This window comes from Dreissena polymorpha, chromosome 1 (genome assembly GCF_020536995.1).
Source record: "Dreissena polymorpha isolate Duluth1 chromosome 1, UMN_Dpol_1.0, whole genome shotgun sequence".
NCBI lineage: Eukaryota > Metazoa > Mollusca > Bivalvia > Myida > Dreissenidae > Dreissena > Dreissena polymorpha.
In genome coordinates, this window is record NC_068355.1 from 137,519,189 (window position 1) to 137,587,865 (window position 68,677).

The 68,677-nt window shown below is 35.6% G+C and overlaps 1 protein-coding gene and 1 long non-coding RNA gene across 3 annotated transcripts; one reads left to right on the forward strand and one right to left on the reverse strand.

The window, feature by feature from the left end:
- Positions 1-11,018: 11,018 nt before the first annotated feature.
- Positions 11,019-46,024, reverse strand: LOC127851559 (uncharacterized). 2 transcript variants are annotated; one of them, XM_052385393.1, is made up of 11 exons: positions 45,955-46,024; positions 45,518-45,740; positions 36,594-36,718; positions 35,599-35,813; positions 34,049-34,198; positions 33,552-33,605; positions 32,364-32,502; positions 21,671-21,786; positions 12,996-13,074; positions 12,225-12,541; positions 11,019-11,897 (listed from the first exon to the last, which is right to left on the reverse strand). In XM_052385393.1, the coding sequence occupies exons 2-11, from the start codon at positions 45,727-45,729 to the stop codon at positions 11,877-11,879; spliced, it is 1,428 nt and encodes a 475-aa protein (XP_052241353.1). In that variant the 5' UTR covers positions 45,730-45,740; positions 45,955-46,024; the 3' UTR covers positions 11,019-11,876. The 2 variants fall into 2 exon arrangements, with proteins under 2 accessions (XP_052241353.1, XP_052241362.1); XM_052385402.1 differs by lacking the exons at positions 45,518-45,740; positions 45,955-46,024 and adding an exon at positions 37,063-37,935.
- LOC127851633 (uncharacterized) lies at positions 45,547-47,245 on the forward strand. Its single transcript, XR_008035860.1, has 3 exons — positions 45,547-45,749; positions 46,632-46,753; positions 46,916-47,245. It is a non-coding gene; the product is annotated as an uncharacterized LOC127851633 (long non-coding RNA).
- Positions 47,246-68,677: the final 21,432 nt, after the last annotated feature.

The window sequence follows — 68,677 nt, forward strand, 5'->3', positions numbered from 1 at the left end:
ATATATTTAAATATATAAATATATATTTATATTTGTTTCGATGATCCATGCTTATATCCTCTGGTCAGAGATTGCGGGAGTAACAGTTAATCACGAAAAATGGAGAGAAAAAAATACCATTATATATTCAAGTTTGCGCAATATATTATGTGTATTTTATTACGTGGACTTGCACGGGACTTTTATTGTAAATTTGTCTAATGCGTCCAGAAAACTGTTACATAAAACAGAGCTACCATGTCAGTGCCTGTTGAATAAAGATAAGTTTAGTAAGAGAGTGAGAGAAAAAAAACGAGCCTAGACGAGTCTTTCAGGAGTTTTTATCGAGCTGAATACACGTACATGTATCTGCATTCAGAATTAGCATGGTATTGTGTTCATCCCACAAGGTCCGCAGTTTTCCGTTTTGGGCCTGGAGCGCAGCCCTAAGGCCAAAGCAATGATACAAATTTCTGAGACAGTCAGAATTGGCTGGCTTCCAAAACCCACGAATGAATGAATTCCCAAAAGTCCGATTTACCACTTGGCGGTAAATAATGCCCAATCAAAGAAGTTTTTCGCAGATCTCAGTAACCCGCCTTGTAAATACAGAACATCACTATATAGCATGACAGTGTCATAAAACGTGTAAAAAAATATTTAAGCAAAATTACTAAGCATTGGCAACGACATAGTTTTTATTATTGTTTGCATATTCATGCGAGAATAAGTTCCTCACTTGACGGCCTAGGCCGGAAAGATACAAGTGTCTACGGAGACAGTAAGAAGAATATTTTCTGATACATTTTTTGAAGAAATTACATTCGGTATTTATAAACATATTTTAAGATATTCTTATTTTATTTTTCGTTAACGTGACATTCAATAAAAAAAGAAAATGAAAAATAATAACAACAAATATTCATGATCATTCTCGGAAATATACGAAGTTACCAGATATGATATTTCACTGCGCAGATCGAGCGCGCAAATCGAGCGCGAAAAGTTCTACGTGAGACAACGTACACAATCTGTACACCGTTCCTTATCAGGGTAAAGGCCCAGTCTCACTATGATGCCGGCGGAGCCCCTTTGCGTGATCCGGGAACTACCGGGATGAACCGGGGCTCTACCGGTATGAACCAAGGCTCCATCGGGGACGACCGGGATGAACCGGGGAAAACCGGGGCTCCACCGGGAAAGTATTAACATGTTTAATACCTCCGGAATGAACCGGGCGTTACCGGCAACGACCGGCGCTCTGCCGGCTTTCACCGGGGCCCTACCGGCGACAACCGGGGCTCTGCCGGGGCTTCACCGGGATAAACCGTAGCCAGTCCTGGTTGACCGGGACTCTGCCGGGCTGTTGACCGGCTTCAACCGGGGCGGCACCGGGAAATAGTGTGACTGCGTTTATAAAAATTATACGAATCATACCGGTCCTCGCCGGTGGACCGGCGTTAGCAAACCGGGATGGACCGGGGCTCTACCGGCAAACGTGAGACTTGGGCTTTTCTTTTGTATACACATTACAAAGATAGTATGAGTGTTTTCCTGATCTCTTTATTATGTAATAGAAAATTATTTTAGGCTATTGAAAGTGATTTATATGACGCCAACAATAACAGTTTTTTGCGGTCATGTTGTTGGTGTTGTATATCTTCACTGCCTATGTAGACGAACCTCTACCAGATCTGTAGAGTTGAACAGAAGGTTATCGTTCACACAACCAGTATCGTGTTGTCCTCCACCGTCTATGTGCACTGTAGTATATACACAACTATTGTCTTGTCTTACAGTCTCTGAGCTTCTGCACTCAACCGCTAGGGTCAATTCGTATAAATTCAGACAAAGGGAGAAATTCGGACAAAACATCGTAAATGCATTTTACAACACACATATCCTAGCCCCAGGCTTTAAGCGTCTACAGCGCTTTGATTATAAATGATACTGCTTCGTCAGTAAGTCGGAAAGAGAAAAACATGAGCGGAGCTCAACTGCGGACCACTACGAAAAAAAATCGATTGATCGATTGTATTACTGACATCAATCATGCCTGTAATGTCGATAGTTTTTATTGCAACCGCTCGCTAGAGAGCGGTTCAATTCATAAAACGTTTGACTTACGTCACCAAATACTGACACAATAATGCCTTTTAGTTCTAAATAATTGCCCGTGCGTAATTAAACGAATAGTATTTGTCATAAGTATTGGTGTAAGATTTACTAATATTCAAGATGTCAAATAATCACCCAGAGGTGTCGGGCATGTGTCAATTATTAACCTACTGTCCTAAATGTGACTTAAACCAGCTCACTTTGGTAATCAGACTAAGCGCTAAGATAATTGCCCTATTATTATGGAAGAAGCACGAATATAATATTATTCATGGCACATTTATTCGTTTTGATGTCAGAGATTTGCCGTTTTATTTTAATCGGTTATAATTCGTGAGACGCATTTTATGTGTGCAATCACTAAGCTACAATGGTATTGCCAATATTCTCTGATATCCCTCTAGTAAACTCGTTATTGTTATCGCCAACTAATAAACACTTAAAGTTACCTGCTTAATGCAAATTTGACATATGCTTAAAAATACTTTTACACGGAACAATATATATTCTTCCTGTAATTTATCGTTGTCTTTTGTCAATTAATAAAAGCAAAATCAAACAGTCATGATTCCGAAATATTGAGATACAGATATGTATCATCAAAGATTATACATTACCTTTAGGTTAGTACCTTGGCTGAGTTCATTTTGTTTGTTAATTAGTGTTTTGCAAATTTTATGTTTACATTAATGGCCTTACATTTTATACAAAGCAAGTATGTATATTTATTTCATATATTTGTATAGTGTTGACATAAGCTATGTTTTCAGTAAGTTCATAAAATAATACATATACTAGTATCTGAAAAATGGCAAAACAAGTGTAGACCACATAGGTACTCGAAGGCTCTGCGGTCGCGGCCACATTATTGTGGTACATTCCGCGTTTTTTCACATCATTTGTACTTACTTTATCAACAAAACGTATTAATGTTATTACATCGTCGCGCGTTAAAAATCGGTGATACATTTATGATAGATGCCCTATTGTCATCGAAACAGAAAAAAAACAACAAGTATGATTATTATTCAGGATAAATTTGACGGGTCAGTTTCCTGGGTAAGAAATCATTCTAATGACAAAGCTCCACTTGAACATATGTTTGTCCGATTAACATTTCTCGAGGTGAGATTTACTCAATCATACTTTGACTCGTTGCTGAACTGCTTCAACCTAAGATTTGGTATTAACCCATTTATGCCGAGTGGACTCTCCCACCCTTCTCAATTGGATCAATTTATTTCCAAAACTTGGGATGTCTAGTATATGTATTTCTATATTTAGAATATTTCTTGAAATATATGACATACATTATAAGCCGTTAGTCGCAAAGGCACCTTAACCGATTTGCATTGATAAAACGGTGTAACCTGTCAATTGCTAATTAACTGACAAGTTACGTAAGACACGATAATAATGGGTGTTGTTCACGTCATAAAGTACAAACGACTATGTTCAAATATCCTCTTTAAGCCAACGATGTCATAATGCCTTAAAATTTTGAAACGACCATTTCTGCTGCTTTTTCGTACTTTTGATACAGTTTAAGATCTCCTCGAGTTTCTACAAGTTAGACGTTATCAATTTATTTATAAGGTTGATGTTTCTTGAATATTTGTTCGTGCATGTTCAAAAAAATGTGAACACGTCCTTTTGCGGTTACATGTTTCAATCATTTACATCTTTTAAATACCAAATTCATACAAGTTGCCCCAAAGTAATGATATTATTTGAATATGTGCTGACATGTTTTTGTAAGGAACCGAATAACTTAATACTAAAATTAAAGAATATAATCACCCATACAAATTATATTAAAGGGATCTTTTCACGGTTTGGTTATTGACACAATTGAAAAAAGTTGTTTCAGATTCGAACATTTTCGTTTTAGTTATGATATTTGTGAGGAAACAGTATTGCTGAACATTTACCATAGTCCAATATAGCCATTATATGTATCTTTTGACGATTTGAAAACCTAAAAATTATAAAGCGTTGCAACGCGAAACGATTGAATAATTTGTAGAGTTCTGTGGTTGTCGTTTAAATTAACGAAACTACGAAGATTGCTTATATAAGGTATAAAATACTTAAACTGTGTATACCCGGCGGAATAGCCGAGAGGGCCAATGCGATTTTACTTCAGACTTACTACAGGACTCCGGTGGTCACTGGTTCGAGCCCTGGTACAGGCTCCTTTTTTTTATTTTTTTAAATTTTATTCTTGATTTTTTACTGGAGCTTTTAAGATTCAATGTTTACATTTATCAATATAAAGCATTTAATGACATACTCCAAAATATGCCAAAATCTGTGAAAAGGCCCATTTAAGAAAACCCTTACACTTATCTTTTTTAAATTGTGTGTATTTTTCGTTAAAGGGAGTGAAATAAATACAATTCAAAAAATATTTTTTTATGTGTAACACTGAAATGTATTAATGACTCCACATCGCAAAAAGTATATATTTGTGGAAATTCTGATCACCGTCATAGCTTTATCAGTTTCAGTATAGATGATAATATTTTGGAACATATAAACAATTTGATTTGATGATTATCTTGTGCATTTAAATTTTTTAGATATGGTTTGAAGAGATACCTTTTATGAATTACCACAATAAATACAACTCATTATTTAAGTACCTTTTGTTAGTATAAAAATACGAGTTTAAATTGATTTGCAACGGAATGACATATGAGTAAAAATTAAAGAATATTGAAGAACAAACATCAAATTTGTTTTGATTTGTCGGCGTTGTTATTGTTCGAATCCTTTTGCAGACGACAATTTGACAGGACATAAACACTGACCTAGATACGTATGAAGACGATATTGACATGTGATAATTACAAGATAATATTAAGAAACAAATATGATTACATTGTGTGAGTGATCCTTGTTGACATGTACAGATATATTGTACGACTGAGTCCGACAAATAACAGAACGTTACGTGGTCGAACGAATTATACAAATTAAGCTGTTCAGACATTTCTTTGACGCGAACTCGTGTTTATTCAATTATGGAAAATGTTCAAACAATGTGTGACTTTACTACGAAATTGGTCTTTAAATATTTCCAATCATATATGTTTTAGAATTTTAGAACAGCAATAACAGTATTGTCGAGATTAAATAATTTGTCAATTCCGTTGTTTTTCATTGACAGATATATATAAAAACTAACAGACAAGAGGGTTTAACCTAAGCCATAAACTGTCTCGAAATTTCCCGTTATTTTAATAATCACGAGTTCGCGTCAAATAAATACCTTAATTACTCAATCTGTATATACAATATGTAATTGAAATTTTAAGCTATGGAATGTCATTACTGACTTTATATGAGTACTGTCGCTGTTTGCAGTACATTCATCATAAGTTTCGGTGCGATAGGCTTTCTGCCGTGTGCACTCTTCTTTACGTTCTTTACATTCGTTATTCTGTGCAGTACTTACAGCATTACGTGCAGTAGTTACATCATCATATTCTGTCAAAACTTACTGTCAAAATTACGTTCGGTACATTCGTCAATATGTGTAGTAGTAACAGCATTACTTGCAGTAGTTACAGTATTACGTTCCGTAGACAAAGTTTTATTTTATGTGCAAACTTCCTTCTCTTTTGTGCAAAGTTCTTGGCGTTCTGTACATTCATCAAGAGCGGTAGTAACAATATTACGCGCAGTAGCAGCTTCACTGTTTGCTTTGCAAATTTCATTATCACGTGCTGGTAGTTATAGCATTAAGTTATGTCAAAATGTCTTAACGTTCGGTAGATTTATCATTATGCGCAGTGGTGACAGCATTACGTGTACTAGTAACAACAGTATGGTGTGAACAAATGCCTTTACGTTCGGTACATGTATCATTATGTGCAGTTGTTACAGCATTACGTGCGGTAGTAACAACATTATGTTCTGTCCAAATAGTTTTACGTTCGGTACATTTATCACTGTGTGCTGTAGATATATGATTACGAGTTGTGGTTTTAAAATTTGGTGCAAATTCCATTGTATTCAGTACTTTCGCCACTTCGCGTACTGGTTACATCGTTACGTTTGATAGCAAACTATGTTATGCTTGGTAGTTACGCCTTTTCGTTCTGTGGATAGGTTTGTCTAGGATGATTTACACGTGACACCGGATAACGTAATTTTCCCGCAAGTGTGAAATAGAATCTTGGACTATTCACCCCAAGACAATTCACCCTCTGGACAATTCACCCCCAGAATTTGATTTCCATGGACAATTCACCCCTAAAGACAATTCACCCCAAGACAATTCAGCCCGATATTTTTCTATGAGATTTTAGTGTCGTTTTCTTTTGTTATATAAAATAAGTTGTGAGCAGATGTTTTGGGGTTATAATTTTGACTTTGCAGCACAATTTTGACGTGAAAATAATAAAATGTAGTATATCAATGAAAGATGACATTGGGATTTTTGTCAAATGCAAATCAACGAATTTTCTATAAACTGTGTTACAACATATAAAATTGAAAAAAAAGTATTTGTTTATAATATGTGTGCTTTTGTTGTAAATAATATTGTTAGGTTACTATTTTATTACTCTGTTCTGTTCTGATTCACTAGTATTATTAGTACTTTGTCAAATATCGAAGTCGATTAATTAATTTCATTAAAATCTTAGAATTTTTCATTATCACAATAACATATTTATTTACGTAAGATGGGATTATTAATTTAATCAAATACAATGGTTTAATTGAGAACAAAACATTAATTCAAGAATGGAAACTTAATCTGGTTGGGATCGTGCCATTAATGGGTATTAACAATCAAGCATTCACACCCTTGATGGGGCTTAATCAAAGTGTCGAAACAGATTAAATCTAAGTGTCAAAATAAATAAATCAAAGACTTCAGTTACACACATTGACACATAATTATGCTGAGCTGGGCAATTCTAAAGGTCTAACATCTCAAAATATAAATATAAGATAAAACAAACAACTTCATAAACATTAATTATTACTGTATTGCAAATGTCTATAATGTCTACGTAAGGCTAAAGCAAAGTGCACATAATGATGCGCAATGAACGAAAAGAGAGTTACACAGCACGTAATGTTTTTATGATAGCACGCATTGATGTAACTATTGCACATAATGACGATTGTACCGAACGGAAAGAAGTTTGCACAGCGCGTAATGTTGATACTACTGCACATTATAATGTAACTGCTGCACGTAATGACGAATGTACTGAATGTAAAGACGTTTGCACAGCGCATAATGATAAAACTACTCAAAATAATGTTGAATGTACCGAACGTAAAGAAGTTCGCACGGCATGGAATTATGTTAGTACAGCGCATAATGATGAACCTATTGCACGTAATGACGAATGTACCGAACGTAAATAACGTTTGCGCAGCACGAAATGATGTTACTACTGAACGCAATGATGAAACTACTGCACATAATGACGAATGTACCGAACATATAGACGTTTGCACAGCAAGTAATGATGAAACTACTGCACATAATGTTGAATGTACGTAACACAAAGAGGTTTGCACAAAACAAAATGATGTGACTACTGCACGTGATGATTTAAGAACAGCACGTGATGATGTAAGTACAGCACGTGTTGACGAATGTACCGAACGTAAAGAAGCTAGCACAGAACTTAATACATGTACTGTAACTACTGCGCGTAATACTGTTACTACAGCCCATTATGACAAATGGACCGAACATAAAAAATATATCACAGCACGTAATGCTATTGCTACAGTGCGTAATAATGTAACTACATCCCATATTGCCGAATGTACAGAACGTCAAGAAGTGTGGACAGAACATAATGTTGTTACTACTTCGCGTAATGCATTAGCTACTGCATATAATGACGAATGTACCGCACGTAAAGAAAATTGCACAAAGCATAATGCATATTTCACTGAAAATAATGATAAATGTACTGCAAACAACGACAACAGTCATATAAAGTCAGTGATGGTGTTCAATATTAAGCAGTGCCTTTTGTTTGCCCGATGCTTAAAGAGAGTTGGGAGTGATGGTGGGATTGAAAAAATGCACGCTTCTCTGCATTGACAATGCAGGCCATGCAGTAATTCAACATAAAGCACAGGATAGTTCAATGGCTTCGAAAACAGTCGATATCAGACATTTCGAGGTCAGTTATTGCGGTTAATATAAAAATAGTCAACTTTTAACGTGAATTGCACAAGATTCACACGGTGTTTCGATTCTGATGATTGTGTGGGATTTGTTCTTAATGAAGATGATGTCGCCCGAAGTCCATACGCAATTGACCTTGCCAAGGTTAAGTATATTGTATATTTAGGGATTACTGGAAGAGGTGTCCTCTTTTGTATTATGGGGATCCTCGTTTAAGTGCGTCTGTATGAGCACGCTGGCTGCTGAACGTTATATGTGTCTTTTTCTGACAAAACTGGGCATAATTCATGTGCGTAAAGTGACGTCCCAGAGACGAAACTTTCCGCTTTTATGGTATTTTTAGTTTGAAGGAAAGTCCCCTATTACCGAAAATCAAGTTTAAGCGGAAAATGTCGTCCCTGATTAGCCTGTGCGGACTGCGCAGGCTAATCTGGGACGACACTTTACGCACATGCATTATGACCAGCTTTCACAGAACAAGACCCATATTAATGTCACGGAGTCGGGGTTTTCCGGTTAGCGCTTTACCTGTTTGTGTCGACGTTTAAGGTTTAACAAGTCTGTGTTGCATTGATCTAATCCGTCGATATAAACGCGTAGAAAATCTTCATGACAGTCGTAATTAGCGTCAACCGTCCCCCGAACCCATCGCCGCATCCTCCTGAGGTGGCTGGACTCAGCAAGCAGAAGATGATATACTTGAGCTTCCATTACTATTTTCCAGATGTCTGGTTCCTTAATTATTTATTAAAAGGTGCAGATAGACCCATTCCGCTTCTGTAACAATTATCTTCAAGTCAGGTTCCTTTGTTATCCGCAAAACATGTAAACGGACATCTTGTTCTGCCTTTTCCATTCTTGTAATGTCCAATTTCATGTCCAATTCCAGCTAATGTCTTTATAATCGCCATGATCCGAAAGTTTTACTTCAGGAAATGACGCTCTTCAGCAACACGCGGTCCTTATCGCTCAGTGTCGCTTTAAATTTATCGCGTTGGCCTATTAAGATGCATTTCAAAGTGACGCACGCAAAGAGCCGCCTTCGCAATACCGGACGCAATACCGGACGAAAACGGCGTACATGCCTCTTGAATCTCAGACTGGCCGCTAATAAGGCGACGACGACAAGCAGGAGGGCATTACAGATTTTTAGCAACTCTGTATTGCATTTGCTAACCGACGACTGGCAATTGTACGTTAGGGAAGACATTTTTGTAAGTGCCCTGTTGCGCATTTTTCTTTCCCTGTGCCACACTTGGGACCTTGACGTTACCTAGGTATACTTTATAAGGCTCGTACTTCAATATACAGCACTTCGAATTCATGTACTAGGATGACAAAATATTCAAATAGGGTGTTTATCGTGAACATGGTCGCGTAAGGGGATAGGTTGTGAGGCTTCCAGAATAGCTCGTAAGGAAAAGTACTCGCCCTCATAGCGAGATGTTATTGTTTCTGGTCGTGCAATTGTGTCAACTTTGTGACATATCATACTTTTTAAAAATAATTATGTTAAATTTTCAGTTATCACAATACGATCATACTTCACTTGCGTTTACTTTCTCTTCTTCCCTACAATTTTGTCTGTACAAACAAACGTGTATCGTAATTAATTGGTTTACAATATACTAATTGTCCATCATCATCATCATCAACATCATCATCATCATCATCATCATCATCATCATCATCATCATCATCATCATCATCATCATCATCATCATCACATCATCATCATCATCATCATCATCATCATCATCATCATCATCATCATCATCATCATCTTCTTCATCTTCATCATCATCATCATCATCATCACAACCACCACCACCACCACCACCACCACCACCACCACCACCACCACCACCACCACCACCACCACCACCACCACCACCACCACCACCATCATCACCACCATCATCATCATCATCATCATCATCATCATCATCATCATCATCATCATCATCATCATCATCATCACCACCACCACCACCACCATCACCATCATCATCATCATCATCATCATCATCATCATCATCATCATCATCATCATCATTATCATCATCACCATCATCATCATCATCATCATCATCATCATTGTCACCACCACCACTACCATCATCATCACCACCATCACCACCATCATCATCTGCAGCATCAGCATTATCAGCATCAGTCCCTTGCCAAGTTCGGTCGTTGGGGGAAATTAGGAACGACGATAGGAACGACGATATAGAAATCCTTCTCCAGTCAGTTATGTTGTGTGCTGCTGAGGGTTGTTCATCCATGGGAAGGGATGTCCACTCTTTTACATTATACACCCAGCTTATCTTCTGGCTGCCGGTATGTTGTTATATTAAATAGAACAGACCTACTCGGTAAGTGCGTGTTAAATACAGATACGATTATTTAAGTGGTTAAGAAAACCAAAACCGCAAGTCTTGGCGAGTACTTCATGATTTTTTGCCGAGTAAGATACACGTACCTGTATTAAAAATGCAGCTGGTATTCTATTTATCCCACGATTTCCGCATTTTCTGTTTGCATTACGAAATAAAGCATACGATAATTGCTGGACAAGAAACAAAATGGCGCCATTAAAAAATGGAATCAATATACTGCGCCTGTTCCTTTTTTTGAGTAATGTCGATTACACTAACATTTGTAAGATGGTATTTTCTTTTTCATTCCGGATATGAGTATTGGATACAATTTTCATAAGGCACCACGCACTTGCATAAAAAAGATGTTTGTACATATCTATTTTTTTATTGACTGCAATAAATTGTTGTGTAATCAAGGTGTATTCGTCTGAATGGATCTTGAACAACAAACGTACGAGTATAACAAACACGCTGTCAGCAATGCGCATTAAGTTTACATGATAAACATATTAAACCAGCATCACGCAATTGACCTGAAGTTATTCTAAATATGCAATCAGAAAAACATGGTTAAGCGACAATCCTCTTTATAGAATAACTAAAGTTACTACCTTAAAAAATGCAGCTGTATTACTAATATGAGTGCATATTACATTATTTTCAGCGTTCAAGGTAATTTAATTTCATAAAGAACAATGACAAAAAAATCTACAAGTTCAGAACTACCTTCTCACAAAAACTTTGTTTTCAGATTATATTATAACCCCAATATACACGAAAATAATCTAAATATTTGTAAAGAACATCCGATTTACAGAAAGTATTTTTTTTGCTGAAAACTAATTTGTTGATGAGAAATGCATTTAATTAAAAGTTCGCAAAACACAAAAAGTAACAAAGCATCGTAAATATAGTGCATACGAAACGATTGATCAAAATTATATATCAGTAAAGTAATATGTGTTTTAGAAATGGTTAATTTAAGCAAAAAATATTATCTAAACTTAACAGCATCCAATGTTGCAACACACAATAGTAATTATTATAAAGTTGAATAATTATTGTCCCTTAGCTATGTAGTAAATAATGTATTATTTCGATAATAACCCATTTTCAATGATAAATCTAAATATTATTTTGTTAACTATATCCTTTCTGATTCATATCACAGCTTCTTTTTTGCTGCTCCCTGTACTAGCGTAGTCGGGACAGGCAATAGGTATTCAAAGCTTCGTTGAAACATCCTTTAACAAGAAAAAAATAAAATAATACTATGCGAGTTAATATACATATACATATAATATACATATACATATAATTGAAGTATATTATAACGATTCGGAAATCGGCTCTTAGTTCATTGACATTTTGATAAGATGACAACGAACATTTTCCTGATGAACATGTTATACGATACGTATTACTTTTTATCCGGTAAATGAAGGCTGAGAGTTTGTCACTTTATGACTGAAATATAGTATAAATACTGAAAGCAACATTTTGTGTACATACAGTGTTATACATTCGACTGAAATATGAGTCAAATTAACAAAAAGAAAAACACCTCTTACCCTTTTTGGAGCATTATCATATTTCGAGACGCTTTCGTCATCAAAATTAAAGGCCCCATTAATCCTGTCGCCTCTGACCGTTATTTCATAATCCAGGTCAGCCGGTTCCGTTGACAGTACCACACTTGCGGTGGAGCAGTCGGACTGTCGTCTGCCGCCGTCTGTCGTCGGAAGTGAAGTCATGTCCTCATCATCTGATTCGCTGGAGGAGGACAAGCGGTCCGCTGCGTTTGGTGGCCTTGACCCCATGGCGCTGACTAGGGCTACTGATGCCAGACTAGTTAGGCTCTGGAAGAGGCTGCTCCGACGCCGCCTGCCTGTTGGATTGATGAAACAATCAAACAAATAGTGCTGAGTGTTAAGTTCCGAGTATGTCAAAGAATAAAAAAGATAACGTCCAAGCTATCTCAATTTAGACCTTTTTTACTCGAGTCCTTTTAACAACAATTTTCAAATTAGTTGTTCATGAAATGAGACAAAATGTAATACAATTTCATATATCATTTTAAAACAAAAACAAACAAGTAAAATAGAAAAATGTCAGCCACTAGTTTCCTTTTTTTGCCCAATATGACCAACAATTCTCAAAGATATAAATCGTAAAAACATGAAATTCAAATTCAATGCAGTATTGTGGTCTGCCACTCGTGAAAATATGTTTTATTTAACAACAAAAGACGCGCGGCATTATAAGCATCAACACATTTTTAAATTTGCATTATAATTGAAATAAATAAATAAAAATGATATTATTTGCAACGTAAACCCTACCTGTTGGGCAGCATGCCTGTATCGAACTCTCGTCTGCTCCATGCTTCCTACATAAACCTTGCAACTGACGCACCTCCAGCTATCAAAAGACACAATATTACGCCATGAAATTGCTTACAGATTGAAAGATTGCCTTGCTACTTGCATTATTCGATCAGAATAGAGTCCTACATTTTCATAAAGAATAATTTAAAACATTGCAGTTGTTGCGTCAGAAGCTTGAAAGACTAACATAGACGAAAATTTTCAAATGGTGTAAGAGACCGTTTTAGAAACATACCTCGCTTATGGCATGTCAAACGTTGCAAAATTCAACATTTTCATATTGCATTGTATATTTGTATATTTTGTGCTATGTTTCCTTGTTTGTGTAGTATAATTATATATATATATATATATATGTTTTATATATGTGGTTTCTATATATTAATGGCAAAAACTATGTGTTTTATATTTTCATATTCATGTTTGATATTTTTATAAACTTGTTCGAAAAGTTCAAAAATGTTTGAAAAAAATTCATATAAATGTGGCAAAATTCTGATAGTTGTGCTATATAATTTTCAAAATATTTGTGTGTGCTAAACTTTTCATATTTGTTTGCAATATTTCCGTATGTTTGTTGTAAAATTTTCATATTCATATTCTATAATGATACTATTAAATCTTCTGTAACTTGTTTTGACACTATGATTGTATATTGTCTACCGAGACCCTCTATTTGTTTTCTAAAGACAAAGAAGACAAAGAAGAAACATACGGCTGATATATTCTGCAACAAAAGATGAAAGGAGCGTAATCAGGGTGCAGGATAAACGGGTTTCACAGCGGTTATTGGAATACATTTACAAATATATTTAGTGCATAAAAGTCAGTTTTTCTTGAAGTTTATGCCTAAAACTAAAGATTTGAGAATAAATCCATGAAAAGTCTGAACATTTTGCATTTTTTTTTTATGTTGCGTGCAGCGTAACCGTATACACGTACATGAATGCGTTACCCGTCACACTTTTGGCCAAGAACACAGGCTTATTAACCCATTTATGCCTAGTGGACTCGTCCATCCTTCTAAATTGGATCATTTATTTACAAGAATAGGGATGTCTAGTATATTTTTTTCTACATTAGAATATTTCTTACAGAAATTCCTTTAAGCCAACAGCGCATACCCAGATGAGACGCATCATGCGGCGTCTCATCTGGGTGTACGCTGTTTGCCAAGGCCTTTTTTTCTAGACGCCATGCATAAATGGGTTAAATTAAGTAATTCTTATGCACTTCTCATTTCCAAAAGCAGTATAAAAACTTTCTTTAATGCACTATTTGAAATTCTTTAGACCTATTGTTAAAAAAGTTATTTTTAACAAGCTGCAGTGACCGGTATGTTTACATCTACTTACGTTTAATTGTGAACCCCACACAGTAACATGACCCTGCAGCCTGGTAATGTTATGAAAGGAGTTAAATAACTTTCTAGAAATTGATTAGTAGAACGCACGTGCAAAAAAGTGTGATCAAGATAACTTGACGAATAAATTAGTTCTTAATTATGCGATTGTCAATTTATAAGCGACATAATTGGCATTCAAGTTCAACAAAATGTTAATGTTAAGAATATTTTTACATATTGTCATAGTATTCAAAACCACATTTGACGTCCCATCAATAAGGTAACAACAAATGGTCACGTCTTCGTCGGACTTGCAGCAACTTAAATTTGCAATATAAAATATCTATATTTTGGTATTGCTATCATATGGTTCAATTTCCCCGCATCATTTTTGTAAATAATAAACTATGATATTATTCATTTCATTTTGAAGTATTTTGTCATATTGACGTCCCGAACATATGTGAATGTTTATCGCGGAAAATAGGTCAGGGAGTTTAGATTTAAAGCCTCTATAACGCTCAAAATCAACAAAAATTTCGTAAAGTATTTCCTAAAATAAAGTTATCACCCAAACAATCAGTGCTCCTTATAGATACACAATGCTCGTTTTTATTTATTTGCAACACAATTAATTCCATTTTAGTTTCCCGCGAATATATTTATTCATACGATACACGAACACAAATATGGTACCATGTTAGTGTTCATGTGTCGTATGAATAGATATCGTTGCGGGAAATTAAAATGGAATTAAATATAAAAAACAATAGTAAAAACGAGCATTTTGTATCTACAAACATCTATTTTACCAGACCACATCTGGCGTTAAAATTTCGGCAATTGCCATAAGGAACACTGATTTTTAATTGTTTAACTTGATTTTACGAAATATTGAACGAAATTTTCGTTGATTGTGAGTACTAATGGGGCTTAAAATAGCTGGACTATTAAAAAGACAAATGACATACAAAATAGTGGTAGCATTCAAATGATTACCGGCTTCGAGCTGGTCATTGCGGGCATTGAAATGATTACCGGCTTCGAGCTGGTCATTGCGGGCATTGAAATGATTACCGGCTTCGAGCTGGTCATTGCGATATTATCGCTCTTGTGGCTAAATTCCCATGAATCGGAATTCCAAACCTTTGGTTATTACCGCAATAACCAACGCTTAGCCGGGTTACGTTATATATACATACTGCATTATTTCCCTTAATATGCATTCATTAGTAATGCTAACAAAATAAGCCTTTAATTCAGTTATAACAATTTACAATAATTTATATGGCTTAAATTTATTCAAATAAATTGTTAATATTTGTGTTTATACTTGGAAATCATTTGCAAAGATTTTAGTTTTCGATAACTGAAAAGCCAATGAATGGTCTGCTGAATTTGATTAACAATAAACTATGACTTCACTAAATTGATGTCATAAAATAGTTTTGAACCCTCATTAACGTCAAGAGTGTGCATGCTTTACAAGTATTTTACAAAGAATGACCGCTTGCGCCAGCTCTGTACTTAGATTGATTTGCATGCAAAATGCACCAGTTATAGTAATAATTAAATAGCCCTTACCAACTCTCTGTCTCTACCAGTGAATGTGATAAAACTAGGCATGAGAGTATATGCAGTGACGTAGGCATTCCTCTAATCTGTGCATTTGATATAATTGACAAGTTACTGTAGTTGGTTGGAAGATAATATATATGATATTTTATGATAGCTACACTTTGCTTGCTTTTCCTTCCACGGTTTGAAAAACATTCGCAAATACTTACGCAAACATTTTCGCTACTAACAATTAGCTTAACAAAATGCAGGTTTATTATCTCAAAAACGGCAACTTAGAACAGTAGTAGAGTGATTACTTTTAATATTGTTTATTTTTGAATCTACTATCACGCCTAATATTGTTGTAGCTTGTGTCAAAATATAGACAGTCCAATGGCTCCCTTTTGAAACTTTACATCAATGGCTTTCTTGTAAACATTTATAACGCCATCTGTTCCAAAAAGTAAAGAAATAAGATGTACTTTTTGGGGCATAACCATGCTTATTCCTTGTATCTTTTCCGAGACAAAACAGGAAAACAAAAATTCTCTCGCGACATTAACTTGGAAAAAACCTAACGACAGCCTCGAAGGTCTTGTAATCGCGATTTCAAATTAAGAAAGGATTGAAAACATGTATAAAGAAATAACAAATGAACGCTTTCTTAATGTGCATTTCAAACGAAAATTCAACATGATGCATATTTTCTGAAAGGGTCGATGTGCAAAAAAGAAGCTGTGATATGAATCAGAAAGGATTTCGTTAACAAAATAATATTTAGATTTATCATTGAAAATGCGTTATTATCGAAATAATACATTATTTACTACATAGCTAAGGGACAATAATTATTCAACTTTATAATAATTCATAATGTGTGTTGCAACATTGGATGCTGTTAAATTTATATAATAATTTTTGCAATGCAAGAGATCTTTTCATAATGCAATGTATTGTGGTTCACAACAATTATACATTTACTATAAAATACTATTTAGTTTTGACCAGAGATGTTTGTTCACAATGATTTGAACATAAAATACAGATTGTATTGTGTCAACTTTATCGTAGATTCTTTGTTGGAAACAATCCTAGTTTTGAGTAGTTTGTAATGTTAGGCATTTGCACCTTATCCTAACGCATAACCTAATTACTATGCAAGTGAATGTAATATACAGGATATTAACATACCAGATGCAGGCGTACAATAGATTAATTGTGAATTCCTTAGCAAATTGAAATTAAACACATGAGCTAACAAATACAAACACATAGTATAATGCGGTTTCTCAATTAAACATCAGCAGAGTGATTGCAATTGGGTCGCGTTCAGTAAAAACTGGGCATAATGCATGTGCGTATAGTGTCAACCAGGATTAGCCTGTGTAGTCCGCACAGGCTAATCAGGGACGACACTTTCCGCCTAAACGTGATTTTCGGTAAGGAGGGACTTCCTTGAAACTTAAAATACCATAAAAGCGGAAAGTATCGTCCCTGATTAGCCTGTGCTAACTGCACAGGATAATCTGGGATGACACTTTACGCACATGCATTAAATCCAGTTTTCTCAGAACGCGACTCAATTCATCAAACCGTTGACAAACTTGTCTTATAGAAAAGGATGTTGAAACACCACATCAGGAAGATTACAATTAAACTCAATGAATCATTGTTTCAGAAAAAAACTACAACACACATAAAGCGTTATTGTTAGGAATGTCGTTAGGTTAGGAGAAGTACGTTCCACATTATGATGTTAGATCCGATCAATTGAAATTGTTTTTAAATTTGGATGATTTTTATGGAAAAGTTTGCCTTCATAGACCATTGTTTGTTTGTTGTTCATGTTTTTTCATAATGGGCACTTCCTTTAATCATGTGATGTATGATCGATGAAGTTAAATACAAAAGCTAAGCGAAAAAGGTGCAACTAAACTCAAGTATTGAGCGGAAGCCGACTCGACACCATTTAAGCTACAACGCCCGTAATTGAATAACAATTTGACCGAACCTATAACAGCCTAGTGACCTATTAAGCGTCGTTGAACAAAACTTAATTGTTAAGAAGCTTATTCGCGCAGCCAAATTAATTCAATTATTAATTTAAATGCTCTTTCTTAAATTCCGTGAATACACAACGAATGAAATGCCTGTATGGAAGCATAAACAAGAATGCACATTGTTGTTAAATATGATACACCGGCATAAATAAGAGATAAAATGACGCCCTAGATTTCTCAATTTGGTCCATCTTGACAGAGATAATTCTCTTAATACTTTTGTAATGTATACAATTTGGACCGCTCTATTGTATAATCAAAAGGACTGTTTGCGAACGAAACGAAATCCTTTCGGAAACACATGGCCGAATGGTACATAGTTCAACAAATACGATCTTAGTGTTCGAGTGGTTAGAAAGTTTTTCAAACCATTGTAGTCATGCAGGTATAAGCGGTACACTCATGGCAACTTATTTGAACTATATTTTCGAACGCTGTTATTAATAATAATACATTGTTAGATTGTACTATACTTTCAGAGGGCTATTTGTTGTCTGGCATTGTTTCAAAATGAACACATTTATGGCGTTTGAAGCAATCAACACGGCCGCCTAAAAAGAGAAAGTGGTTACGGTGAATGTTTATTTGTTATTTTTGAATAATGTGAATAAATATAATGGGAATGTCAGATGAGAACTAACACGAAGTCCTTCAGTAACTGAATTTTAAAACATCGTCAAAATATTTACTTAGACAATACGGTGCTACACCCCAGACGTGAAATACTGATGCCTTGCCACGTTTGTTTTCACAATATGGAAATATCTGAGCAACTATTCAATATATTGGCTTACCCTGCATTTATTTCTTAAATGTTACCAAACTGGTGAATACTTTTGATTAACAATGATACACTTAGATTAACAAGGAATAACAAGCTAACGATACAGTATACCTTTATAAAATTTGAATAGATGAGCAATGGTTGCAATAAGTTTATTGATTTGTTAGTGCGATACACAGGCAAACAACTATGGTGAGGTTACTAGGTACGCAGTCGAAAAATATATATTAAATCTTTATTCTGATCAATATGATTGCTTTTAAACGGGAAATTTACTTTTCAGACAGACTTTCTGCACGAAAAAACACACAGAACAAGCAAATTCGTTGAATTGAAATCTCCCGCCAATATGCTTCTGGACACAACAGTGTTATATTTGGCAATCAAAAAAACATTTTTTCATGATACAAAGGGCCATACATCCGTTATTAACAGATGGTGTACAATACCATTTGGCGTGCATCATCCTATTATTGATATACATACCCATACCAAGTTTTAATGAAATCCGCCAAAGCACTTCCAAGATATGGCTCCGGACACACAAAAAAAGCTTTTTTTTTCAAGATACAAAGGGCTATAACTCCGTTATTAACAGATGGTGTACAATGCCATTCGGCGCGCATCATTCGCTTATCCATATATATACTCATACCAAGTTTCAATGAAATCCGCCAAAGCACTTCCAAGATATGGCTCCGGACGGACGGACGGAAAGACGGACGGAAGGACGGAAAGACGGACGGACGGACGGACAACGCCAAAACAATATCCCTCCGCCTATGGAGGGGGATAAAAACGGAAACGAATGACGCAGATTTTCAGACGTAGAGGGTAGGTTATGTGTAATGTGTAAGTACGGATATACACTCAGTGTACATCATGAGAATGGCAGGTACATGCGTTCTCAATAAATATTTCCCTAACCAGCAAAAGCAATATATTGTGACGACCGTTGACTCTGTCAATACACTAATAAATGAATTGTGGATTTTGATGTGTAATCAATCATTTATTTACACCTAATGACCCATTTTTAAATCATGAAGTGTTTCATTTTAATAGATATTGTTTTGAAAGTAATAGGTCATAATTTACAATTGAGCCTCGCTCTGTGAAAATGGGGATTAATTCATGTGCGTAATGTGTCGTCCCAGATTAGCCTGTGTAGTTCGAACAGGCTTATCAAGAACGACACTTTCCGCATTAACTTGATTTTGGCAAAGAAGAGACTTTCTGTAAACGAAAATAACATAAGGGCGGAAAGTGTCGTTCTCGATTTACCTGTGCGAACTGCACAGGCTAATATGGGACGACACTTTACGCACATGCATTAAACCCCAATTTCACAGAACACGGCCAAATTATAAAAAGAGAATGCAGTTATTGCCGGTCTCTGAAGTCTAAAGCGCACATGTATCTGTATTGATTATTTTGCAATCATTTCCTATTGTATAAATGGCACAATCAATTTCCAGGTAAGTATACCACGATCGGAATGAAAAACGAACACAATATAAATCAATCATTTTGTAAAAGGTTTAGCGGATGCCCCTGTCATTGTTCGAAGAAAGACAATTAAAACGTTTATAATTTGCATGTCATTACATAAAAATCACGTCTTTCGCCCGACTTTAAAGACGTCATCATATAATAAATAGTTACGAAAGTGTGAACAAAAATGGGAATTTCATTAGAATTACCGTGTTTTAAATTAATGTATTGCCTGTCATAGAGAACCGGACACAATATGGAAGGAGATCAGCATTTTATTATGGAATGCGTGACGCCGAAATAATCAAAAGTCGATAATTGCCTCCATTATGCGAGCACAGATTATATTGCACTTTAAAATATTAAAGCATGAAAATAATTACTTTACAATAAAATCACGAAACAATATAAGCGAGTTTTTTCTTGTGGTTAAGTGCGATACATTAAACTGTCAAACCCCATCGCGATGCGTGTTGTTCTTAACCGACGATAGTAAAAGTACACGTGGCGAGGGAGATTACGATGGTGTTGGTGTTATAAATATTATTATTATTGTTTTTGTTATTTTTCTTCTTTCTATAAATGTTTATTTATTCTTTTACCATAATCATTACTATAAATATTTCCATTATCATACGTTTAAGTCAATGAAGAGAAATATAAAAATAATTGGTAACACATAGACAGCACTATAAACTTTGTCTCAAATGCAACATGACAGAGGGGGTAATCGCATGATAGTCAATATGGCGGCAATCACATGATAGTCAAGATTGCTACGTTCATGCCGAGGCAGGTATTATTCACCGTTTTATACCCTTTATGACTTGTATTTATTGTTTAAATGACGCTCACTTTCAAGCCATATCAGCAATAAAGTTAATAGCGTTCATTTCGTGTTGATATTCGCTCTTTATCTCGACTTTACTCGCTGCTATATTGTTTAGCGAGATGACCTAATTAAAGCTCCACTAAGAATATTTGCGGAGAGTAAAGTCGAGATATAAAGCAAATTTTTATACGAAATGAACGCTAATCAATGTTTACTGATATGGCTGGAATGTGATGTCATTTAAAAATTAAATAAAGTAATAAAGGGTCTAAAACGGCGAAAAATAATTGTCTCGGCACGGACGTCGCCATCTTGACTATCACGTGATTATCCCCTCTGATGTACTGTTTTTAATTACGTTTTTAATCTCAGGCAATAATACAGTTAAATTGCCATCGATGTTTATGTTAATGTTACATTAAGTATCATATATGTATGTATGCATATATATATATATATATATATATATATATATATATATATATATATATATATATATATATATATATATATATATATATATATCCTATAAAGCGTCTATTTAGACATGCCTACCCTGTACTTGTCAAGTTTTCCCGCCGTCTCCTTGTCTCGTCTCAGAGCCATCCGCAGCCGCTGCTTGACCACCTTCAGCATGACCAGATCCTTCTCTTGGATCACTAGCACGAAGCCTGAAATGAATTGGGTTACGTGTGAGTAATGCTTACCATGGAAATAATCATATTATGTATTAGCAGCATGAAGCAGTGAAAGAATTGTGATTTATATCAGTAACACGATTCATGGAAATCAGTGTGTTATTTGTCAGTAGCATGAAGCCTGAAAGGATGGTGTTATATTGAAAACGTGATTAACACAACACCTGGGGAGAATTCTGTTATATGTCAGTACCACGAAGCCTGAAAAGATTTGTATTACACGTGAGCTACACGAATTCTTAAAATATTCTTGTTTCATTGTATAAATTGGCAATCGTAACCTAAACAGAATTTAGTGCATAACATGTCTGTAACATACTTTTGGAATATTTGAGTAAAACGAAGCAGGAAAGGGGTGCGTTATATGTGCGGAACACGATTCTTTAAAAAAATAATGTTTTCTGTGAGAAACGCGATGTTTTTAACAAAATGCCATAAATGTCAGTACTACGAAGTATAAAATGAATTTTGTTGTATGTGGAAAACAGGTAGCTTTTAAATAATGGAGTTATTCGTTTCTTTCACGAAGTCTTTAAAAAAAGTGTGTGCTAAGAAAGTAACGCGAATCATGGAATGAATTTCGTTTTTGTGAACAACGCGAAGTATTGAAATAATTAGTCAATATGTGAGTAACGTGAGCATGGAAAGAATTGTTCCATGTGTGTGTAACTTGAAAAATGAAAAAAAAAAGTTCCATGTGTGTGTAACGTCAGCATGGAAAAAAATTCCATGTGTTAGTAACGTGAGCATGAACAGACTTGTTCCATGTGTTAGTAACGTGAACATGAACAGATTTGTTCCATGTGTTAGTAACGTGAGCATGAACAGATTTGTTCCATGTGTTAGTAACGTGAGCATGAACATATTTGTTCCATGGGTTAGTAACGTGAACATGAACATATTTGTTCCATGAGTTAGTAACGTGAACATGAACAGATTTGTTCCATGTGTTAGTAACGTGAACATGAACAGATTTGTTCCATGTGTTAGTAACGTGAACATGAACAGATTTGTTCCATGAGTTAGTAACGTGAACATGAACAGATTTGTTCCATGTGTTAGTAACGTGAACATGAACAGACTTGTTCCATGTGTTAGTAACGTGAACATGAACAGATTTGTTCCATGTGTTAGTAACGTGAGCATGAACAGACTTGTTCCATGTGTTAGTAACGTGAACATGAACAGATTTGTTCCATGTGTTAGTAACGTGAGCATGAACAGATTTGTTCCATGTGTTAGTAACGTGAACATGAACAGATTTGTTCCATGAGTTAGTAACGTGAACATGAACAGATTTGTTCCATGTGTTAGTAACGTGAACATGAACAGATTTGTTCCATGTGTTAGTAACGTGAGCATGAACAGACTTGTTCCATGTGTTAGTAACGTGAACATGAACAGATTTGTTCCATGAGTTAGTAACGTGAACATGAACAGATTTGTTCCATGTGTTAGTAACGTGAACATGAACAGATTTGTTCCATGAGTTAGTAACGTGAACATGAACAGATTTGTTCCATGTGTTAGTAACGTGAGCATGAACAGATTTGTTCCATGTGTTAGTAACGTGAGCATGAACAGACTTGTTCCATGAGTTAGTAACGTGAGCATGAACAGACTTGTTCCATGTGTTAGTGACGTGAGCATGAACAGATTTGTTCCATGGGTTAGTAACGTGAACATGAACAGATTTGTTCCATGAGTTAGTAACGTGAACATGAACAGATTTGTTCCATGGGTTAGTAACGTGAACATGAACAGATTTGTTCCATGAGTTAGTAACGTGAGCATGGACAGATTTGTTCCATGGGTTAGTAACGTGAACATGAACAGATTTGTTCCATGTGTTAGTAACGTGAGCATGAACAGATTTGTTCCATGAGTTAGTAACGTGAACATGAACAGATTTGTTCCATGAGTTAGTAACGTGAACATGAACAGATTTGTTCCATGGGTTAGTAACGTGAACATGAACAGATTTGTTCCATGTGTTAGTAACGTGAGCATGAACAGATTTGTTCCATGGGTTAGTAACGTGAGCATGAACAGATTTGTTCCATGAGTTAGTGACGTGAGCATGAACAGATTTGTTCCATGAGTTAGTAACGTGAGCATGAACAGATTTGTTCCATGTGTTAGTGACGTGAGCATGAACAGACTTGTTCCATGAGTTAGTAACGTGAGCATGGAAAGATTTGTTCCATGTGTTAGTAACGTGAGCATGAACAGATTTGTTCCATGAGTTAGTAACGTGAGCATGAACAGACTAGTTCCATGTGTTAGTAACGTGAGCATGAACAGATTTGTTCCATGAGTTAGTAACGTGAGTATGAACAGATTTGTTCCATGAGTTAGTAACGTGAGCATGAACATATTTGTTCCATGAGTTAGTAACGTGAGCATGAACAGATTTGTTCCATGAGTTAGTAACGTGAGCGTGAACAGATTTGTTCCATGAGTTAGTAACGTGAGCATGAACAGATTTGTTCCATGAGTTAGTAACGTGAGCATGGAAAGATTTGTTCCATTAGTTAGTAACGTGAGCATGAACAGATTTGTTCCATGAGTTAGTAACGTGAGCATGAAGAGATTTGTTCCATGAGTTAGTAACGTGAGCATGAACAGACTTGTTCCATGAGTTAGTAACGTGAGCATGAACAGATTTGTTCCATGAGTTAGTAACGTGAGCATGAACAGATTTGTTCCATGAGTTAGTGACGTGAGCATGGACAGATTTGTTCCATGAGTTAGTAACGTGAGCATGAACAGACTTGTTCCATGAGTTAGTAACGTGAGCATGAACAGACTTGTTCCATGAGTTAGTAACGTGAGCATGAACAGACTTGTTCCATGAGTTAGTGACGTGAGCATGAACAGATTTGTTCCATGAGTTAGTAACGTGAGCATGAACAGACTTGTTCCATGAGTTAGTAACGTGAGCATGAACAGATTTGTTCCATGAGTTAGTAACGTGAGCATGAACAGACTTGTTCCATGAGTTAGTAACGTGAGCATGAACAGACTTGTTCCATGAGTTAGTGACGTGAGCATGGACAGATTTGTTCCATGAGTTAGTAACGTGAGTATGAACAGATTTGTTCCATGAGCTATTAACGTGAGCATGGACAGATTTGTTCCATGAGTTAGTAACGTGAGCATGAACAGATTTGTTCCATGAGTTAGTAACGTGAGCATGAACAGATTTGCTCCATGAGTTAGTAACGTGAGCATGAACAGATTTGTTCCATGAGTTAGTAACGTGAGCATGAACAGATTTGTTCCATGAGTTAGTAACGTGAGCATGAACAGATTTGTTCCATGAGTTAGTAACGTGAGCATGAACAGATTTGTTCCATGTGTTAGTAACGTGAGCATGAACAGACTTGTTCCATGAGTTAGTAACGTGAGCATGGAAAGATTTGTTCCATGTGTTAGTAACGTGAGCATGAACAGACTTGTTCCATGTGTTAGTAACGTGAGCATGAACAGACTTGTTCCATGAGTTAGTAACGTGAGCATGAACAGATATGTTCCATGTGTTAGTAACGTGAGTATGAACAGATTTGTTCCATGAGTTAGTAACGTGAGCATGAACAGATTTGTTCCATGTGTTAGTAACGTGAACATGAACAGATTTGTTCCATGAGTTAGTAACGTGAGCATGAACAGATTTGTTCCATGAGTTAGTAACGTGAGCATGAACAGATTTGTTCCATGTGTTAGTAACGTGAGCATGAACAGACTTGTTCCATGAGTTAGTAACGTGAGCATGAACAGATTTGTTCCATGAGTTAGTAACGTGAGCATGAACAGACTTGTTCCGTGTGTTAGTAACGTGAGGATGAACAGATATGTTCCATGTGTTAGTAACGTGAGCATGGACAGATTTGTTCCATGAGTTAGTAACGTGAGCATGGACAGATTTGTTCCATGAGTTAGTAACGTGAGCATGAACAGATTTGTTCCATGAGTTAGCAACATGAACATGAACAGACTTGTTCCATGAGTTAGTAACGTGAGCATGAACAGACTTGTTCCATGAGTTAGTAACGTGAGCATGAACAGATTTGTTCCATGAGTTAGTGACGTGAGCATGAACAGATTTGTTCCATGAGTTAGTAACGTGAGCATGAACAGATTTGTTCCATGAGTTAGTAACGTGAGCATGAACAGACTTGTTCCATGAGTTAGTAACGTGAGCATGAACAGATTTGTTCCATGTGTTAGTAACGTGAACATGAACAGATTTGTTCCATGAGTTAGTAACGTGAACATGAACAGATTTGTTCCATGAGTTAGTAACGTGAGCATGAACAGATTTGTTCCATGAGTTAGTAACGTGAGCATGAACAGACTTGTTCCATGAGTTAGTAACGTGAGCATGAACAGATTTGTTCCATGAGTTAGTAACGTGAGCATGAACAGATTTGTTCCATGAGTTAGTAACGTGAGCATGAACAGATTTGTTCCATGAGTTAGTAACGTGAGCATGAACAGACTTGTTCCATGTGTTAGTAACGTGAGCATGAACAGATTTGTTCCATGAGTTAGTAACGTGAGTATGAACAGATTTGTTCCATGAGTTAGTAACGTGAGCATGGACAGACTTGTTCCATGGGTTAGTAACGTGAGCATGAACAGATTTGTTCCATGTGTTAGTAACGTGAGCGTGAACAGATTTGTTCCATGAGTTAGTAACGTGAGCATGAACAGATTTGTTCCATGAGTTAGTAACGTGAGCGTGAACAGATTTGTTCCATGAGTTAGTAACGTGAGCATGAACAGATTTGTTCCATGTGTTAGTAACGTGAGCGTGAACAGATTTGTTCCATGAGTTAGTAACGTGAGCATGAACAGATTTGTTCCATGAGTTAGTAACGTGAGCATGAACAGATTTGTTCCATGTGTTAGTAACGTGAGCGTGAACAGATTTGTTCCATGAGTTAGTAACGTGAGCATGAACAGATTTGTTCCATGTGTTAGTAACGTGAGCGTGAACAGATTTGTTCCATGAGTTAGTAACGTGAGCATGAACAGATTTGTTCCATGAGTTAGTAACGTGAGCATGAACAGATTTGTTCCATGAGTTAGTAACGTGAGCATGAACAGATTTGTTCCATGTGTTAGTAACGTGAGCATGAACAGATTTGTTCCATGAGTTAGTAACGTGAGTATGAACAGATTTGTTCCATGAGCTAGTAACGTGAGCATGGACAGATTTGTTCCATGAGTTAGTAACGTGAGCATGAACAGATTTGTTCCATGAGTTAGTAACGTGAGAGTGAACAGATTTGTTCCATGGGTTAGTAACGTGAGCATGAACAGATTTGTTCCATGAGTTAGTAACGTGAGCATGAACAGATTTGTTCAATGAGTTAGTAACGTGAGCATGAACAGACTTGTTCCATGTGTTAGTAACGTGAGCATGAACAGACTTGTTCCATGAGTTAGTAACGTGAGCATGAACAGACTTGTTCCATGAGTTAGTAACGTGAGCGTGAACAGATTTGTTCCATGTGTTAGTAACGTGAGCATGAACAGATTTGTTCCATGAGTTAGTAACGTGAGCGTGAACAGATTTGTTCCATGAGTTAGTAACGTGAGCATGAACAGATTTGTTCCATGAGTTAGTAACGTGAGCATGAACAGACTTGTTCCATGTGTTAGTAACGTGAGCATGAACAGATTTGTTCCATGAGTTAGTAACGTGAGCATGGAAAGATTTGTTCCATGAGTTAGTAACGTGAGCATGAACAGATTTGTTCCATGAGTTAGTGACGTGAGCATGAACAGATTTGTTCCATGAGTTAGTAACGTGAGCATGAACAGACTTGTTCCATGTGTTAGTAACGTGAGCATGAACAGATTTGTTCCATGAGTTAGTAACGTGAGCATGAACAGATTTGTTCCATGAGTTAGTAACGTGAGCATGAACAGATTTGTTCCATGAGTTAGTAACGTGAGCATGAACAGATTTGTTCCATGAGTTAGTAACGTGAGCATGAACAGATTTGTTCCATGAGTTAGTGACGTGAGCATGAACAGACTTGTTCCATGTGTTAGTAACGTGAACATGGACAGATTTGTTCCATGTGTTAGTAACGTGAGCATGAACAGATTTGTTCCATGAGTTAGTAACGTGAGCATGAACAGACTTGTTCCATGTGTTAGTAACGTGAGCATGAACAGATTTGTTCCATGTGTTAGTAACGTGAGCATGAACAGACTTGTTCCATGGGTTAGTAACGTGAACATGAACAGACTTGTTCCATGAGTTAGTAACGTGAGCATGAACAGATTTGTTCCATGTGTTAGTAACGTGAACATGAACAGATTTGTTCCATGTGTTAGTAACGTGAGCATGAACAGACTTGTTCCATGGGTTAGTAACGTGAACATGAACAGACTTGTTCCATGAGTTAGTAACGTGAACATGAACATATTTGTTCCATGGGTTAGTAACGTGAACATGAACAGACTTGTTCCATGAGTTAGTAACGTGAACATGAACAGACTTGTTCCATGTGTTAGTAACGTGAACATGAACAGATTTGTTCCATGAGTTAGTGACGTGAGCATGAACAGATTTGTTCCATGAGTTAGTAACGTGAACATGAACAGATTTGTTCCATGGGTTAGTAACGTGAACATGAACATATTTGTTCCATGAGTTAGTAACGTGAGCATGAACAGATTTGTTCCATGGGTTAGTAACGTGAACATGAACAGATTTGTTCCATGAGTTAGTAACGTGAGCATGAACAGACTTGTTCCATGAGTTAGTAACGTGAGCATGAACAGACTTGTTCCATGGGTTAGTTACGTGAGCATGAACAGACTTGTTCCATGAGTTAGTGACGTGAGCATGAACAGACTTGTTCCATGAGTTAGTGACGTGAGCATGAACAGATTTGTTCCATGAGTTAGTAACGTGAGCATGAACAGACTTGTTCCATGGGTTAGTTACGTGAGCATGAACAGACTTGTTCCATGAGTTAGTGACGTGAGCATGAACAGACTTGTTCCATGAGTTAGTGACGTGAGCATGAACAGACTTGTTCCATGAGTTAGTGACGTGAGCATGAACAGACTTGTTCCATGAGTTAGTGACGTGAGCATGAACAGACTTGTTCCATGAGTTAGTGACGTGAGCATGAACAGATTTGTTCCATGAGTTAGTAACGTGAGCATGAACAGATTTGTTCCATGAGTTAGTTACGTGAGCATGAACAGACTTGTTCCATGAGTTAGTGACGTGAGCATGAACAGACTTGTTCCATGAGTTAGTAACGTGAGCATGAACAGATTTGTTCCATGTGTTAGTAACGTGAGCATGAACAGACTTGTTCCATGAGTTAGTGACGTGAGCATGAACAGATTTGTTCCATGTGTTAGTAACGTGAGCATGAACAGACTTGTTCCATGGGTTAGTAACGTGAGCATGAACAGATTTGTTCCATGAGTTAGTAACGTGAGCATGAACAGACTTGTTCCATGGGTTAGTAACGTGAGCATGAACAGATTTGTTCCATGAGTTAGTAACGTGAGCATGAACAGACTTGTTCCATGAGTTAGTAACGTGAGCATGAACAGATTTGTTCCATGTGTTAGTAACGTGAGCATGAACAGATTTGTTCCATGAGTTAGTGACGTGAGCATGAACAGATTTGTTCCATGTGTTAGTAACGTGAGCATGAACAGACTTGTTCCATGGGTTAGTAACGTGAGCATGAACAGACTTGTTCCATGAGTTAGTAACGTGAACATGAACAGATTTGTTCCATGGGTTAGTAACGTGAGCATGAACAGATTTGTTCCATGAGTTAGTAACGTGAACATGAACAGATTTGTTCCATGTGTTAGTTACGTGAGCATGGACCGATATTTTCCATGTATGAGTAACGTGAAGCATTAAACAACTGCGTGATTCAATTAAGCTTATTACCACATTTTCAACACAAACTTCCTCTAGAAATGCTATGATTTATTATTATAACATAATGTATCATTGATCATATTTTATAATATTAATAGTTAATGTATGTCACGTACTATTAATGGGCGTGCACAAAAGGAATAAATAATCAGCAACAAAATAATCGAATATTTTATAATAACAAATGGATCATTTCTAAGCAATAATTGCGTATTTATTTATTCAACCTCGCTACACGTACATGATTATTGAGGCGTTATTGAAGTACATGATTAATTAGAAGATTGGATAGTGAACTATTATTGACATTGACAAGGATGAATCGTCGTTCAATAACCTCTGTTTATTCTTTGTTCCTTAAATGGCTTATCCTAAAAAGGTGCAACAATGCAGTAAATCATATTGGTAAATCATTTCGATACAAGTCATATATTGGATATATACAATATTCTTATCACAGCGGCCCTTCATATTCTATGTTTAACAGCTTCAGATCATTAATGTTGACATCAAATCACGACGACAGACGCACTAGTGTAACCGACGAAATGGAAGACTTGTTTATACATGTATATGAGACTTTGTACATGTTATAGCATAGGCCTACTGTCTGAAGAAGCGTATATTGTAAATGACAATATGAAAACACATTTCTATGGTAGATATAAAGTCGTTGTATGAACCCACGGTATATATTTCTTTGAAATATAGCATAGGCCTACTGTCTGAAGAAGCGTATATTTTAAATGGCAATATGAAAACACATTTCTATGGTAGATATAAAGTCGTTGTATGAACCCACGGTATATTTTTCTTTGAAAATAAATAACAACCCTTTGGAGAAATCCAAGGCAATATCTGGTTTTCTTCGAAACTGTTGAGCCAACTAATTTATTTTAAACCTATTCATTTTTGCTCGATTGCATCGAAAGCCTAAGGCTTATATAAATGCTCTCGAGTCCGTTTCCTGGGCCTAGAACCAGTACTTGGTGTCTTTGGGAGAGATCTAAAGAACGCTCCCACGGTGGGGATCGAACCCAACTAATTTCCAAATGTACTTTGTGCCAACACGGAAATGAAGCTTACATTCTTAGTAGTTCCGCATAATTTTTTTACAATAACTCTTCTAATTCTTATAATTAATAATACAGTTCTGATAGTAACATCTGTAAATGAATAATCAGTTTGTAGATTGTTTTACTCGTGTGTTGAATAAAGTTAAGACGAACACAAATGTTCACAAGACGATTTTTTTAAGTGAACGGTTTAAGGCGAACACTTCAAGTCCCTATATATTTTAATATTGATATAATATGAATATATTCTCGTCTTAAGAATATCATGGTATCATCTCTTTTTTGCGTTGCATTCATAAATGGGTCAATGCTAATTCAGATGTGGCGCTAAGGACCGGATGTTTTGAGTGGAGTTTTTTCTATGTTTTTCAAAATATTTCGCATTATTTTAAACATCGGGAAATGAAGTGCGATTGTGCAAAGATTAATTCATCAACAAATATACAGAAACATACAATCGCAACTCATTTGGAAACGTGGCGACCTTAATAAGTTGTACCATTGAGGAGTAAAGTAAAAACGATGTTTTTGCCTGTGTGACGAGAACATGTCCACCAGATTGATACACTTAAGCCATCGAACGATTGCATTCAACAAATACTAGTTGCTGCATGCACATAAACATCGGCCTCTTGCGAGTCTAATAGATATTTTTGTATTAGTCCAAGACATATGAAGCCAATACGAAAGTTGTGGCGCAAAGGTCAGGAGGTTACGCCAATGAACGATATATAAGTCATCACATGACTTGCATTTGATAGATAATGTTTCTTTTCTTACTTTTGTTTATTTTTCAACGTATATACAAAACCCCAAATCTGAACAGCATTATAATCGCAAAAGGTCAATGCCATTTCAATGGCGGACATAGATTTAAATAAAAGTTTATCAGTCTTCACACTGACGTTCTAGAGCAGTGCCCAAATTATCATTTGTTGTAGTCATTTTTATAAAATGTTCTAGTAAAATGCCGTACTTTATAGATCATGAGTAATCGGCCTTTTCGGAAATCGTCATTAACGCTATCCCGTTAATTTTGGCGATACTAATCGTTATTTGTAAGATATTCGTCGTATGAAATAATGTTCATGCACACAAGGTGCGTTAATAAAAGTGTTTTCGTTTGTTTCAAACAATAGTATAAAAGATGTAAATTTTGAATGATTAAATGATAAAACTTTATTAACTAGATTACGTTGAAAAACAAATGTGCGGGGTGCATTTATTGAAATACGGGGATGTTGTCGAAATTTGATTTCCGAAATTCTGATTTCCGAATATGCTTGCCCTTGGGCGAATTTTATTTTCTTAGAAGTTGAGATACCATATTTTTTACTGCCTTAATAAAAAGTGAACAGTTTTATCTCTGCAATGATACCGGTCTCGCAAAATTTGACAGGAAATACAAAAAAAATGCTTGGCAGTTTTATAATGGGACCCTATTGGTAATGAAATTATTTACTCATAATTGTCATTACTAGAGTAGTGAACACTTTTATTGGGCCAGCACAACCAGCACATTCCCTACTGCTTACTGTTGACGATCCTGATAACCCGCCAGGGGAGGATGAAGATGAGCAGTGTGGCGCCCTCCTGCCCCGGGCGAGCCCAGATCCCTTCCCAGAATGCCATGTCGAGGCTCCAAGAGACTATGATCACAAAGCCATCAAAAATCTGAAGCAAAATGTTCATGTCGTTGTTTCGTTTTGTAATCAACATTGATTCAGTGGATATTTGTTGTTTTTAGTTAGGCGTAGCACGTGTCATATAATCATAGAAGGGAGAGAAATGAGATAATAATGGCGCGAGACCTTGTGGTGATAAAATTAGCGTTATTAATCAATAATGTCTTACACTTTTTTAATTTTCTGAAAAAAATACTTAACTATTATAAACTAAGATTTTTGCTTTGCGTTTTTTAAATAATAGTGAACGTCGAAAGCTAAATGCAGTAAGACATAAACAAAAGTTAATAGCAACATCATATAACATAACATAGGCAACATCATTGGATAGTTCTTTTTCTAATGTTACCTATTGATTCCTACGGTTATACATGTCAAATAAATGAAACATATTTTTCTGATCAACTAAAATTGTCTGTACTGTTAGCGCGCATGCCTAAACGAATACAAAGAAGAGACCAATGTATGCATAAACAGATAAATGCGTTTCACTGACAACATCTAATCGTGAACGGGAAATTATAAAAGGGACATAACTGCGTTACAAGTACAATATAATGTTTATTATGGTAACCTTCCTTGATGAATAACCGTATCAGTTTTAAGCGAGATTTTACGATTTTTTATGTGTTAAATTGTAATATATTGATAAAATATGTTACAATAACACAAAATAGGCAAGAAACATTAAACATTGAAGACGAATTTCATAGAATGCAGCAAAGACAAATTAGCGCCCCGAGCCGATTTTTGTGACAAAGATATTTCGTACATATTTTCCTACAATAACCGAAGCATTCGTCTTTTTAGTTAGTGTTCGTGATTTAAGATAAATTTTTGGCTTATTTCGCATTGTTCGACACATGTTCTTCTTAACTTTTATTTCAATTAACATTGAAATATATAAACATAAATATAAATATATAAAGGCCGATATAAGTTATTTTTTTACACATTTTATATAAATTAATAAATATTTAACAAAATCGTATAATCTCGCTTTAATAAGTATGACTATGAACAGATTAGGAAACATACCTCAAGCTTGTGGTTCAGAAAGTGTTTCCCCATGGCAAAGATCTTCAAGAACGTCTGAAAATAATAACAGAAACATAAGTAAAATATAGCGTTCCATATCGTTAACTTTTCTAAAGCACATTCATTCGCCGACTTTATAATTATCTTATCGTAATTTTAGAATAATGTGTATCATCTCCGTTATAATAATAACATTAACTACTACTGCTACTAATAATTATGAAATTACTACTTCTACTACTTCTACTACTAAATATTGTAACGAACAACAGTGGCATCAACATTATAAGGCAAGAATTATATGACAGAATGTGAGCGTCTTTATTTAACTGCAGTTTTACACAACATTCGACACATAGTGGAGTGACATAAATGAATACATCCGAAAGAGACAGTGCAGTATTTTTGTGTATGCGAAAAGAGTGAACGGAGACATGTTATGGTTTGTGTGTGAAAATATGGCACGAGGAGAGTCTAGTCCTTCTGGTCTTTCTAACCTCGGCAAGCAATACGGACAGGAGAACCATAGAGCCGATATGGAAGGCGTGCGTTAGCTCGTGCAGAATATCGTGTTCCTCCTCTTCCCCACCTCCTCCAGCTCGTGGGCTCGGGCCGCCTGCTGAACGCGCGCGTCGGGACAGCAACGACTGAAAGGCCGTAAATAAGTAAGGGTTTGGTATCGGAAATAATCTAATAATGTTGTATTCATGCGTCCGAATGAATACCCGTATGTAAACATTTACCTTATTTATAACTGTATTGCAGAGTTTACAAACACAGCACCTGGTCCTTCACCGAGAAAATTTATGACACAAAAGCGGGACTTTTTTTTAACATTTTAGGAATAAAACCTTTTACCGCAATACTTATATTTTAGCGTACCTTCATCTGAGTGCGTGTATTTCTGTAACTTACTGACTGATCAATTGTTAGAAATTAATGAGAAAACTTTTTAAAATTTGAATTATCTGATCGGTAACCTACCAGTTAAATACTGATCACAGTATTCAGACTGCCGATTTTCGTCCTAAGTGCATGAACTTATTTGTATGACCTTATCCAACTCTGATTATAGTAGGGGCTTTCATTTACTGTCATTAAAAATTATATGTAATCAGTTTTAGTTTTAAATCATATTTAAAACTGTTACACCAGCATACACAGTTAAATTATAAGTGGGCTAGCTTATCGCTATCATAATACTGTTGAATTTTGCAACATCGTTCGCATATCGAACAAGAAGTTTGATTCATTTAGCTAAGGCGGTTGTCCGTTGCTGTCATTATTGTACGCACTGAGTATTGATGGACCAGCTTACCTACGAACAGATGACGACTGTTTTATGATTTAAATACTGGTAAACATTGCGAATAATACATCTAATCACGTTTTAATTATAAAATAGTGTTACATTGATTTATTCCTCGCTCTTTGAAAAGGGGGTTTAATGCTAGTGCGTAAAGTTTCGTCCAAGATTAGCCAGTGCAGTCCGCACATGATAATCAGGGACGACACTTTCCGGCTTAACTAGATTAGCCTGTGCAGTCCGCACAGGCTTATCAGGGACGACACTTTCCGGCTTAACTAGATTTTTCTTAAGAAGATACTTCCTTTGAACAGAAAATACCATAAAAGCGGAAATAGTCTTGCTTGATTAGCCTATGCGGACTGCACAGGCTTATATGGGACGACTGTTTACGGACATGCATTAAAAACCATTTTCTCAGAGCGCGGCTCATTTATTTAAGTTCCCCTTTTAAGGCCTGGCGATTTAACCACATTTCCTGGCAATACATGAAAACCGTTTTTAACAACAAAATAGCGTTCACATTATAATATCGATTCCGTAGATAATGTATACATATTTTGTGTGACTTATTTTGTCAACAAGGACGTGCATTGTTAGTATCAGACATGATATATCCTTCAATAAATTTCTTTGATTGTTTTCCAATGTCCAATATATTGCAGTGAGGCTTTCGCCGTAATATAGCATCCCCGCTTTATACCAATAACTATTACCAATCTAATTAGAAACCATACTCACCCGTATTAAAAACTGGTTGCTATTGGCAACGGAGTCGTCTTCGAGTAAATGTGGTGCGTAACCTTCTAAATTTGCGCGAATGTCTTTAATGTGCTGCACTACTTTTTCAAAACTCCACGCTGAATAGTCCGTATCATTTGTAAAATAGTCTGGAAGTACATCGACCAGCAGTTCCACTGTTTCTTCATGAAGTTTATCGTATTTTGCTAATTTATCTGAAGAAATAAATGGATATGGGTTTTAAAGCTTCACTTAAATTATCAGGGGATAATGTCTTGCATTCTATCTTGCGAACATAACGATTTCGGTCACATACATTTGAGCCGCGTTTTGAGAAAACTGGGCTTAATGCATGTACGTAAAGTGCCATCACAGATCAGCCTGTGCAGTCCGCACATGCTAATAAGGGAAGACACTTTCCGCCTTTATGGTATTTTAAGTTTTAAGGAAATCCCTCCTTACCGAAAATCAAGTATAGGCGGAAAGTGTCATCCCTGATTAGCCTGTGCGGACTGTAACGCATTAATATGTATTAATATACTACTTGTTTTGTTATGTTAAGGCAGTTTAGCATCATATATATTTCGCGTCTCGCTTTTAAATGTTAACACCACAAATGTGTTTCTATAATCGTTACGAAGCCGCTTTTGTCAAACCATGTTTCGTGGTATATCTTGCGTAAAAACAGATACATTATAACTACAACCGTATCGCGAAGAATATGGCAGGATGTACATGTATATCCCATTTATGCCTAGCGTCTAGAAAAATAGGCCTTGGCAAACAGCGTACACCCAGATGAGACGCCGCATAATGCGGCGTCTCATCTCGGTCTGCGCTATTTGCTAAAGGGAATTTCTGTAAGAAATTTTCTAAAAATTGAAATAAATATGCTAGACATCCCTAATTTTGGAAATAAATTGATCAAATTTAGAAGGATGGGTAGTCCACTACGCATAAATGGGATGTATAAGTAAAAATTATATTATAAGTACCTGACATGATAAGAATATCGCAGATAACTTGACCGATAACACACACCGCATCCAAACTGCTGAGGATACACACCGCTATAAGTGCGATATGCGTGTGAAGCAAGATGTTCATTCGCTTTCGACACCTGAAAAAAATCGATGCCTTAAAGTTATGATTGCATGAAGCGCCGTATGACCATATTTTCTACAAATTATAGATGTTCACATCTAGTGAAAATTAAGAGTCTGTATTCTTCATAAATCTCTGTTCTCATATGTTCTCTGCATGTTGTGATCGCGTGTTTTTTTTATAAATATATTCGCAATATGTTTCCTTTGCACAGGGCGCGATTTAGGTGGATAATTAAAATAACATTTGCAAATCCTGTACTTGACAAAATTTTTGTGATTTCTATTCTTAATAAGAAATACTTTTGTACAAATAGCAAATCAACGAGGACGAAGTCAATACACCATCAATTCTCATTACCTATAAAGCGGCCGTTTCTCATGTCTCCTTTTTTGCAATATGGCGGCGATATCCGTAGGGTTAATTTCGCTGTCGCGACCAAGATTTAAGCCCTTTCCGAGGTCATTCAAACCCTCTTCCGCCGACTTGTATAAAGAGGGTCGCCTTAAATTGTGTATCGAACTTAAGGCCGATGTAATGGAAGGATTCGCGGAGTAATGCCCCATGTTGTGTTTTTTTATTGTAAACACCTTTTTGTTAATTTTGTAAAACGGTTTACTTCGTTGAACGATTGGTAGGTAATTGTTTTATTTTGTTTAAATGTTTAATAGGTGTGACTTTTTCCGCAATTGATGTTGATGGTATAAGTCCGAGTATCAAGAAATTACCGCAAATTATTGAATGAAGCAAGAAGAGTTTATATTAAACGATTATAGATTTCTATACATTTTCTATTATCATTTTACATATTTAAACTCTATTGGTATTTTTTCCTTTTTTGAACTACTTTTAATCTTTTTAGATTAAACTTTTCGGAACTTGTACCATTCCAATGTAAAATGTTGTACCATGGCTCAATAAATTATTTACGATGCATTTTCACGATTAAAAATTACTTGGTTAGTCATATATTTCCTGGGAAAAATCGACACAATGTTTTCAAATGTTCAAACTACGTCGTTTGAGAATTAGATCTAGTACTTGTCGAGTATGTCCTTATTCCATATAACACATTTTTTCACTTCATCAAAAATGCTGTCCATTTTCGAATACCACATATATAATTATCCAATCATTTCGAAATTAGAATAAAAAAATCAACGAGAATTTTTACACAGAATGTTACAGCGGCGTTGATTGGTGCGGAATGGTTGATTTTCTTTGCCAACGAAAGTCAAATCGTGCAACTGCAATGGACGGATTTAAAGTAAAGAATCATTTTGACATGTTAGCCATGATTTATGCTCACCCAATGATGAGTATAAATTTTCCCCAAGACAGTCGTGATCGCTTTCTATGTACCTTTCGCGTTACCCATTTTAGTGTGATTTACGAAGATAGTTTTGGGGTATCATGTAAAATATATATCTCGCGTTGTAAATTTCATTTCCGAATGTTTGAATTTCACTCATGGTAAACGAGATAATGCAATGCATGAGCTATACACGCAGTATACATGAAGGAAATATGAGTATCTGTTTATATTATTTAAGAACACCGCCAACCACGCGAAAGCGGACTCAGGTTCGTTCCAAATAAAGTCCGCATAAAGCTGTTATGTTTTCCGTTAACATCTTAAATTCACTAATGTCTGTATTGAAAATGAAAACTTGATAGATAATTAACAGACTCTTGATAATGATTATATGTGTCTTGTTCTGATAATACCTGTGCATAAAGTGTCATCCCAGATTAGACTTTGCAGTCCGCACAGGTTAATCAGGGACAACACTTTCCGCCTTAACTTGATTTTCGGTAAGGAGGGACTTCCTTGAAACTAAAAATACCATTAAAGCGGAAAGTTTCGTCCCTGATTAGCCTGTGATCGGCATCCGGCATAACTCGCGAATAGAGCTGGCTGGACATTCATCCCAGCTCGATATTCGGGTGATTTGCCAAATGTCGATGTCAGACCTGGCTCGACATTAGTCTCAGCACGATATTCGCGAGTTTTGCCGAATGTCGACGTCAAAGCTGGCTCGACTTCGTCCCAGCTAGATATTCTGGACTTTTGCCGAATGTCGATGTCAGAGCTGGCTCGTCATTAGCCCCAGCTCGATATTCGGTACTTTTGCTGAATGTCGATATCTGAGCTGGCTCGACATTCGCCCCAGCTCGATATTTGGGGGTTTTGCCGAATGCAAATGTCAGAGCTGTCTCGACATTCGTCCCAGCTCGATATTAGGGAGTTTTGCCGAATGTCGATGTTAGAGCTGGCTCGACATTCGCCCCAGCTCGATATTCGGGACTTTTGCCGAATGTCGATGTCAGACCTGGCTCGACATTCGCCCCAGCTCGATATTCGGGTTTTTTGCCGAATGTCGATATCAGGGCTGACTCGACATTCGTCCCAGCTCGTTATCCAGGAGTTTTGCCGAATGCCGATGTCAGACCTGGCTCGACATTCGCCCCAGCTCGATTTTCTGGACTTTTGCCGAATGTCGATGTCAGACTTGGCTCGACATTCGTCCCAGCTCGATATTCGCGAGTTTTGATGAATGTCGATGTCAGAGCTTGCTCGACATTCGCCCCAGCTCTATATTTGGGAGATTTGTCGAATGTCGATGTCAGACCTGGCTCGATATTTGCTCCAGCTCGATATTCGGGAGTTTGCCGAATGTCGATTTCAGAGCTGGTTGTACATTCGCCCCAACTCGGTATTCGGGACTTTTGCCGAATGTCGATGTTAGACCTGGCTCGACATTCGCCCCGACTCGATATTCGGGAGCTTTGCCGAATGTCGATGTCAGAGCTGGCTCGACATTAGCCCCAGCTCGATATTTGGGACTTTTGCCGAATGTCGATGCCAGAGCTGGCTCGACATTCGTCCCAGCTAGATATTCGAGAGATTTGCCAAATGTCGATGTCAGACCTAGCTGGACATTCGCCCCAGCTCGGTATTCGGGAGTTTTGCCGAATTTCGATGTCAAGGCTGACTGGACATTCGCCCCAGCTCGATATTCGGGAGATTTGCCGAATGTCGATGTCAGAGCTGGCTCGACATTCGTTCCAGCTCGATATTCGAATGTCGAATGTCGACGTCAGTGCCAACTTCACGCACCTTAATAGTCTTGGGTTTATTTAACGCCAAATACTTAACTGTTACTTTAATTAAATATGTAATATTAAAAGATGTAATATAACATGCTTTACATTAACAATCAAAGTCACTGCTAAAGAGATTTCAATATGCATGCACGGGCAGTTCGATTTGTACCACGTCCGTTCTGCTTTTTTCACTTGTAACTTATAATGCTTCAATTTGTGTCATTCACTGTTAAAAATATTCAATGTAAAATAAAAAGAAACTTACAAAACATTTCAGCAGTGTCATGTTCTTTGCTTTTTATAGTGCTTTATCTTATGGTAAATTTAACAGACCTCTTAAACTTTCGATAGGTTATGAAAAATTACACACACCATACCTTTGAATATTATAGTTATTTTAACTTCTTTTAATACTATTTATTGTTTTTGCGGCTAATTTATATCTTTGTTTTGGAGATAAAGGATCTTTAGTATTAAGAGCACCTTAACTCTAATGTAAATGGTAAACTTGATTGTTTGAAGATGGAATAAAAATTATAAATATGCACTTATACTAGTAAATAATATCACGTTGAATTATTAGTTCGGGGCTTTAATATTTATTTGCTACTTTTCAATTTACTGACTAGTGTTATAATGCAATAGCAATCAACTGCCCTTATAATCACCGATATTCTCAACCATTTTGCACATCATAAGAAAAGAAATGTATCACGTTCAGCCTCGTTCTAAACTTCGACGCGTCAAGTGATATCTAAAATAGCAACAGTTTAACTTTTGGGAAATTAGTCTTATAATGAATACTCAATGTTATAAATCAAATTAACGTGAAGCCATTCATCAAATAAGCGTGAAGCCATTCATTAAATATATCGACTTCATTCACACAACACATAATGGCTAACTTGAATATATACATGTATGCAACCTTACTTATTTTGTTATACTTGTATTCAATTTTCGTGAAACAAATTTTTGGTTCTATTGTGTTCACCAATCTTGACACCGTTCTTTTAGGCATTTAAAATCCTGTTTCACTCTGTTGACCACAAACCAATTCAGCTTTATTTCATCCGTTAATGGCTCAGTCACAAATAATCCGGTCGCCGGCCGATGTGTCCGATCCCCAGGCATCGGGAAGATTCGACACGCCGAAGCCGTCCGCCGTTCGATGAGTGACACAGTTTAATACCTCAGTCACAAATAGAGACCGATCACCGTCCGATCAGACGACGATTTATTTTTTTCGTCATCGGGCTGACGGCGTCCAGATTAATTTTAAGTCTCACTAAAAACTTTACCCGACGTCGGACCCGGGAAGGACTCGAGTTGAGATTGAAAAAAGATCGGACGTTACACACACGGTTATTGCCCGGCGATCGCCCGACATCAGAATCTTACTTTCTTTTTTCAATCGCCCTTCATTCATAGATAAAGCGTTTTTTGTCAGGCGAAATTCGCGAACCAATTGTTAAAGGGATCTTTTCACGCTTTGGTAAATTGATAAAATTGAAAAAAGTTGTTTCAGATTCGCAAATTTTCGTTTTAGTTATGATATTTGTGAGGAAACAGTAATACTGAACATTTACCATGGTCTAATAGAGCTATTATATGCATCTTTTGACGATTTTAAAACCTAAAAATTATAAAGCGTTGCAACGCGAAACGATTGAATAATTTGGAGAGTTCTGTTTTTGTCGTTAAATTTTGTGAAACTACGAAGATTGCTTATATAAGGTATAAAATACGCTCTGCATGTGTATTCGGCGGAATAGCTCAGTAGGCTAAAGCGTTTTTACTTCAGGACTCTGGCAGGACTCCAGGGGTCACTAGTCCGGGCAATGTTCTTTTCCTTTTTTAAATTTTATTCTTGATTTTTTACTGGAGCTTTTACGATCCAATGTTTACATTTATCGATATAAAGCATTTAATGAATAAGTTAAACAATGCCAAAATCTGTGAAAAGGCCCCTTTAAGTCTGTTTTCGTTCTACTACTCGCGCAGCTTCTTCAGCACGTGTGCGGACTTCCTGTCATTTAAAGATGCGGATCCGTTTGTTTTGAGGTAAATAATATCATCAGGTTAAACACACACATTATTTATAAAAGTTTTTGTTTGTCATGGAAGATTTCGGGTAATTTCGGGGGTGCGGCATGGATCATTTTGAGAAACTGCCTCGAGAATTGCGGAAAATACGTGCAGCGAAAAGTATGATATTCCGCGTTTTTTCAAAGAAAAAATGCCTGCTTAGGATCGAGCACTGTAAACTACCGGTAATAATCGAGTAGAATTGTGCGCCTATGGATTAAAACAAGCACCGTCGTAGCGTAATAGACATTGTAAGTCGCTGATTTTGCAGACATCTAGACGAACTGTTTCTTTCAGAATAGCTATCGATAAGAGCGCGTGACGGTCTTTGCTTTTGAAAGGTGCCATTACGACCGTTAATCACAGGCGACATCTCTTTAGGTGCCATTACGACCGTTAATCACAGGCGACATCTCTTTTATGCGATGCATTGATGGGCCAATGCAACTTCCGAGGTAGCGCTCAGAACCGGATGTTATGAAATGTCACGGATTATTCTACAGATAGAGTTTATATATTATTTTTTTCATCATACTTCGCATTATTTTTAAACTCTGGCAATATTGTGCGATTCAGCGAAGATAGATTCATCCACACATGTAAAAAACATATAATAACGACTAATTTGGAAACGTGAAGTTGTGGCATGGTAAAAATTTTAACAAAAAATCGTTCAATTTTGCGTGTGTTAAGAGCAAATTTCGACCCAATAAAATCGCTAACAACATCTAACCATTGCCTCGAAGATGTATAAGTTGCTCCAAGCACATAAAGCATTGGCTTATTGACGATCTAATAGATAATTTGGAGATTTTCCAAATCAGATGTAGCAAATGCCAAGAAGGTGGCGCTAATGACAGGAGATGGTTCCAATGAACATTTTTAGCTATTTTAATTTTCGGAGCCGTCTTAACACTTTTTGTGTCATATTCCAGGTTGAGGGTTTTTATAATTCGATCAAAATGAAATATAATCGCAAAAGTTAAGTCTACATAATTATGAAGAAGCATGTGTTGCCACGAGATTTTTAAGATTTCTGTTATTGAATATACTATAAAACTGGAAAGAAGCTTTAGCAAAATGAACAAAAAGGTAACGATGAGATTCCGAAGCTATAAGTAGGAACAAACGACAAATGTTAGCCTATTTAAGAATCTTTGGCCTTTGCCTTTTAGTGAATAAAGCAATTCAAAGAGTTGACAAAACTCATCGTTTAAAGCAGAAGTAACATATTTTTCTTACGTGATTTTTGTTGTATTAACACATTTGTTGTAGAAAATAATATTTTGAGAATGTTGAGAATTTAGTAATTGGATTTATTAAATGTTAAATAGTTTATGCTTATATGCTTATATCATATAACATGTTTTTCAGGTTATTGACTTCTAAACAGAGTTGTATACTTATATATATTAACATATTTACATATTGTATTTTTTATACAATGTGTATTTTTTCTGTATAGATTTGGATTTCAGTATTTACGTTGAAAACTAAAAATACGTAACGAAAAGAAACATTATCTATCAAATGTTAGCCATGTTATTCATATATCGTGCAGTTGCACCACCTCATGTCCTTTGGTATACCTCCTTGGCATTTGCTCCATCTCTTTTGAAAAATACAAAATTATCTACTATATAAATATTAATAAATAACAATTATAATCTACTAGCATATGTTGAACTCAATTGTTTTTGATGTCGCGAATTAATCGGGTGAAAATCGCTCGTCACACAGGCAAAGAATTTTTATTTGCTTTCAAAATTTCCACTATATCACAACTTATAAAGGACCTCAAGTTTCCAAATGAGTTGTGATTGTATGTTTCTGTATCAATCTTCGCTGAATCGCGCTAAATTGTCCGATTTTTAAAATATTGCAAAATATGTTTGCAAAAACATATAAATCACAACACCCTGAAGAATTATCCGTGAAAGTTCAAAACTTGGCTCATTCATGCAACGCATACAAGAGATTTCGCCCGTGATTAACTTCCGTGGCATGGTCGTTTCAAAAAGTCGGCAATGTCTAGGTAAAACTTAATAAACTTTTTTTAGTATGAGTTTCGATAATATAGAGGACATTAAACAGAATATTGACATAATATGAACATAATTAATTTGAAAATAAATGAGCCGACAACGACCAATTAACCTTTAGTATTCTTGGGTACGTTTAAGTATATTTTCTGTAAACAAAGATCAGTGTGGTATAATTCAGAGTGTGTGTGTATTTCAAGGTTAAGTCGGTCCTTTCAGAGTCAGAGGCTGCATTATGGGTTGATCCGAGGTGTGCCATCGCACTCTTACCTAATCAACTCACTAGACTCAATAAAGTTGAGAATTTTGAATTAAAGCCTCAATTTCCAGCTATTTCATTGTAACTGAAAGATTTTTCAATTTTAATATGGTCTTGTGTTGTTGGGGAAAGCAGGGGTACCCGGAAGAAACCCCACCTGTCCGGTGTGGTGACCACCAACCAAACTCACTCGCTGCCGGGAACGGACATTGAATCCGGGTCTACTAGGTGAGAAGCGAGTCTACCAACCACTGTGCTTCCCGCTGTCTTTTTAAGAAGTACCCGAGCCGACAATGACCGATCTCGAGAAAATAAGTTGCAGTGGCAAAAAAAAACACATCCTTATAAATCATAGATAAGAAGTTCTGATAAGACATTTTGAGTGCGCATTTAAAATTGAACAATTATTTGCGTCGATTTATGTCCTTAACTGAAACAGAATCAGGGTTATTTCGATGAAACAGGTATAATCCATTGATTTATCTGTGAATTTATTTAATAAATGTAAGGCTGTCTTCGTTGTGATTGATGCTTATATCCGTATGCTGACACTTGTTGCAAATTATCTGAAGGTTATCATGCACATGCAGCGGACAAGCGAATTATACGCTCGCCTTAATCAATAATACGCCGACACTTTGAAAAAATGAAACAGTACACTATGATATTCATTAATTTCGATAGATGCATATATTATTGGTTCAATATTTCATGTTCGATTATTTTACCGAGACAAAATGTCCGTGACGACAATAATATTGCATGTTATATCTAAATGTTTTGTTCTCTTTATTAAGAGCAAGCTTTACTTTTTTCGAAAAAATTTCAATAGTCAAATTGAAAATGAGAACAATTGACATTTATCCACACACTGTCCGAGGTTTGGGTTTCATGGAAAAAAATGCGCAAAGGAAGACTGCATGGAAACTCGACTCTACAATCGTTGACCAATAATTTAACAAATCACAATGTTTACCCGTTAACAAATAAATTTCATGTTTGACACTTCTTATGGTAATTAATTACTGGAAAGGAACGTTTTGCTTTAGTGGGTCATATAATTATGTTATAAAATCAATAAAACACGTTGATTAGATCGCACACTGTTTGAAATGTGAAAACGGTGATATGTGAAGAATCAGATATTTTTTCCACGAATACGATTGATGAAATTATATTTTTCACAAATGTGAACAACACAGATTTAACCGGATCATCAAGACCATACAACTTAGGTACTTACATAGTTAGCTAGTTATAAAACAGTTATTCTGCAATCGTGAAACATTTAAAGATATTTTTTTAAACTTTACAATACCGTTGAACTTTTGTTTTATGTTTACGGCCATCCGGAAACAGTCTTTTTGAATCCATCGGCGAAGGGGCGCCATTTTGGAAGACGGATACAGGCGACATAGGTTCGGTTAGTGTGTTCGATAAATCAAGCTTCCCGCCCTGGCCACCGCTTCCTGTCGACAGATGGGAGGCCGACAACGCAAGAGTCATGTTCCGCTTCTTGTGTGACGTCATTTCCGTTGGGTCTTAAATGGGTAAAGTTCTACTATTTAAAACACGCATAATTATATTTTCCAAGGGTACGTAACGGTATATAAATATATTCTAAGTGTTAACGACCGAAAACGAGTTCCGAAATTGTAAATGATATTCCGTATTTTAATTGCAGAATGCATTCAAAATTAATGCCAGATTCGAATTTATATTACTTTCATTTGAATATTATCCATATATTCTTACTTTCAACTTCATAGACTTTTCTTATGAATCATTATGCTCGTGGTAAGGCCAGTACTGTAATGATGAAAATATGGTACAAAAAGGCAATTTTAGTTTTATTTGGAGCGTAATCAATTTTATTTCCAAAGTTCATAAATCTTCAATAACAAGACTTACTGTCAGAGATTGGTCGTCTTGTGGCAAAATAATTAATGGATTGTTTTGACCAATTGTTTAACTGTTGAAGAAATAAATATAATCTTAAGGGGGACCTGACATTCTAAATTTACAACATTCGGCAGACCTTTAAATCTACAGTGGTGCATGTTTCTGGTTCGTGGTTTTATGTTTATTTGAATGTTTTCATTATCGCAATAAATTTTGACGTATTTACTCCGTCAATAATTTATATATGCCTATGCTGTCTTTTTAGAGCTGCGGTTAACTTTTATTTAAGGAAAATAGCCAGTGTGCACAAACTTTAAATAATAAATTTACGCCATAATAAACTATCGACTTATTAGTCTGTATTGTTTGATCTATTGTCATTACTACCATAATTTTTTGATAATTGTTGGATATAATGTTCTATCCATATTAACATGCAGATCCGTTTTGGGTAAATATTACCAAATCTAAGTCGACGTTACTGGCATAGTCGCAATTACCGTTATTAACGTCAACACCTTCGTCGGCAGCACCATCATCATTACCAACAAAGCTACTTGTTACAAGTTCAGCCCAAGTAACACTCACTCCAATCTGACAGCCTCATCGACTGCATTCGTCCCGAAATTGCAAACACCTTAACAATAGCCAGGTAGGCAAACCTTTATAAAAGAAAAGTATTTAATGTGTAGATCTACTTCGTTTTATTAATAAACTGTGCTACATTTTTACAGTCGATTTCTATCAAATCGCGTTCATCTTCAACTCAATAATCACTGTCAGCAGATTCAATCACTTATAACCATTGTTACAGCTTGTAAAAGCAATGACCGCTCATACAACAGTTTAAGAACTTCCGTCGTCGTCCATGCAGGCCTCACCGCCAACACAAGTTATCATCGCCAGTATCACAGCTGAGATCAGACTCGCCGTTTACACATTCCACATTCTCCTCGGTCACACCGCCAGCACACGTTACCTTCTATACTATCACAATGTGCTCCAATCGCCTTTACAATCACAATTGCTTTCACATCTGACGCCATCTTAGCCGCGTCCACCGCAAGCACCAGCTGCCATCTTCGCCACCACAGTTGCATTGGCATCCGCCGTCTTCTTATCCGTCAAAGCCGCCTTTACAAGCTTTTACCGCTGCAATGACAGTCACGTCTAACACAGTTTTCAATTTATTGCTACGGCATGGGATTGCTCGCTCCTTTGTAATGTAATAAAAATACATAATTGTTGGCTCTTTTTAATCCTAAAGCGTTTGTTTGTATTGTTGTTATGCCATTCTGTAAACAAGTCGTTTAGCTTTTCCCTTACTGTGATTGCCAAGCGAGATTCGTCTCAATCGCCATCATCCATCGCAATCTTAAACATCCGCCGTCAGCCTCATAATCGACTATAGCCTCCCCCAGTATCTTCGCCGTAATTCACCGCCTCCTAAAATAAAGTAACAATCATCAGTGAACGTAAACCAAACAATTTATTATATCCCTTTTTTAATTCGCCGTTTTTCAGGTTTTTTCAGTCATATTACTTTAAACCTATTAATTTAGCTTATTCGAAACGCTCTCAAGTCCGTTTCCTGGGACTAGAAACATTACATGGACACCAAGTATGGGGAAAATCTAAAGAACGCTCCCAGAGTGGACACCATATCCCATACACCACTGCGACCTGTCATATTTCAGTCATATAACCAACTTACATTTGTTCCTGTTTTAACCTTAGTTAAGCAGTACATATTGCACACAATTTTTACAGTAACTAAAACATGCGCTTGTTGAATCAGATGTTTAGATGTTGGGCGAGAATGTTCGTGAAATGATTTCATTATTAACCCGCACACCGGTTGGGAATCGAAACGCGCTTCAAGGAATTTTAGCTCCATGCTCTTCAATCTGAGCAAGCAAGCACTGTTTATCGGGAGTGTTCAACCGGACACCCTATTCATTATGATATTTCATAAAAAGATAAACATCCGTCGATTGGTAATATTTTACTAAACAAAGTTTATTTAACACTTAAGATATACAATGATTCGCTACCGGCAAGGGTATATATGTGAAAAAACAAAATGGGATATTAGATACCAACTGTTTAGCGACGGTGTTAATGATTGCATGTTAATGTACATCAAATCTGTATTTTGTTTCAATTTGAATGCTACACCATTCGATCCAATACACGACTGTCATCTACCTCGCATCTGTGAAAACTTGAATGTACATTTAACAAGCTATATTTATTGCCCCCAAATCAGTTTATGCAATAACTCAAATCTTGTTAAGCACTATTTATTGTCCCCGAATTTACTCTGGCATATTTATTTATGTGATAAAATCCGAATTTAGACACAAGTACATGAGCTGTGCTTCAAGTGACGTTTTAAAGAGACGTGTTTACAGTTTGAAACAAATGAAGTACCGGTTAGTAATAATGATGCGTTTGTTACCGTTTTCATCGAAATTGTATTTAACAAACACGCGTATAACCGACTTTTCAACTTTTAACCAAACTTTCGAAACAAAAATTTAATTTCAAAAGCTCGGGTTGAGCAGAGGTTGAGCTTAAGCATTCGCAGAGGTCCAGGATAAGAAATACATGAAAGGGACGTTGCTGCCCCCCCCCTTTTCATTGTTTTTATATTAACTTAGAACTTTTCATAGCATTTTTTTTTAATTCAATAATTTAATAGTATTCTGCAAAACTACGGAAATAGAGAACCTTTTTCCTGTTAGTATGATCATGCTTGAGAAAAAAATTGTTCTCGTTGAAAAGATAAATTCGTTACACGTCTTTTTACTGACATGTACCCCGTACACAGCGATACAGACACAATAAATTAAAATCCTATAGCTTCGCTTGAGCCTTTTAAAACTTTACAACCCTGTATCTTTCCGAGTTGCATTTTCCACATAATCAACATTAAAACGCGAGAAAAGTTATATGCACTTTAATTTGAGACGTCTTCTGTCTTACTTCCATGACTTAATTTTAATCTACTAACCTAATATGAAAGCTTATGAAATTATAACGAAAAATACTTGATCAGCAAGGGGTCTGTCTGCGTCTTAGACTATCGGAATCTGCGAGAAGTAAGAAAATAGTGTATAGTGAGCTTTTTTTTCTTTACCATTTATGCTTAGCGTCTAGAAAAAAGGCCTTGGCAAACAGCGTAGACCCAGATGAGACGTCTCATCTGGGTCTACGCTGTTTGCTTAAAGTAATTCTGAAAGAAATATTCTAAACATAGAAATAAAAATACTAGACATCCCTAATTTTGGAAATAATTTGATCTAATTTAGAATGATGGCATAAATGGGTTAACTGAGTGCAAAAAATACATAGGAATGAAACATATCGATGCTTATTTAAAATACCGTTAATAAAATAAAGAAATTTCTATTAACAAATTAAACAATGTACAATTAATTATTTCTTTTTAATTTTATGTAAAAAAACAGCAGTGCAGAACATCGGAAAACTAGGACAGATCAGTAAACGTTTGGTAGACCAAAAGATAATACTCTAACACTACTTATTTTAAATAGTAAGCGTTGTCGCCCTTGTCGATAAACAACGTTTTGGTATTTCGGCAACAATTATCAGTATACATACATGTATAGCCACGCCTTTCGGGTGTTTGTCCGAGGGTTTACAGTCAATGCATTGAATTATTCGGCTATGTACGTTTGCTTTAATATTCAGATATAAACTCATGATCGGACAACACCGTAATTTGTTGACATCTGTGTCTGTGCGAGTGTGTACATGTATTTCATTCACAATTTATGAGGTTCCTCCTCCCCCGTTGGCTCCATTTTATCTGGACCCGGAATAAGTTCGAGAACTGCTACCTAGGACTCCTTTTCATACAACGCAGATGCCAATTTATACAGTAATGGACAAATAAATTGGGTGACGGCTGTCTGGATGATTGACTTTAACATGAGTTGAATTACCTGATACGGGATGGCTTAATGTGTGACTTACCTATCTTGTGCATATATATGCCAATAATTAAGCGAGACCACGTTTGTTTAACTGCATATATGAAAGTTCACCTGTAATTTAACATGAAAATATACACAAATTAACAGTGCTGCATGTGCTTACCATAGACATAACTAATAAGTGAACCCAGCCATGGGCAATAACTTGGTGCATTTTTCTCGTCTAATTTGACGATGACATATGATGCCCATTTATGCATTTCTTCATGAAGACAGATATTATGTATTCAGTTACACCGAACAAGGAATATACATGAAATACACCAATTATGCGACATTAAGCTGTTTTACGAAACTATTTACAAATGTGTTAAACGAACGCTTAAAATCTTGGGCAGAAACCCATGACATTCTTACAGACGCGCAGTTCGGATTTAAACCAAATTGCAGTACCGTTGATGCAATTTTCATTCTTAACCATTTAATAGAAAAGCAAATACATAGTAAATACAAACTGTTCTGCTGTTATGTCGATTACCGGAAGGCGTATGATCTCATAAATCGCGGACAGCTATGGCATAAAATGATTTTATCGGGATTCGACGGCAAGTTAAATTCACTTATCCGCTCTTTGTATAGCGAGATCAAACTGCAAGTTAAACACATGGGGGTCACTTTCGGACCTTTTTAGTAAATACATAGTAAATACAAACTGTTCTGCTGTTATGTCGATTACCGGAAGGCGTATGATCTCATAAATCGCGGACAGCTATGGCATAAAATGATTTTATCGGGATTCGACGGCAAGTTAAATTCACTTATCCGCTCTTTGTATAGCGAGATCAAACTGCAAGTTAAACACATGGGGGTCACTTTCGGACCTTTTTAGTAGTAATGTCGGACTATTACAAGGAGAAATAACTTCGCCGATAATGTTTTCTCTATTTATTAATGATATAGAATTTAATTTGCAAAACGGAATAAACGCAGGGATAACGTTAGATCAATTGTCTATTTATCTCCTCTTATTTGCGGATGATGCTGTCACTTTCTCAGAAACTAAAGAAGGACTTCAGGAATCGTTGAACAATCTAGAATTATATTGCAACAAATGGAATTTAACTGTTAATATTGAAAAAAATAAAAAAAATAATGGTATTTAGAAAAGCTAAGCAAAAACTACAAATGGACATACACAGAAAAAGTAATTGAAATAGTTAGCAATTTTAACTACCTTGGTATTGTTATGTCAAATGGGGCTCATTTATACCTGCCACTAATTCTCTTTATGTTAAAGCTACAAGGGCCATGAATTCCCTTTTTTGTAATACAAAAGATATGGAAGTGCCAATAAATGTTATGTTCAAGCTGCTTGATTCATATGTATTATCAATCCTTAATTATAATTGCGAAGTATGGGGATTTATTGCGGCAAATAATATTGAACGTATTCACAGAAAGTTCTGTAAAAGACTGTTAAATGTAAAACTGTCAACAAATGCAATGTCACTCTATGCCGAACTTGGTCGATTTCCTTTGTATATTGGTAGATACCTACGAATTGTTAAATATTTTTTTAAACTTCATCAAAAGAAACAAAGAAATTGTATTCTTACAACGGTCATTAAAATGCAAAGATTAGAAATTGAAACACAAAATAACACTGTTAATTGGTCCTTTAAAGTTCGCAAAATTTTAAACCAAACAGGATTTACAGATGTATGGTTGTTTCCTGAGTCAGTTATAATTGAAAGTGTTATTCCTTTGTTAAAGACTAGACTCAGAGATCAGTATGTATCTGAGTGGAGAGTTCATGTTGATTTATCCACTTCATTACTTTTTTATAAGGAACTTAAACCTGTATTTGAAAGATATGTGTATTTAGATGTCATTGACAATAAAAAAAAACATAGAAAAATGATTGCTTAAATACGTCCATCGTCACATAATCTGTTAATTGAAACTGGTGGACATTATAACATTATCAGAAATGAAATAATTTGTACTTAATGTAATCTTAACGATTTAGTAGACGAATATCAGTTTTTACTTAGATGTCCATTTTATTTAGAAGAAAGATCAAAATATATAATCAAAATACTATTCAATAAGACCAAGTATGCATACATTTGTGAAACTCTTAAATAGTAATAAAAAAGGTACCCTTTGGAATTTAGCAATTTACTGTATAACATGTTTTAAGAAAAGAAATAATGGTATTTTTGTTTAACTTTACTTTTATAACGGTTATTTATTAACCGTTTGATATGAAAAGTGTTTTAATCTGTTGACGCCAAATTTTGTTGACATTTTCAGTGTATAATGTAATTAATCTATGTATTATTGCTGTTTCCTCTGTTGTTGTTTATATATAGTTGAGTATGAATACTTAATTCAGTGTGTACATTAACACACAACACTCTCACGAGTAATTTATTATTATCTTTATTTACGGTATTTTTTCACGCATGTATGAATGTTTATATTGATCACGATGAGCTGTTATATGCTTAAGTAAATAAAATATTTGTTCTGTTCTTTTCTGATGATAATTTAAAAAGTACTCGATGGTAAACGACGGTGAGTACCTAACTACTTGAAAGATGTAACCAATGTCAGAATGGAATATTGTAACTTTTGTAGTGAGCTTGTTCTAGAATAACAAACCTACTTAATTTCATTTTGAATTACGCACAACATTAAATCACGATATAAATGTCTCTTTAGCAACGAGGCGTATCAATTCCGTTGCAATTGTGATCCACGACGAATTGCGACAGTCAAATAAATCAATGCTCATAGCAACGGGGATTTCAAGACTAAGTTCCTCAGAATTTCTTGTAAATACAGTCTTCGTTCATACTGAACGTAATGCCGACAGCTATGGATCGTTAATTAACGCTAAGCCAAAGATGTTATGTTTGGTTTATGTTTTGTTGACGGTGAATTTTAACGTATAGGATTTTTAAGACAGGCAAGATTTTTAAAAATCAAAACTAACATGTGCTCAGCGAAGTCAAAGTCGGAGTTCGGATACCTGTTTGAGCCGCGAAGGTATGATATTTTATGAGATGTTGTCTATCATAGTAACCAAAGATTTGAAATCCTTTTGCGTTGTGTAAAAAGGCTGTTAAATAATAAAACAAAAGCATTAATTCTTTGAAACATTTCCACGAAATTTGTTTTTATAAGAATATGATATGTTTACTCGGCCATTATCCAAGTAATATGGCGTTCTTTGTATATATTAGTCATATTGCAAAATACACAATTGTGATATCCTTTAGGTTTTACTTTGTACTTGTATATGACCGAACATCTATGTATGTTATAACATTCAGTTTTGTAAAATGTTGCAGACACAACACTTAAAAAACGTTTGGAATATATTTTAAGTACATGATATTTTAAGACGGCGCTGCATAGCTGATGCTATAAGTTTTTGTCTATTGCATTATACTTGACCAGTTAAAAGACGACGTAAGACAGACACGCTATTCGTACATTGGACTCGTTTGATGCCAGAGCAAGTGTCACCATGCGTATAGCCACGCAGGAAATCTATACTTAACCCTTAACCACTTGCTAGATACGTATTTCAACGCATGTGTAATCACTTAGAAAGTTATATTTAATTTAAGACATTTTTTACCAGATTCAAGTTTTTATGGCTTCATCTCCAAACCTTAGATACTTGTAATGTAACGGGTTATAATGGGTATATTTCAGTAAAATGTATATGCAATGTATTTTATTATTATGAGTTTATTTTATGAAAGGATAATAGATATATTTCAGTAATATGTAAGAACAGAAAAATATAAGAATCGTGACTCGCAAAATGCATATAAACAATTAGTAGGTACATTAAGCGGGAAGAAGCGACATTCCGATAGGTATATTTCAGTAATGTGTAACGAACAGAAAAATATAAGAATCGTGACTCGCAAAATGCATATAAACAATTAGTAGGTACATTAAGCAACACAAATTGGAGATGTCAAATTAAATAGAGACCCGCGAGTACAGAGGCGTAAAAGTCCGGTATGCACACGTTTGACGCCCATTACTTGATGACAGGCGTGGGTCACGAATTAGGCGAGTACGTAACGAAATTGGTATAAAAGCGGAGTTATTTTAACGGACCTGGGGAGCCATTTGACCCATTTGAGCTAGTTTGACAATCGAGTAGAGTAGTCACGCTTTCTCGACGTGGCGGCCAATAGGCCGCCGCGATGTAAAATTGTACTTCATAAACATTAGAAGCGTTGTGTTAGAAATTATTTAACAGAAATAAATCTCGATGTCGGCCACCGCGCTGTAAAATTGTATTTCATGAACATTAGCAAGCGTTGTGTTAGAAAATATTCAACAGAAATAAATCTCGATGAAAACAGAAATGAACTTTGGTTGTTACTGTGTGTTTTCCACGAACGATACATAATTACGTGACATACTGATGAGCAGCAAACAGCATAAAGCCCGCAAAGCCTGCGAATTACTCGCAGGCTGTTCTGGTTTTTTGCTGTTTTCACATAGCCATTGTCACTTAGTTATCAAGTGGGAAAGGGTTGAAAGGTGTTATCAATTTTCGAAAAGGTATATGTCTCAATGATACAACCAGAGGCTTACACTTGCATAGCCCATAACGACCATGGTTAGCTGGGAACATTTAAATGACAACTTACTTTTATAGCAATTGTTCAATTACAATGATATCTTCAATTTAAGTCTGTCAGTTTGTCAATACATGTTATTTTAATACGATAAACGCCTTGAATTTTAAGCGGTGTATTTTATTTTCAGAATGTCTTTTTTATTAGATGATAGAAAGTGTACTTGTAAACGTAGAGTCAGGACCCTTTAATGCACGAAACAAACAAATAGATGTTCTAAATTAGATCGAAAGTTTGGGACTCAACCTATATTTATATATTCCAGATCTAAAGAAAACATTTTTTGTCACATAAGACATCGGCTGTGTTCTTAATTTCATTCAGCAAACTATGTCTTATGTAAGGGCAAACGTATACTATCGCGATGGGATTTGCATTTTCATAAACTTCAACAATATGTTATCACACCAAGTCATCGTCTGTAAATAGATGGCGTTTTTCTTCAATAAACCAAATAAACGTCTATAAGCGAAGGCCTATTTCCTTTGATTATGCAACGGAACATCTGAGTATAAAATCAGCCGTGCTCTGTGAAAAAGGGGTTAAATGCATGTGCGTAAAGTGTCGTCCAATATTAGCCTGTCCAGTCCGCACAGGCTTATCACGGACGACACTTTCCGCCTAAACAAGATTTTTGCTAAGAAGAGACTTTCTGTAAACGATAAAACATGATACAATTGGAAAGTGTTGTCCCTGATTAGCCTGTTCGGACTGCACAGGCTAATTTGGGACGAAACTTTACGCACATGCATTAAACTCCTTTTTACAGAGCAAAGCTTAAGTAAATACAATTTTTTTTCACGACAGGATAATTTCTAGTTATCTTAAGCATATAAGGCTTACATTTATATGAGCCGTGCTCTGTGAAAAGGGGTTTAAAGGGGTTTAATGCATGTGCGTAAAGTGTCGTCTAAGATTAGTTTGTGCAGTCCGCACATATTAATCTGGGACGTAACTTTCCGCCTAAAATGGATTTTTGCTGAGAAGAGACTTTCTTCAAATGAAAAATACACGCGGAAAGTGTCATCCCTGATTAGTCTGTACGGACTGCACAGGCTAATCTCGGACGACACTTTACGCACATAAATTAAACCCAATTTTCACAAAGCATGGCCCATATAGTTTTATATTATATTATTTATCAAACATATATACACGTAAACATCATTAGCAATTTACCGGCAGAAAAATGACAAAACGTTTAAAAATATACAATCGCAATTACAAATAGAATGAGTCATTATTTGAAATGTCACTGGTTTTATGGGTAAAAACGGTTGGGAGTAGTATTGATTTAGTAACCAGGAACAATGACTTCAACGTGTTTATGTTGTATTTGTTGAAAACATTTATATAATATTGTTGTTGGTACATATCACTTAGAAACACTTACTGCATATAAGTGGCAAACATGAGGATATTAAAATTAGAAACACAGATTGAGCAGTTGTTAAGCGCGCAACCGTCTCTTCATTTGATAAAATAGTATTGTGATAATGCATTCCTAGGAAACGCGAAACAATTATGATAGTACTTGGTTTCTGAACTAGACAGCTGGAATGGCACTGAATTCATAATCATAGAACCGGCTGTCATGTCTTTGCTTTGGTGATTTGCTCGCATTTAGTTGTGGTGCATGGCGTGTAAGATAATTGTACTTTATTTTTTCATAGATATCCAGATCGGTTCAACAAATGATAAATAATGGGAATTAGTATTATATGGTATACAAGTATTAAATTAAGATTGCAATCAGCCAAAACACTTGCGACATCGCGTACGTCCTATAATCTTCCTAAGAAAATTATCGGGAAATTCTTTCGCTATGGACGCAATAAAACCTTTAAAGTCAGTGCATTTATCATAATTGTTGCCATTAGTCGTAGAAATTTACAATAAAGACTATAATCGTTTGACATTTTGACATTAAATCATACGATGATCTTCTAAAAAAATCGTTAACAATGATATCGTTATGATCGTAATGAAACCTGAATTATATAGTTCCTTTATCTTCCGCATTGCAATTTGTTCCATTCGATTAAATCAAGGTATGTAACTGTATGAACTGTTGACACAGGAACGTATCATTATATTCCAACGAAAATATTGGCTACTTATTGCATGATAGTCAAACACAGGCGCTCTTAATAAAACGAGTAGAACGTTATACAAAGTATTGGAAACTACGATAAAGCTGCAACATTTCTCCGCAATGACGTGCTTGTCTGTATCTCTGCAGTTTATTCGCCTATGACCTTGTCGAATAAATCTATTACACTAGCAACGACGTTTGTCGCGACGGCGACGAGTTCATGCATAGCGCAATTAAACGCGCGAATCACTTTCCTGTTATACAAGACCTAATGAGCGCGTGCAGCGTGCGCGCGAGGGAAGTTATGTGGTAAATCAATATATGCTCCGTGGGTAAATGTTTGACTTCAGGCAAAATGGCTGCTTCGAAATCAACCTCTGAATTAGGATATATGTATGACAAGTGGAGGTTTGTTTAGAATGCTTATGACTCTTTCTTGAAAGTAAATTATATTTAAGTTTAACATCTGAATATTAAGTATAGTGTTCGTATTGAACTTCTGTTCTCGTAATTGTCATTTTATTTAGGATTGTTCTATGTTGCAGGTCCGTCTAATACATTATAAATACATGTGCTATATTTATCTGAGTGTTGCCTGATTATTACATTTACATTACGTATATAAACACACATACACACACAATATGTGTCTTGTTCTGAGAAAACTGGGCTTAATTCATGTGCCTAAAGTGTCGTCCCAGATTAGCCTGTGCAGTCCGCACAGGCTAATCAGGGACGACACTTTCCGCTTAAATGGTATTTTTAGTTTCAAGGAAGTCCCTCCTTATCGAAAACTAAGTTTAGGCGGAAAGTGTCGTCCCTGATAAGCTTGTGCGGACTGAACAGGCTAATCTGGGACGACACTTTACGCACATGCATTATGACCAGCTTTCACAGAACAAGACACATATAAACACAAATTTCGTGAAACTCAGTTAAAATGTGCGGAATTTTAGAGAAAGAATAATACCTCGGGCAAAAAAAATGCAACGCAACAACACAACATAAGTTGATAAGCAAATGCATATTACTATTCAAGCCACCGCTCTTCACAGGGTAATGATGACATCGTTTAAACATAATTACATATTTGCTTATTCGGAAAACTTCTGAAATATTGTAGATTATAAGGTTGAATGCTTGTAGCACGGATGACATTTATATTTTCCGGATTCTACCAGTAAATCCACGACCATGAGAACAGATTAATACAATGTTAGCTATTTTCAGCAACCGGCGAACGTGTTGTACAACGTGACTTGGTTAGAGATTCAGAATGAAAAATAGATATGACGTGTAGAAAACTTTCTTCGGTAATGTCGGTGGATCTAAATTTCGAGACCCGAATAACTGTGGTTCACACCTGAATGTACGTCAATTTTACAATTGTATTAAGTAATTTTGTTTTCGTCCTTGCAAAACATATTTGCCTCAACATACATAAATTGAATATGGTTGATTTTATTTCATTTCTGTGTATCATACATTTGTATAACAATGAGTTCTTTGAACGAAATATTGTTGTTCAATCGGTAGACATTAGCAATCTACAGTATCAGTTCTTTTTCATATTACATATCGTTACTATAATAGTAACAATATGACGTCGCGAGCGTGCCGTTATTCGTATCAATCGGGTCAACATATTGTTATTAGCGCGCTAAGTCGGGCCGATTTTTCATATCTTAAAAGAATCTGTTGTCGGTACTTCTCTACATTTATAAACAATTAACGACATTTTGTTGGTAGTTGTACTGCTTGATGCTTCATTATGACTTGGCTCGCAAAGGGACCACACACCATAAGGAATCTGATTAAGAGCGTAGCAATGGCTTTAAAGGGACCGTCAACCGCGCTTGACGAAAACATAAAAGTTCTAAAATACCGTATTTTTTACAATTATTAGTTTATATTGATTGAAATATCACGACTGGTATATTACATTACTTGAAACAAGTTCATATTTCCAGTATATTCGGTAATACAATTTCGCGATGTGAAATCGAAAGTACATCGCGAAAATAGGCGAGATAACGATATACACAATATAAATAACGCAAGTAGATTGATCATTATATATATAACATATATACAATTCACTTCGCATGCACACATTGCATTCCTTGGTTTACCACGTGATGATGATGATCAATCTACTTGCGTTATTTATAGTTAACTCGTAGATACCTGGTACCTGTACCCAGTAAAATTTATTACCGATTATACTGAAAATATGAAAACTTAACAACTTTCTTTCAAGTAATGTAATATACCAGTCGAGATATTTTAATTTATAAACTAATAATTGTAAAAAAAAAATACGGTATTTGAGAACTTTTCTTTTTCGTCAATCGCGGTTGACGGTCGCTTTAAACAATAGTACAAATGAAACACACATTAAATGATATACAAGTCAGGCGTATGTCCTCCAAATAAGGACTGATTAGTGCTTCTTGCTGCCGCGCCATGATTTCAAGAGCAGATGACCGTTCATATATATCCCAAGTAGCGCCTAACATACATCAGTATTGCAAATGACTTAACGGCTGGCCATTTATAGAAGAACAGAAAACTTACAGCCATTGCAGTGTGAATTAAGAATGCGTGCCCACTGGCATTATTTATAAATATTACATATTCTACTGTTAATAGTAACAAAATGACGTAGCGAACGGGACGTTATTCGTATCTGGCGGGCCAATAAATATTTTATCATACCACCGCAATGATATTTGCCTGATATAACGTTGCCTGATATATTTTTTATATCATGGTATACAGGAAGTTCTTATATCAGTCAATGTTTGGAATTACGTGGGATTTTCAATAAAGTCAACAATTTCTATCAACATGAATCAGGTTCAATAAAACAAACAATTTGATACCAAGAACGTACATATTTTATTCTAGTTTAAAGTCATAAATCACAAAAACGTTTATTTTTAAAAAATCGCAACAGCCCGCACCGCATAAGTTAAATGACGTCATCAATGGGGCAATAAATCTTAAATATCGATATAGTCATTGCACTCGCAAATGTTGCACAGAAAGTCAAGACAAATGATAACTGTATACTAATCCTCAACTATTTAAACAAACAATTTTACACGCTTATGTCGATATTGACACCATCATCAAAATGTCAATTTCAATACACATCTCCAAAGTGGCGTCTCAAAACTATTCGGTGAAGTGTGTTCTTAGATTAAATTTGTCGCTGCAGTCCATACCTGATCTCCAATTCAAGGCGTTTATAATTAAAGCGGTTGTACTATTTCCATTCGTAGTGCAAACAGCTTTTTTTCTCTATACGATGTTTAAAATAAGCTATTATTCGTGTTGTCTTTTCGTACGCCGTTTCTATATGTCAACGTGTAAAAGCCGGATCAGCGAAATCAGCGGGAATCCGTACATATTCCATATAAAGAAATGTATTGTTTTGCAGATTTCAAGGAAAATGTGGTATGATAAACAGAAAAACAGGTTACTGTCCCGTCGTTTTGTAATATATCAGGCTCGGCACGAATAAAATAACGGCTCGGCAAGCCTCGCCGTTATATTATTCTAAGCCTCGCCTGATATATTTCAAAACGAGGGGACAGTAACCTGTTATTCTCTATATATCGGCCCGCATAGCCGGGCCTTTCTTCTACTGAACGAAATTGAGTCTTCATTCAGTCTAAGCAAACGGTGATAAGCTCAATTATGACACACATTTATGAAATAAATGCAAAAAAATAATGATTATTAAGCTCAGCACACATTTTGGAAAATTTAACAATTAAAGCTGGGGCCTTTATTTAGATTATATAATGACACTCTTTACTTTTACATCTCTACTCTAAGAGATGTAAACATAATCATCATACAATCACACAATTCGGAAAACGAATTGGTTTCCTTCGATGCTTTACAGAAAAACTATACCGTCGAATAACCCTTACGACCGCATGTTCCAATATATATACACATTATATAAGCAAATAACTTATCCCAAGACCAGTGTTATATCATACGTTTAGGGGAATCTCCCTACCGAGAGTACCGCAGTCCTACACAGATGGACTGAATACTGCAGTAAGCTCTACAACTACCCGCTCTAACCAGACTCTAGTCTCCGTCAGAACGATCCCCGACAAGAAGCGCACGACGAAGCTCCGTCTATACTAACGGAGGAGGTGGAGGAGGCAGTGCGTAGTCTCAAGGCAGAAACATCTCCGGAAGTTAACAACTTCCCCTTCGAGCTGATTAAGTTGGGAGTAGAATCAACGACTGCAGCAATTGTTGCATTATCCCACAAAATATCTGAGCGGAGAAGAAGTGTCCCAAGGAATGGTCATACCCCTACCGAAAAAGGTCAAGTTGTGCGAGAATAACCTCACACTCAGCATAATCAGTCATCCCAAATCTCTAACGTCCTGTTCAACCTTTTTATTGAGAAGATAACTTATGAGACTCCATGACCATCACATGACTATCTCCGTCGTTGGAAGACCCCTCTCCAACTTCAGATTTGCTGATGACATTTACCTCATGGGTGGCATCAGCAATACATTTCACCAACATACTATATGAAAGAGCAGGAGCGTACGGGTTGGAGGTCAGCACGAAGAAGTTAAAGATCATGGTGAAGAGAATGACAATCACCATTGCAGACATCACCTTGAACGGCGAAAAGCTAGAAAAAGTGATCAGATTCAAAGTTCTTTAGCGCAACCCCGTCCAATGATGGTTCCAGTACCGCTGAGGAACGAATACAAATTGCCATGGGTACCGTCGCGATGGCGAAACTGAGCAGGTTGTGAACAAGCAGTTCCATCAGCTTTCCCACCAAGTTCAGGCCTATAAGTCCCTCTTTGTCGCCATCCTACTCTACGGCTGCAAGACCTGGACGCTTCATGCGCGCACGGAATACAGGATACTGGAACAATAACATAAAAGTCTCCGAAGACTGCTCGGCATCTCCTACACAGAGCACATCTCCTACGTTCTATGTAGAAATATGACTGTACAAAGCAACAAACAAACAATACAAACTTTCAATTACGCTGCTCCCTAACATTCTGCAAGTGGATTTATTATATATCATATACGTGTGAATAAATTATGTCAATTGCTGCCATTTCAAACGCTCGCGGAAACATTTGATTTTAACAGGTATTACATTAAAACAATTTGAAATTAAAATATATTCGACAAACAATATATTGGAAGTAATTCTCGTTTTTGAAACAACACTACAGTTTAAGCAGATTTCACATTGCAAAACCATACGAAAAACGTCGTCTCATTCAGATTAGCATTGACCGTTCCGCTAAGGTCGTATAACTCAGCCAAGCTTTAAAAAATCACCGGTTCAACCAGTATGGCGACATTATGGTATGTTATCAATTCTATTAATGTATAATTTGAACGAGTTAACAATTTGTGCCTTTCTGTGCAGACGTTGCTATGCAGTTGCGCATATGAACAAGGCTAAACATTCTGAATGTATTGATTTTTCGTCTAAGCACATTTTTATGTAATTGTTTTTTAAATACGTATATAAAACGTATGTAGAGATAAAATTCGAATAATAAAAAAACGTCTAATGCCGACAAAGCGTGTAACCTACCACTCAAATAAAAATACATGTGTGTTAAAAGTTAAGCGTTATCACTGTTTTTTTCTTTATTGATTTACCGTTTTTAGTTAATTTTAATAATACACGAGAGCAATGGCCTGCTAAACAATGATGTTGGAAGGGTTAACTCAGGCTATTTGTGCGGTTTTACTCAGTCAACCTACTCACAGTTGTCCTCGTGCAGCACGTTTTCTAGCAATACTTGGTCCAATGTCCATAAGAACAATTTCAAGGCATATCCCTAAAAAATTAGAAGGACCGTTAAGGATTCAAACAACATTATCGTCAGATTTGTAGTCCAGCGAAACGTTTTTGTGGAAGGTATATTTACTGACGAAAATCATTCATTACACGAATTAAATGACAAAGGAAACAATGCACCTTAATTGGAAGAAATGTGTTCTTAAAATGTGAATCAAATAATACAACAAATCAATTATTAGCATAATGAACCAATTTAAATCACATCAACGAAACACTCACCATATATTTAATTCGTATTTGCGTCACAGATTTTAGTCTCGAATAAACTCAGAAAAAATATTTCTTTTATAATCAGTCCATTTTGTTATTTACAGCAAGCTTTTGACGTTGTAAGGAGAAATATCAGGTTCTATATTAACGATAATTAAGTTAAAACCTATCTTTGATGCTCATTTGCAACGAACACCTAAGGCTTATTAAAAAAAACTCGAATCCGTTACATTGGTAGAACCTGTGCTTGGTGACTTTAGACGAGATAAACAGAACGCTACCAACATGGCGATCCGACCGTCCGGTCGCTAGGCGGACACCATATTCACCACGCAACGATTTTTCTGAAAAAGCTATTTATGCGTGATAAAAATACAAATTTTATACCAATTCTGAATTTACGGTAAGTTTAGATAAAAAGTCAGGTTAACTCTTTCATTTTAAGGAAGCCTCGCTATTAATTACAATAAGCTAGTATTTGATCGAAAATATATATCATGTACTATAAAACTATCAACAGAGCCTTTAGATACAATGTATTTTAAAATGAACGTTTAACTGAATTCGCAATGACACAAATTATCAAGTGATTTATCAAAAGAGAGGACTTTGCATCAAGCGATGCATGTGTCGTATAAAACTAAACACTTTTCGCACTTGGTAGAAAACTTAAAACATGGTTTAAGCGTTCACAATAGCATCTTGAAAAACCAACACTTTTGTCTACTGAAAAAATAACATTAAATACAATAAAAACAGAATCGAAAATGAAACGCATTTATTCTTTAAAGTTGTAATGTATTTCAATAATATCAGTTTTAGTTTACTTTAATTTATTGATGCTTGTTGCTATTCGTATATTTATTAAGTGTGTGTATGCAAATGGTATTGTATCTGGTATCAAGCAATTTGCATGAGCTCCTGTGTTTCAACTTTGTTGTGCTTTTCGAGTCTCTGATATTTCAAGCAAATCAGCATTTCGTGAGTTTGAGGGTGGCTTCGTTAACTTTAAGATCTTACTAGAACTATATAATCTGCATAATGAACTGAATAATATGTGTCTTGTTCTGATAAAACTGGGCTTAATTCATGTGCGTAAAGTGTCAACCCAGATTAGCCTGTGCAGTCCGCACAGGATAATCAGGGACGACACTTTCCGTTTTAATGGTATTTTTAGTTTCAAGGAAGTCCCTCCTTACCGAAAATCAAGTTTATGCGGAAAGTGTCGTCCCTGATTAGCCTGTGCGGACTGCACAGGCTAATCTGGGACGAAACTTTACATACATGCATTATGACCAGCTTTCACAGAACAAGAAACAATTATAAGGATGAGGCACATTTTGCCTAATTTATGTCACATGAAGCATAATGGGTTTATAATAGTTTCCCTTGTGTGAGCTTCGTGTTCAAGGATGTCCTTGTACAATCATTATGCTGAGAATTATGCGTTTTGTGAGTTGACCGAGCAAAGAAATAACTTAATATGGTTGACTTCAAATAATTGGTGTTTGAAGCACTGGAGATGTTTAAGTATCCCTAAACCAATTGTCAACACATATATTCAGTATTTGCCTACTAAAACAAACACAAAACGTATCAAGATTTGCATCAATTAAAAGCAAGCAGAAATTTGCCCTAAGAATATATTGGTATCAATAATATGGTTGATAATCAAAGAAAATATATCAACATACATACTTCTGGTAACTGTATTGACATGTTCATCAATGTCAGACCCATGAAGTGGTTAAAATTACACTATAAAATAGCACAAAGGATGAATACACTCAGGTGTCCAACTGACTACCATAATGACCGTTTGTACGAGCAAGACTGTGTATAACCCATGACGTGCAATGAAAAGGCGGGAATTGTTTTTAAAAGCATCGGTTCCATAAGACACATAACATTCAGATTTAAGATTGTGTCATTAAAGCCACACAACTTATTTGGCATAGTAAATTTAAGTATAAATAAGAAACTTGTTTTATCTATGCCAATTAGAATATATCTGGTGGTAACAAGGTAGAAATCCGTCTTTTTTGCGCTTGAAAACTTAAAAAATAATCGCTTTTGTCGTAATGGACGTATACGTCTAGAAATCCTACTTTCGGTTTTAAAAGCGGTACCGTTTGAAAAATAATAAATTACTTGCTAACGTGGTTATAACTTTAATTTTATCTATGCCAATTAGAAATATCTGGTGGTTACAAGGTAGAAATCCGTCTTTTTTGCGTTAGAAAACTTAAAAATAATCGCGTTTGTCGAAATGGACGTATACGTATAGAAATCTCTCTTTCAGGTTTTAAAAGCGGTACTGTTTGAAAAATAATAAATTACTTGCTTACTAGGCTATAGATTTAATGACAATTGTGCACACTTTCAAATTGCATCTATGTGTTTTGATTTACATGTATTTCATTTCAAGGTGAGAGGCAAAGTGTGTGGCTTTAACTTTTTAGCAGGACTGACATAAATTTTAGTTAAGAGTCGATTTATTTTATGAAATGATTGCATACAGTTTAGATACGACCGTTCACAATATCTACACGTTGTTTGGTTGCTATAAACGCAGTTTCGAAACGATTTTGAATATTTCCCTGTTTTTTGTATGAAACAACTCAACATTTAAATGATTTTGTTTCACACATTAGCGCGAGAACTTAATCTTTAAATCAACAGGGTTTGAACTCGTCGAAACTGTGTAGTAATGATAAAATATCCGTCTGTATCAACACATTTGCCAATCACAAGATTCAGAACATTTGTTGGAGTTCGAATTTGATCAATACCAGACACTGGCAACATCAATTATGAAATAACAGCCATACATTAATTATAAATTACGTTTGATTCACAAACTGTATGATTATTCTGCAAGTGCAAAAGCATCGTTCATGTAATATCAATGCTTACTTGCTATACGGGTACTTGATCGAACAGAATCAACACTTAAAAGCGTTTTCTTATATCATTCTTTTGGATCGATGTGCGTTTAAAGGAAGTCGGGCGCACTTTATTGAAGTGATGAAAATCTGTTAAGTTTTCCAATAACAGACAGTTTTCAAAATAACATTGTGCATTGTGTCAATCTGTGATATGAGCATTTTAGAAGTATATCACAACATAGCGTAATGGAACACCAGCGATGTGATCATGTTCGAACATATCACACAGAAGTCTATATAATATATATATATATATATATATATATATATATATATATATATATATATATATATATATATATATATATATATATATATATATATATATATATAGACTATATTATATATGTATATATAAATATATACATATATATAATATAGTCTATATATATATATATATATATATATATATATATATATATATATATATATATATATATATATATATATATATATATATATATATATATATATATATATATTAGCTTATTTATGTCACCTACTGCACTTTTTCTTATATACATGTGTGTGTTTGTATCAATCATATGTTATTAAAGGGGCCTTTTCACAGATTTTGGCATTTTTTAACTTATTCATTAAATGCTTTATATTGATAAATGTAAACATTGGATCGTAAAAGCTCCAGTAAAAAATCAAGAATAAAATTTAAAAAAGGAAAAGAACATTGCCCGGAGCAGGTTTCGAACCAGTGACCCCTGGAGTCCTGGATGAGTCCTGAAGTAAAAACGCTTTAGCCTACTGAGCTATTCCGCCGAGTACACATATTTAACGTATTTTATACCTTATATAAGCAATCTTCGTAGTTTCACAAAATTTAACGACAAAAACAGAACTCTCCAAATTATTCAATCGTTTCGCGTTGCAACGCTTTATAATTGTTAGGTTTTAAAATCGTCAAAAGATGCATATAATGGCTATATTAGACCATGGTAAATGTTCAGTATTACTGTTTCCTCACAAATATCATAACTAAAACGAAAATTTGCGAATCTGAAACAACTTTTTTCAATTTTGTCAATTTACCAAAGCGTGAAAAGATCCCTTTAAGATATTAAATCTATTGGTGGATATACGGTATTTATTTCTAAATCAAACTTAATACAAATACTAAATTCTGAGAAGAAAAAGAACTGCAAACTCATAAATGGTGATTTTATGAGATATGCTTTTGTTGCCTAGTTATTAAGATTTTACGAGGCTTTGATCGACCTGATAATTATTGGAAATGTTTGACTATAACAATTTTGCTTCCCGTTATGTATCTTTTACTGGTTTTGTTGAGATATTAGAGTGATTGTAAGGCTTTTATCGACTAATTGATATATAAGTTACAGCAGTAAGTCAGTAAGTCAGTAAATATAGAGCTTTATTGTAATACCATGTTCTTATTACAAGCTTGCTGCGTAATCTGATCAGACTTTTCTATATTTTTATGTGAAGATAACGTTTTATTTTTAGTGTATGATCAAGACACCACAAATTTAATTAGCGATCGTACATTCAATGTATATTGCATCTTAAACATTACATACATGGTACAATGTGTTTATATTTCACTAATACACCTTATTGGGATTGACAAATAATACATGGACAGCTAAATGAAAGTGATATTATGGGCATCTGACAGTTTATAGGTGTCTATTGCAACCGTTGTTTATATTTGGTGTTTTCACTTCATATACACTTATATTTGTTAATGCAGCATCAAGATACTAAAACATTATCCTGGAAAGAGAAAAATCATGCGTTTGAATATCAACCGTACTTTCGTTTGACAACTGATCATGCATGTACGATGTGAACCTTAATTTAGTGTGAGTGCAGATGCGTTCATACGACACAAAGACACACTTTTGTTTTACGGATCATTTCGGCTTAGAGGACTGGGTGAGTCACGTAAAATATCGAATATAAAATATATTTTTATAAACAACTGGTAGCCAGATGAGTTGTAGATAATTGGTCAGTAACCACATTTTAACTAACTCTTTTGACCTGTTAATTCTTTTCAGCTCAATTCAACAGTGAAAAATGCCCATAATATCACTTGAATGTAATCAAAGCAAACCCTAATTATCCTTCACAACTTAGGTAAAGAGGCTTTGATCCACTTATGAATTTAGCTAGCTGGAGCATTAAAATGCAGATATTTTGTCATACATTTAATCATCATATTTTTGGAGAAATGGATGAGCTACTTGTTCCTGAACCTGCTTATTATTAATTGATAGAGCGCAATAATTTTCAGTTCTGTGCGTTACGGCGTATAGCACAGAACGTATGTCTACACATAACGCACCGCACAAAACATGTATACGTGCGGTTTGTTTATGCGTGTGGTTGTCACGTGAGTGATGGTCACTCAGGTGGACATAGGCGGAAATGTGCACGGGGTGTCTATTGTTTGGTCAATTCTACGCTAGACTTCGATCAGTAAACTGTTACATTTTAAAAATCGAACCGCATTAATAAGTTTGCTAAAATGACACGTTATGTTTGTGTTACATAATGTTCACAGTTACATGTTAATATTGGTTGTTTTCGGGTACAGTTTTCCAGAGTAATTTTACATTATATTATAGTGCGACACTGAAAGCGAACTAAATCTCAAAATTATTGTGTATGGATGATACGTTATTTCACAGATAGTCAGAACTAAATCATGATTTTAATTGTCGGATCTCGAATAAGAATGTTCATCTTTATTTCCATTCACGGTTTGTCAATGCTACTTTCTTGTTCAAGTTATACTGTATGTCAACGTTATATAATTG

Excerpts from the sequence above, each read along its gene's own strand:
- LOC127851559 (XM_052385393.1), bottom strand. The coding sequence starts at position 45,729 with ATGACGTCACACAAGAAGCGGAACATGACTCTTGCGTTGTCGGCCTCC. Across the intron at positions 36,719-45,517 it reads CATAAAACAAAAGTTCAACG|GTGTCGAAAGCGAATGAACA; the intron begins GTATTGTAAAGT and ends GATTTTTTTCAG. Across the intron at positions 34,199-35,598 it reads GCAACCAGTTTTTAATACGG|TCGTTGCTGTCCCGACGCGC; the intron begins GTGAGTATGGTT and ends ACGGCCTTTCAG.